The sequence below is a fragment of the Scomber japonicus genome, chromosome 14 (assembly GCF_027409825.1).
Source record: "Scomber japonicus isolate fScoJap1 chromosome 14, fScoJap1.pri, whole genome shotgun sequence".
NCBI classification, from domain to species: Eukaryota; Metazoa; Chordata; class Actinopteri; order Scombriformes; family Scombridae; genus Scomber; species Scomber japonicus.
Window position 1 is genome coordinate 6,983,849 of NC_070591.1, and position 71,464 is coordinate 7,055,312.

The following is a 71,464-nucleotide window of genomic DNA, read 5'->3' on the forward strand; positions in this document are numbered from 1 at the left end:
TGGTTGTGAGAAATCTAACTGTGTGTTTTCCCCTCTGTCTAAGGTTCTCTTCTGCGGACTTGCCTGCTTGTAACCCGTTCAGCCACGCTCACTGAGTCATCCAGTATTCATGGTTTTTCAATAAACCCCCTTTTTTTTTACTACCACTCCAACTCTGAGTCTGTCTGAGTCATTTGGGTCCACTTGTTTGTGACGTAAGTAAAATTATAGAAAAAAAAATGAAAGTACTGAAGTTAGAGTACTAATTTCCACAGACAATTGAGCTGTAACTGATACATTTAACAAAGTAAATTTCTAATACTGAGGAGTTAATGCATGTTATTGTTGTAGCTGATGATAGTTGAGGGAACCCAGAATATGATGTGTCTTTTGAACACTGGATATTGTTGATTAGGCTTAACGTTTCCCTGAAAGAGGAAATTATGTTATTATATAAGCTGTGCAGACCTCCCTGATTATCACATCACATCTAAAAGCCTCTGGTATTACCACAGTTGGATACTGAGAGATGCACCATAGAACTTGATAGTAAGCATAAAAATCAGCTGCCATATTTGTAGTCCTATTGATCTCCTAGGTAGAGTTGTAGCCTATCATTTATTTATTATTACATGTGTATGGCAGGGACTCTGTCATGGATTTTGGGCCTCATGAAATGACATTGGGCCCCACCAGGTATGCATGTCAACCACACCTCCAGAACCCAGCCGACCCATTTCAAAGCTGTAAATAACTACCCGTACAGGCTTGCAACTGATTGATTTATGTTTTTTTCTTCTTCTCGTTTACTATTGTTATTTATCTGATTAATTGAGATATGAAATAATGATAATAATAATAAATGTAATTTGTATTGCACTTTACATTTCAACAATCTCAAAGTGCTACAGAGCAGAAAAGAAAAGAAAAAGAAAAAGAAAAGGTTAAAAAAGAACATATAAAATACACTTAGCAAAAAGCTTTAGTAAAGAGATAAGTTTCTAGGTCTCTTTTAAAGACATCTGCAGTCTGTGGAGCCCTCAGGTGGTCAGGGAGGGTTAGGGTTAGGGTCCACAGCCTCGGGGCTGCAGAGGAAAAGGCCCGATCACCCAGGGTGCGAGCTTGGCTCTGGGGGCTTGAAGGGTGTTTATGTTTTCAGAGCGAAGGGTGCGTGAGGAGGTCTTGGGGGTAAGGAGTTCTTTAAGGTATAGGGAGGCATGTCCGTGAATGCACTGGTGGGTGAGGAGGGAGACCTTGTACTCAATTCTGAGTGGGACAGTGAGTTGATAATTGATGTCATTTCTCACCTCCGCCTCCTCTTTGTAGACAGGTGACTGCAGCTCCTGTGATATATAGTGTTGGCTATTGGGGCTGGGGTGGCTCTCGGTTTGGAGGCACGCAGCCATACAGTTTTAGACCGCTGCTAGTGTTGTTTTTGTTTTTTGTTTTGTTTGAATGGATGGAAAAGAGACAAATGAACGGATTTGATCTGTCTGTTACTCCAAGCTGCGGTAAGAAACCCGTCTTCAACAAGAGGAGAGAAGTGTTTGGATATTATGGTCACCATGGAGCGCGTCACACATAGATGCATGTAAACCAAGAGAAACAAGCTCATCCTTTATAAGAAAAGGTAGCGCTTATATGCAATAGTAACTGTACAATATTTTGTGACTTTGTGCAGACATGCATGTTATATTCACTATTCAATGCAAAACTGATTGTTTGTATTAGTTTATTTATGGTGTTTTGCCCCCATCATACAAACCAGAACCCTGGAGCTGACATGACAAAAAAGGACTCCTGCAATCTGAAGAGCAGCATGAGCCAAACAGTGGGACAACTATGACACCTTGCGGTCAAACATTGTACCTGCACCAGGAGAGTAGTAGACATCACACAGTGGCTTCCCATGCAATGAAAGGGGGCGTTGTCTCTAGCTGACCGTGGCTGAGTCAAAGTAGACAGCTGAAGCGAAAAACAGCGAAAATAATCAACTGTTCCTTCAAAATAAAATCATTTTTGATGGCGTCAGTGCACCAAGAGAGAAATATATCGAGGCCACGTTTTATTACATCGACTCATCCCCATGTTTTGGCTAATTAGTGAGCACGGATGAGTATCAACTAATAAATGTTGATATCGCCATATTAGCGTCTTATCCACAGTTTAGTGGCTTTATCAGATCACTGTACATTCCCAATTCAGCTAATTATGCGAGGCCTGTGCAACTATAAATCCACTACAATAAACTATAACATCAACCTTAACTTGGCATCAATTTCCTCACCATAATAAAACCTGTGTTGACCGCAGAGGCAGACTATCAACACACAACCGCAATAGACTACGGCTCAATCCAAGTGTATCCCCCATGCATAAAGACGCACACAACTCATCCAACAATACTGTATCCCCCGATTAAAAAACACTTAACCACTGAACTAAACTAGCTAACTGTATATAAGGTAGTATAAACTAGCTAACTGTATATAAAGTAGTGTAAACTAGCTAACTGTATATAAAGTAGTATGAACTAGCTAACTGTTTATAAAGTAGTATAAACTAGCTAACTGTATATAAAGTAGTGTAAACTAGCTAACTGTTTATAAAGTAGTATAAACTAGCTAACTGTATAAAGTAGTATAAACTAGCTAACTGTATATAAAGTAGTGTAAACTAGCTAACTGTTTATAAAGTAGTATAAACTAGCTAACTGTTTATAAAGTAGTATAAACTAGCTAACTGTATATAAAGTAGTGTAAACTAGCTAACTGTTTATAAAGTAGTATAAACTAGCTAACTGTATAAAGTAGTATAAACTAGCTAACTGTATATAAAGTAGTGTAAACTAGCTAACTGTATATAAAGTAGTGTAAACTAGCTAACTGTATATAAAGTAGTATAAACTAACTGTATATAAAGTAGTGTAAACTAGCTAACTGTATATAAAGTAGTATAAACTAGCTAACTGTATATAAAGTAGTGTAAACTAGCTAACTGTATATAAAGTAGTATAAACTAGCTAATTGTATAAAGTAGTATGAACTAGCTCAACCTCCAGCAGCTACAACAGTAACATGCTGCTCTAACACTGATGCTTCACTATTAATAATCTAATGATGTCATATATAATAATCTATCACTACTTTTACTGTAATACTGCATACTACATCACTCATAATACTGCAGTACTTTTACTTGTAATGGAGTATTTTTACATTAATATACTGATACTTTTACTGCAGTGGAGGAGCTGAGTACTTTATTTTGGAGATACTGACCGGAAACACGTGTGTTTGTGTGTATTTTAACAGCTGATTACAGTGTGTTTGTTCAGAGGCTTTACAGAAAGCTTTATGTAACGATGTAAAGTCTCACAGGAGTCAGGACAGATCCTCGATCACAAACATGTCAGACAGCTAGATTATAAACAAACAGTCGGTTAAATGTTAGTCCGGTCAGACTGACACACATGGAGTGTTGCGTTTAGATTTTGTGCCACGTTATTTCATTTGATTTGTTGTGTTAGCATTTAGTGCATTTTCGTTTTAATTTAGAGCAATCCTCGTCTGTCCAAAGCCATAAAATAAGAGTAACACTGCGATGCTGGAGATGCAGGAGAGTCGGGACATTTAGTACTTTTCCAGCGCGACAGAGCGGTACCTGAACGCACCAAACTGTTTGTCCTGCTCAGATTATAGTTATTATATAAATCTCTCTCTTTTTAAAACTCCAAACATCATGGCTGCTGTATTATTAAGAAGAGGACCAGGATTATGTGTGAGAGTAAGTACATTTATTATTTCTCTATCTGCAGTTGACACTATAGGATTTAAATGTGACCCCCAAATATCTGACTTTACCATTATATGAATCTACCTTGCCACACAAACACAGTGTATAGCCTACATTACATTATTTTTATGTAATTAGTGTTTATGGTGAGCATTTAAGTTTATTGTTGCATACCTTGCATGTTTACTCACTCAAATGAAGTGTTGTATGCAAAAGTTTGTGAATGAAAAGCCATGACAGATTCACAGTTGTTCAAGTCTGTCTTTAAACAACAGTCAGGAGCCAAAATACACATTGAAACTTGCTTTTTCTTGCTGTAATCATTCCTCCTGTTCATACTGACTATTAGAAGATTCCTTCATAATGCACTTACTGTTCAAAAATGTGTAATACTAAAAGTTTCAGTCGTCCAAATGAGTCAAATCAAGTCTTCCATGTTTCAATGTAACAGTGTTTTTAGTGCCAAAGTCTCTTTTTGTTACTATACTTCCACCACAGCTCAACAGGAAACACTAAGAGGGAATCTGCTGCTAAAAAGACTGTAAAAAGAAAAATAACTATTCAAATGTCTCTCTCTCTCTCTCTCTCTCTCTGTGTGTGTGTGTGTGTGTGTGTGTGTGTGTATACAGTGTATTCACAGGGAGTTGTGCAGAGTGGTATGGAGGCCACAAGCGGCTCTGTTCAGCTCCAAACCATCAGACAGAAAACCTCCACGCAGGACACACATCAGTAAGACAACACGTCAGTTTAATCTGTTCATATTTTTATTCATTATTTTTTAAATTCTTCCTAAAAAACTAAAAGAGTAAATGTTGATATAGAGATATACTGCCACATCAAAAAGAAAAACCTTTATATGTTACCAGTTCTTATGTACAAGGATTGGGTAATATAGAGAGAAAACATCATCATATATGTAGTTTTATAGTCTGATATTTGTTTACATTATATTGAATAATGGCAAATCAATTGAGAATCCATTAATAGGTAAAACAATTGATTTAGAACATCTGTTTTTTTATGGTCTGTCTCTGAAGAAATTATTCATTATGATTTTTATTGGTCAAAAGGTAAAAAAAATAGACTGAAGAAGCCTTTAGGGGAAATGTGGCCACTATGTTTCACTCACTGTTAATGAGAAACAGCTAATACAAATATTTGTTATAAAAAGGTTGTGGTTTGCTTCACTTTGGTTTGTTTGTCGTAGTAAAAGGAAGTACAGCTGTAAGAAAACTTTATTATTATAACAAATATAGAAAAACATTGTCTTGTTAGTAAGAAACTGTTTCTTGTTATGCAGCCATTGGTTTTATTTTGATAATCCAAATAGTTAAGTACGCCGACAAATGAATGCACTTATTCCTGAGGGGAAACTCTCTGTGCTCCTCCATCTTCATCAGGAGGTCAAAGGTCAGACAGATGGGGTCAGAACTGATGTCTTGTTTTGATCAAACTTAATCATCTCATTATTCTCAGCACTTCGTCTTCCTTTTTTGTTTTTTGTTATTGGCAGAAAAAGCAAAACCTCAGCCAGCGTTGGATGTTGCCAAACTCCTGGAGCAACTCTTCTCTCAGAAGAGGCCGGACACAGCGCCTCCTGCTGGTAAAGGTGGGGAATCACTGACCTCAGCATGAATTTGCAGCTGCAGAATGAGGTGTTTTTTTGTTTTGTTTTTTACACAATAAATGTTAAATATAAATAATCATAATGAGCAGGATTAAGCTGGGGATTTGAAAGCTCAATTGACCATATCCTTCCTTCATCACACCCGCTCGATTTCACTTTTTCTTCATGTCGGGCTGTTCAGACACTCTGAAAATTAGATTAGAGCAGATTATAGGAATCATGCAAAAATACTCCTCACTCTCCTCTTTCAACCTCTGTCCTCTGGGAGGCAACACAGCTCTTCTTTTTACATTAGATTTTACATTTTTTTTGTCATTTGGCAGATGCTTTTATCCAAAGTGGCCATCAAGGACAGTGACTCAAAAAGATTCATGCTATAAATTCTCAATTAGTTGACGATGTACAATAAGTTTTATCCATCAAGACAATCAGGTGTAAGAAGAATTTTTAGCTGTTTCAATGAGGACTACCTCTTCAACTCCTGCTTCTTGCATTTTGTTACATGCATCTCTTCATTATTTAGGAGTATTATGATTATTGTTTATTGTTCAGTATGTTGAATATCTGCTTATATGTTCTATACCAAGCATTTTTTTTCAATATTGTACTGAAAACAACCAAATCTAAAGTAAAGTAAAGTGAAGTGAAGACAGATTAAAGAAGATGCTCTTACCTGAAGGACAGTTATTTCTATTATTATGTTGTGTTGTGTTATGTCTGTGCTGAGTGGTTTTTACTCACCTCTCTACTCCTTCTCCATCTCCTTCACATTCTCCTTTACTCCTCTCTCCTCCTTATCCTACAGCTCGACCTGCCCAAGCCTCCTCCATCTCTACCAAACCTCATGCCTCCTCTTCCTCCTCCTCTATGAAGGTCCCCACTTCAAGTATTCCTCCTGCTGCTTCTAGTCTTCTCAAGAAGAATATAGCACCAGTTTCCGCACAACCAGAAACAGCTTCTCCAACAAAACCAAAGACTTCTTTTTCCTCTGAAACACCTCAGCAGTCTTCTCAGGTCTTTACTGCTGATGCTGTTTCTAATGCTACAACCACAACCTCCACTTCTCCTCCAACCAGCACAACTCCTGCACCAGTAGCTCCACCAAAATGTCAAACTTCAGCTGAAACAGTAGAAAGTAAAGCAGCTACAGAGCCAGCACTGTCCTCATCAACCTACACAATGAAGACAAACGTGGAAACATCATCTTCTCCAGCTGCTGCAATCGAACCCATAATAGAAACTACAATAGAGCCATCAATAGAGGCCAGTCCTCCTGTTGTAGAAGCAGTAGAAACTAGCGCTGCTGTTGTTGGCGGTCCAGTAGAGCCTACAGTAGATGCTGCAGCTGAAGAGGTACACTCCAAAAGCATTGACTCAGGAGTTGCTGCCACAGTAGATCTCTTAATAGAAACTACAATAGAGACATCAGTAGAGGCCAGTATCTCTGCTCTAGAAACAGCTGAAGCTCAAGTAGAAGCTCTGGCTGATGAAGTACGAACCAAAAGCATAGAAATAGGAGAGATTAACCTTTTACACATTACCAAAGAAGAACCCTTAATAGAAACTGCAGTAAGAGCATCAGTAGAGTCCAACACATCTGCTGCTGCTGTCCCTGAAAGTACAATAGAGCCTACAACAGATGCTCAAACACTACAAACTAGCAGCACAGACTCAGTTCCTGTTAACCTATCTACCAAAGAAGAACCCTTAATAGAAACTACAGTAGAAGCATCAGTAGGAACCAGCAGATCTCCTTTAGAGAGTAGAGCTGCTGTTGCTGAGAGCACAGTAGATGCTTCAGCTAAAGAAGTACAAACCAGCAACAACATAGACTCACGAGCGATTGACTTCACACAGACCGCAAAAGTAGAACCCATAATAGAAACTACAGTAGGATCGGCAGTAGAGGCCAGTCCTCCTCCTGTAGAAGCACTAGAAACTGTAGCTGCTGTTGTTGGCGGTCCAGTAGAGCCTACAGTCGATGCTGCAGCTGAAGAGGTACACACCAAAAGCATTGACTCAGGAGGGATTGACTTCACACAGACCGCAAAAGTAGAACCTTTAATAGAAACTACAATAGAGCCATCAGTAGAAACGAGCACTTCTGATTTGGAAATACCAGAGAGTAGAGCTGCTGTTGCTGGACGAACAGTAGAAAGTACAGTAGATGCTCCAGCTAATGAAATACGAACCAACAGCACAGACTCAGGAGTGATCGACTTCACACAGACAGCTAAAGTAGAGCCTTTCATAGAAACTACAGTAGAATCATCAGTAGAGGCCATGAGATCTACTTTAGCTGCTGTTTCTGAAAGCATCGTCAAAGAAGTTGACACAAAAAGCATTGACTCAGAAGTGATTGACTTCACACAGACCGCAAAACTAGAACCTTTAATAGAAGCTACAATAGAGAGTAGAGCTGCTGTTGCTGAAGGTCCAGTAGAGCCTAAAGTAGAAACTGGAGTAGATGAAAGCCTTTCACATGCTGCCTTAATCCAAACTGTGCAAGAATCTGCAGCCTTGCCTTTGATAAATGAAGTCGAATCTACAGTCGAATCATCCTCAGGAAATGTTGTTGAGGTTGCTGAAGAAATGAATTTAGAGGCCGTAACTTTAAATTTAGCGAAGGGTTTAGTCAAGTCTTTAAAAACCGATGAACTCCTGCTAGCGAAATCAGATCTGGATGAAAAAGCAGAGAAACGACTCCAGGAGCTGCTGCTCCAAACGGGAGTCGTAGCCGAATTCAAAGCCGCCGCTGAAACTGAAAACTCGACTGAAACTTTAACTGAAGTTCTCTCAAAATGGGAATCTCTGTCCGAAGATCTTCACGAGTTAGAAGGTGAAACTGGCACGTTGGTGAAAGAGCTTCTCTGTCATGTTCCCGCCGTGCTCTCCGAAACTTCTACCAGCGTAGAGAAGTCGAGCAAAGAAGAAGAAGGAGCCATGACGCTGGAATCGATAACGTTGGCAGACATCAAAACTGAAGTCCGAAGCCTTGAGTGTGAAGCTCTGCAAGAAACGAGGGACGCACTCGAGAACAAAGCTGACGTACTCGCTAAAGAGGAGAAAATGGAGGTTAAGATGGAAAAAGAGGATGTTGCTGATCTCGAAGGCACAATAGAGGCTGAACTTTTAGCGCTAGATTCTATCTCCGAGGCCGCAGACGCGTTAGAAGCTGAGACGTCTGTTTTCCTGGAGTCCATGTTCGGTTCTGAGCAAGGACTGACGCAGCCACTTGGTGCTTTACTAATCGAGAAGAAAGAAGGTAAAGTGATTGTTCAGGAGGCAGAAAAAGAGTCAAAAGAGAAGGATGGAAGTGTTTTGGAGGCCATGAGTCTGGAGTCTGTGACGTTGGCTGAAATTGAGGCCTCTTTGGGAACGCTAAAGAGCGAGTCTCTAAATGAAACTTCAGCTTATCTCGAAGAGGAAGCTGATGTACTCGCTAAAGAGGAGAAAATGGAGGTCAAGATGGAAAAAGAGGATGTTGCTGATCTCGAAGGAACAATAGAGGCTGAAATGTTAGCGCTAGATTCTATCTCCGAGGCCGCAGACGCGTTAGAAGCCGAGACGTCTGTTTTCCTGGAGTCCATGTTCGGTTCTGAGCAAGGACTGACGCAGCCACTCGGTGCTTTACTAATTGAGAAGAAAGAAGGTGAAGTGATTGTTCAGGAGGCAGAAAAAGAGTCAAAAGAGAAGGATGGAAGTGTTTTGGAGGCCATGAGTCTGGAGTCTGTGACGTTGGCTGAAATCGAGGCCTCTTTGGGAACGCTAGAGAGCGAGTCTCTAAATGAAACCTCGGCTTATCTCGAAGAGGAAGCTGAAATCCTCGCTGGAGAGAAGAAGGTGGAGGTAGAAGACGGTGTAGCGTTTGAAGAGATGACTGAAGGTCTTACGGTTGAGTCTCTGTCTCTGCCTGAAGCCGACGATCTTTCTGAAGCTCTGCAGACAGACGAGCTGATGGAGGAGCTGCTGTTTTCCATTCCTGGACACGCAGAGGAAAGCCGGACTGGAGGACAGGAAGTTGTGAGAGAGAATAATCTGGATGGTGAGTGAGACTCCTGTGAGTGGAGAAGCAAAGACGAGGAGGAAGGAGGTCGTAGATACAACAAAAAGAATACTTTGACAATGAAAATACGATAATTTCCTTTAGATTGTTACCACTCCTGTTAGTGGCTTAGGCTTTACACGATCAGGATTTTTGGGGGCGATCACCGATCAGTGAGTTTAAATAAACTGATCACCGATCCGATCACGTCTTCTTTGTCCACGCTCCGTTTCTTAAACTCGGCATGCTCCTCCTCGTGTTCCCTATCCAGGTACATCTGTGGTGTTTAAACATTTTGCAGATGCCTCCCCAACGAGGTTCTTTAGTGTTGCACAGATTGTTAAATAGCTTGTGTTTTATCTGTCTGCCCACAACACCCACATGTTTGTTTGACTCCGACAGCTCATGATTCAAGATTCAAAAAACTTTATTGTCCGTCACATCGTGACAGGGCTCAAAACTAGCTGTCGGATTCAAACAAACATGTCAGTGGTGTGGAACTTCTTCGGAGTAAATGAGACAGATAAAACACAAGCCATCTGCAATCTATGCAACGGGAGCATCTGCAAAAAGTTTCAACATGACGACATTGATCAGATTGGCGAATTAAGACATTACAGCCGATCTCACTAATTGCATAAAATGCAAAATATCATATATTTATCTGATATAATCGATCAGATCTGCGTAAAGCCTATAGTGGCTACTGGTAAAGTGAGTGGAACCAGTTGTATAGTAGATGGTGGTTGGCATTCAGATAAATTTGCCTATCAAGTGAGTTGGGTTGGCCACCAATGTAGCTGTAAGCATTGATGCAGGTAGGATTGAAAGATGCTTTAAAGATGCGCTAGGTCAGAGAAAGTCTTCTTTAGTTTAAGACTAGTCAATTAATCAATCAATCAAACTTTATTTATATATAGCAGCTTTCATCATACGGCTTAATGTGGTCCAAAGTGCTTCATAGTTGATTGACAAGTGTAGACAAAGGATAACATGAAGAAAAGCGACAAAAATGATAAAGAAACAAAAGCAAAGAGCGATTACAAAGACTGATGCACACAAGAGAAAATAAGAATGATGAAAGTGTAATAAAAAATATATTGGATCTATAAAATAAAAGTGTAAAATAAAAAAAAATTGAGAAAAGGTATTAAAAGTTAGAGCAAGAAAACTAGATTAAAATAGGTTAAGAAGACAAAACAAAGGTAAAATGAAATAAAGGGATAGTTTAATAAAAACGCTAGATTAAAAACTAGACACAGTAGACAAGTATATAGAGTGGTAGTAATATTAACATAACAAAATAAAGTAGAATAACATTTTTAGTGGTGTAGCTATATGAGCAGGGATGACAACTGGTAGTTGGGTTAGGCAAAGCAGTTCATACTAAGCAGATATAATGCAAATATAAGACCGTTAAACTGTTTTAGTATCTCCTCTTTGCTTTGCTGAGAGTAGGATTGAAAGGCAGCTTCAAGGAAAGTTTAGTCAGCATTTCAGAACGGTGTCACCTGCTGTGGAGTTGATTTATGACGTCACAGCTGATGCCCGTAACTACCGGGCCTCTTCAAAGGTTAAAAAACAAAACATTTAACATGAGAACAAGAGAAATGCTCTGTCAGCTGGCAGAGGGTGTGTGTGTTTGTGGGGGGGGGGGGGGGGGGGGGGGGGGGGGTCAGGGGGGGTCGGGGGGGGTGCTTTAACTGCTAAACACAGTTAAAGCACCAAAAGATGGATGAACAGTACTCTGGAAGATCAGTATTCATAATAATAATAATAATAATAATAATAATAATAACTTTATACAAGAAATGCAGCTCAAAATGCTTTACAACAAAATAAATGACCTCCACCAAGTGCTTCACAATAAAAGGGCATAAAACAGTGTTAAAAAATAAAAACAAAGAGAAAAGAAAGAGGAAGGAAAAAGAAACATTAATGTAATTTAAGAAGGAAAACATAAAGATGGAAATGTTAAATTATGTTTTGCCCTTTTAGACTTTTAACTAGTGGAGAGACTGGATAGATTTACTGGCCAAACTGAAAAAATAATGTAATGTAGCTCACTGTAAAATCACAAATTATTGTTTTTACATTTCTTTTTGTGTGCAGATTAAAGAAATAAAATAAAATATGTTAACTTGTGAATTTAAGAGATGCTGTCTTTACTCTAAATCTCCTGGATCTAGCTCCATAGTTGATGCACAGACTGTTGATATATGGCTTTAAACTCTGTGGCGGAGACTTTCAAAATAAAAGAGCTTATTTAAACTGAGATAAGAGCAGAGGAACACTTTGTAAAGCTGCACCAAGTTCTGCAGACTGTCATCTGTTCTGTTTTTGTGGTTGTTACCATAGAAACAGCTGCCACAGGGTCAGAGGTCGCTGACACGGTGGCTGTAGAAGAAGCCGATGATCTCCCAGCACCCCCGGCTCAGAAGGAGGTGCTGCTAGGACAGGAAGAGGAGGAAGAGAAGAAGGAGGGAGCAAAAAATGAAGATATGGAGGTTCAGGAAGGTGCAAGGACACACGCAGGTGAGACACACAAACACAGTCACAGGTAGTTTTAATCGGCCCAGTATTCAGAGGAATTACAATCACATTATTGCATAATCTTTCCTTAATTGTATCCAAGTATTTTTGTAACTTGAAACCTCACTGTAGCTCCCAAATGTGTGGTTCTTTTAGGAATAAATCATTTAAAAAATCATTTAAAAGATCAAAACATGAGGTACTTATTGTGTGTGTGTGTGTGTGTGTGTGTGTGTGTGTGTGTGTGTGTGTGTGTGTGTGTGTGTGTGTGTGTGTGTGTGTGTGTGTGGTGTTTCAGATTTGGATCCAGTGCAGAGACTTTTCTTGGAGAAGATCAGAGAGTACGACAACATGAGCAGGTACAGTAGAGAAAGAAAAAAAGGTTTCCTATTTTAATTAAATATAGTAAAACTATTTTGGAAATCTAGTGCTGCTGGGCTGCTTCTGAACAACCACAACAGGTGATTTTAATGCTTCAGCTGCTTAAAGGAATATAGACATGAGAGTGATGGAGATCTTCTCATTTAACAAAAAAACAAACAAACAGTAAATCTCTCCTAAAATTGATTCATTATTTATTTAAATGGCCTTAAATCTGTAATCTGTAAGTTTTGAATGATACAAGATTATGAAAGCTGCTGATGTAGATGCAATTTAACTTTTTCTCTTCTCTCTTCTCCTCTCCTCGCCTCTCTTGTCGTCTCCTCTTTCTTTCCTCTCCTCTCCTCCTCTTTCCTCTTCTCGCTTCGCCTCTTCTCTCCTCTCCTCTCGTCTCCTCTCCTCTCCTCTTTTTTCCTCTCCTCTCCTCGCCTCTTCTCTCCTCTCCTCTTCTCTTCTTTCCTCTCCTCTCCTCCTCTCCTCCCCTCCCCTCCCCCCTCCTCTCCTCTCCTCTCCTCTCCTCTCCTCTCCTCTCCTCCTCTTCTCTCTTCTCCTCCCCCCTCCTCTCCTCTCCTCTCCTCTCCTCTCCTCTCCTCTCCTCTCCTCTCCTCTCCTCTCCTCCTCTTCTCTCTTCTCCTCTCCTCTCCTCTCCTCCCCTCCTCTCAGGCTGAGTGGAGAACCAGTGGAGATGGACCCAGATTATGAGAAGTCCCTCTCAGAGGAGACAGCTAAACTCCAGAGACTTTATGGAGGAGGAGACTTGAACAGCTTCCCTGAGTTCACCTTCACTGGTGAGAGAAGAGAGAAAGATGGAGGGAAGAAAGATGAAGAGAGAGAAATGACTCAGTACACAGTCTTTGTAAAAGGAGGACGATCAGTGACAGTAAAATCATCATTAGTCTTCTTTAGAAAATCTTTTATAACACATTTAAACTCTGTTTCAAGTGTTTTTATTAGAGCACGTTGAATACAGTTATATATTTACAGTATACACACATCTAGGAAGGGAGGAAGGAAAGGAAGGAAAGGAGGAAGAAGGAAGGGAGGGAGGTGGGAGGGAGGAAAGAAAGAAGGAAGGAAGGAAAGTCGGAGGGAGGGAGAAAGGAAAAGAGGAAGGAAGGAAGGAAAGAAAGAAGGATAGAGGAAAGAAGGACAGAGGAAAGAAAGAAGGAAGGAGGGAAAGAAGGAGGTAGGAAGGACAGAAGGAAAGAAGAAAGGGGGTGGAGGATGGAAGGAAGGAATGAGGGAGGGAGGGAGGAAGGAAGGACAGAAGGAAAGAAGAAAGGGGGTGGAGGAAGGAGAGAAGGAGAGAAGGAGGGAGGTAGGAAGGAAGGAAGGAAGGAAGGAAGGAAGGAACAGTCAAAACAGACAGGGTCAATTTGACCCGTGAGGACGACACAAAGGTTAATCAATTATCATTCAGTCAATTATTTGTCAACTGTTGCCAACCCTTATTTTGATGATCCATTTTTAATTTTAGTCATTTTTAAAGATGAAAATGTCCAAATACTTTTATTCCAGCTTCTTAAATATGAATAATCTCTGGTTTGTTTAGTCCTCTATAAGTAATTGATTAATATAAAATTAATTGAAAATGAGTCATAGCCAATATTATCTGCAGATTTATTGTGATTTGCCTTTGTCAGTCAATGAATATCAAGAAATTTGCAGTAATGCCAGAAATATGCTTTAATAAATTAGTATAAAAAAAAAATCTACATAATTTGTCCACCAGAGAGCAGAAGTTCATTTTTCAACTGTAAAACATCCTTAACTGCAAAATGGGCTAATTTTAGTCACCATTATTATAACCAATATTAATTAACTATATGTGTCATTATCTGTTCTTTTTAAACTTGGTATTGAGTTTTTTAAAATCCTGTATCGATCTGGCTCTTAAACTGAGGAGTAGCTAAGATCTCCATGGTAACGTGATGAACCCAGCCGATGAACTCTTTCAGTTTTAGTACGTTGACTCGTTTTCTCCGATACTGCTGTGGCGACTAATCCGATTTTCCTACGGAGATTATGAATTATGTGTGTATTTTTACCTCTGGAACATAATGTCTCAGCTCTATAACACCACCAGCTGATTAATTAACATTTTTCACCGCGCCGATGCATTAAATTGTGTACAGAGAAATAATAAAACAGAAATACACTCCCAATTGTGCTCTAACTTCTGTTTTCTCTCTCTTTAGAGCCCACGTTGGATCAGGACTCCAATGATCCTCCTGCTGCTGCTCTTCCTCTGACTTTCTCCTCCGTCCTCGTTTCAGTTCTTCATCCACTGAAGAACAGAGAAAACGAGAGAGGAGGAAGCATATCAAGTGTGTTGTGTTTTTTTTTTTTTTTGGCTTAATTGTTGTTAGAATAAGAGAGAGTGTATTTTCCTGGATGTGTGTTTTGAATTTTGCAATGATGATGATAGAAAAGATTTTATTTTATTAAAAGCAGCACTTTAAACAGAGTATGTCTCGTGTTCTCTGATGATCTGTGTGTGTGTGTGTGTGTGTGTGTGTGTGTGTGTGTGTGTGTCTCTGTGTGTGTGTGTGACCTGCGATTAAAGCACGTCACAGAGCTGTCGAGGTGCTCAGTGAACAGCAGGTGGAGCTGTCAGTTCAACATCTCTATTTGGCTCCATTTATCTCCATCCACTCTCTCTGTGTCTGCTTCTATGCCTGACTCTCCTCCTCTTTAGCTGCATTTTTTTATTTGGGGGGGGGGGCTATATTTGTATCTACATGCACTCTGCATACTTTCTCTCCATCACTGCTGACTGTGTGTGTGGTTTGTGTGTATGTGTGTGCATGTGTGTATGTGCATGTGTGTGTGTGTGTGTATGGTGACGGAGGCAATCTTTGCCAAGTCAAATCCTCCCTCAGTCACGACTCTGTGATAGAGATGATGGTGTGAGTCACAACCAAACACACACACACATATACATACACAAAAAACTGATTGCAGGAGCAGCCCCCCAGCCTCAAAACAACAAACAGCATTTCTTCACATCTGTCTAACACTCATTAAATCCACACTGATTCTCAGAAACACCACCATCATGGATAACTGTGAGATTTACATAACTCCAGCTGCACGTCTCTTTTAAAGAATATTAAAAAATATCTTTCTCTCTCTCGCTGTGTACGGTCACATACACGGTAATCATGAATAACTGGACTCGATTGAAAATACGCCAACTCAGAAAGATTGAATCACCGAAGCAACAGAAATGATTTAGACTCCAGAATAATGAGACTGAATACGCAGAAACATGCAGGCGCCAGTGGAAAAGTACTGAATGTGAATGTCACTAAAACATTGAGCCAATATCACAGTTTTTATTTCATTTTTTCTCCTTTTTCACTTATTTTCCTGTCAATGCTGCTCTATAGTGTTAATATTGAATGTTACCTGTGCTGCAAGATGAGAATTGAAGGACAGTAAAGACGCTTATGACTGATGATTGATGATTGGTTTGGAGCAGGGTTAGAAATGACTCATTTGTTTGTTAATTAATTGTCCAAATTTTTGTATTTTCTGTTTGTATTTTTGTAAATGATGACACACACAACTCACCGGCCCCTTCGTTAGGTACACCTGTGCAGGCTAATCACATCCAATGCAACAGCTCTGACATAAACTGTACTTTTATAAAGCTGACAGTTTTTGTTAACATTGTCAGAAAGGTGATAATTCTACTTTATCTTTATTGTTGAGGTTGTAGTGGGTGGTGATGGTGTACTGGAGTGCATTATATTGAAAAGTGTCCCATCTATGTTAATTAAGTGGACGAGACATTATAAACGCCCTCCAGTACACCACCACCCACTACTGTACCCATTACTGTTGTATTGGATGGTCCAGGTGTACCTAATGAAGTGGCCAGTGACTTATAATGGACAGAAAACACTGATTGAACAATAACTTCCATGTAATAGACTTTCTAAAACATTTTGTCTGTGTAAAGTGGAGCAATAGATTTAGAATAGAGCAACATAAAACAGTAGAGTTGTGGAAGAAGGCCTAGCTTTGGCTTAATCTGCACTTAATGACCAGTAAAATTACTTTTACTCTCATTCATTAATTCTGTCAAATTATGTTAAAATAAAAGTGAAGACTTTCTGGCTTCTTGTGCTTTCATTACTGAAAGTGTTGATGAAAGTTTTATTTCACTTTGGAAGAATGTATTGCTTGGTCACCTGGAAAATAATACTCTGAAAGACACTTATTATTATTATTATGATCATAAGAGCCAAATTTCATATCCATAAATCTACATTTATAAGGTATTAAGATAAGATACTCATTTATTAGCTCCACAATGGGGAAATATACAAAAGGAAATCATGTGTTATTGCTTTTAGCAAAGAGTTCAAACAATAGCCTAAATGAACTCAATTAAACACTTTAAAAAACAAAAAGCAATTAAAACTCTAACAGCTTGTGCTGTTCTGAAATTACATACATGCAGAGTAACTACAGTACAGTGTTCCAGTATTTCGTAATTTAATCATGAATAAATGTACCTAAATACTGAGAAGAAATGTGTTACTGATGAAACTTTTAATGATTACAAAGGAGGTTACATCTGAAGTCAGACCTTTAAGATTTTACTCAGGAGGGTTTTTTTCCTCATTTTTGAATATGTAACATGTTACTGGATACATATATTGCTGTTTTTAATTCTTTTAAATCAATATTTCTTTTTAATATTTAGTCAATAAATCATGATGTGGGCTTATTTGGAGCACACGTGGACTTAAATGGAGTCACAGTACCAATTAAACCCACTTTATTCATCAAATATCTTTATTTTATATTCCAAAATCTACATGAACTAATGAATACATTTTACAATGAGAGATAAATGTTGCTTTATAAGAAATGATCTCCCTTATAAATCATGTCAGTATCCATGAAAAACACCTGCACTTAGATTTTGGTGCTTAATGGGAACAGCTGAAAACATTAGTTAGAAAATTAGAAAAGTAATCAAATGTAATAAGTTACATTGCTTTGATGAAGTAATTAAAATACTTACATTACTTATTTACATATTGAATACAGTAACTCGTAATCTGTAACCTTCATCTATGCTGTGATGATGAACATGAAGAGGATGCGCTGCCGTGACGTCATTAGGTTTAGGCGGTCACGCAGATCGCCTGTGCAGAATGTCGGCGTGGTTGCGTGCGTGTGCGTGCCCGTGTACATGTGTATGTGTATGATTTTATGTGTGTGTGTGTGTACGTGCGCGCTCCCCTCCTCTGTCCTCTCTCACTCACACGTTCGAACACACAGCTGGAGAACCAACGGTCGCTGTTTCTAGGTAACCAGCGGTGTTAATATATCGTGTTTTCCCCTCCTTTTTTGGGTTTTTTAGCTACTGTAATGCAGTCAAAGTGATTATCGATTATCGCTGAAGTAACCGGGTGGGATTATAAATCTGCGTGTCTCTCCTCGGCTGACCGGGAGCCGCCATGGAGTGCCGTGTCCTGTCCATACAGAGCCATGTAGTCCGGGGATACGTGGGCAACAAGAGCGCCTCTTTCCCATTACAGGTAAATACTAATGCGAGTGATTCCATCATCGGACAACGGGGGCTTGGGGGGCTTTTTCTTAATTGCAACCATACACATTTGTAAAATCTGGATGAGTTAGTAGTATTTTCTGTATAAAATATATAATAACCATACAAATGCCAGTGCATCCATTATCGGACAAATGAGATGAGAGGGCTGACGAGAGAGCGATACACCCATTATCGGACACTGACCCTGTCTGACATTATTGTAATGATGACACCAGAAATTGACCAATTTTTTTATTTTTTGCAACCATACACTAAATGTTCACACGATTTTTATTCGTATTATGCAATCTGGATGAGTGAAAATATTTGAAAGTGTTTAAAATATATAAAAGGAAACGATGCTATCTGATTGACGTGATGTAGTAATAACCTCGGTCCCTTCGTGTATCTTTCCCTCATCAAAATCACACAAACACACACACACACACACATACACATAAATATATATATATATATATGTATAATAACATGGCAGCCTGTGCTCTCCTCTTTCTCTCTCTCTTTTCCTTCTCTCTCTCTCTCTCTTTTCAAGCTGCGTCTATTTGACGTTGTTTTTAATTAATTTAAGTCTGTGATGCTCGCTTAGTTCCATTATCGGACGCAGAAATCGTGGCACGACACCTGTCATTGCCATATACAGTCTATGGTCATTGAGGGTGTCCGATAATGGAGCAAGCTGGGGGTTTTTTTTTCATCTGTGAGGGTAATCATTGGCCCATCATGTGAGAAATCATCATTATCATTAAGTTATTATATAAATGAAAGATAAATGTTTGCCTCTAGAACATCTTAGACGTCTGTAATGACTAGTGTATTACTGCCAGAAGGTGGTTAAGTTGTTCCTGGTAACAGACCTCCTGGTGTTAATCAAATGACCCCTACTTGGATGAATGATGAATGATGATACCTGCTATTATATGAAGGGGGGGTCGGGGGGGGGGGGGGGGGGGGGGGGGGGGGGGGGTCCTTTTTTTTAACCATTCACAGCTCAGTTATAGTATATACTGAGCTACAGGGTTGCAAAATATGAGCTAATCATAATCTGAAGGGGTCAGAGGGAAATGTGTAACCAGTCACACAGGTTGCCCCCGTTGGCTCACAGCTGCAGACAGACAGCTGTGTAATGGTCATGTAGTGTGTGTGTGTGTGTGTGTGTGTGGGGGGGGGGGGCATTTAGATGGACACAAATCCAGTCTCATGCACTGATAACCTGCATGTGTGTTACTACTAGGGTGAAAGAAATAATCAATAATACAACTGTTAGGCTACCTGCTTTGAGTTTTGTGATAAACTTGCACTAATCAGGAGGGGAAAGGTTATCTAGGTTTGCTACAGACATAGTAGCTACCTTGGTTTGTGGTTTATAAAAGCTTTTTACCAGATTAGGGCTGTTTTATTAGAGAAATTGGGCAAATGTAGTGTTGAGTGTGTGTGTGTGTGTGTGTGTGTGTGTGTGTGTGTGTTATAAAGATTAAGACACTGTGCAATTACAGACAATATTCTTAACTTGTAAAATTCAAAGACCGATATCGATATATCAGCCATTATATATACTGATAGATAAATGAATACACATTTCTTTTCTTTTTTTTTTTACAATTGTCCATCAAATGAGGTTTTCACCTGTGACAAAGGTAAAAAACATGTACGTACATACTAACAACATAACTAATACCTAACAAACTTCAATTAAGAAAAAGAATCAAATATATAGAAAATGCTGCCTATTTATATAACGTTAAAAACCGGACAACATATTTGCAGATACTAATTTAATTTAATGTAATGTTGCTCTTTTATGATGTTATATTTCTCCTCTTTGCTTATGTAGATTAATTTATGGAGTTAATTTTTTACTGATCTTTTTTCATATTTCTTTGCTGTTTTTAATCAATGTTTATGTTATGATAATCAGATTATAGATACAAGTTAAAAAAGTGGCACAAATATGTTGGTTTGAGCTTTTCAGATGTGAAGATTTGATGCTTTTCTCTGTCATAGATGATGGCACACTAACATTCAAGACAAAAAGTTTCAATTTTTGTGGATGAAACTATTACAAACTGTCAGATCAATCAATTAAAATAATCAGTAGTTGTTAAAATGTTCTTTAATTGACACGAGCTATAACAACAAATCACATTTAATCAATACTTGAACCAACAACTGGTCCAAAAATCCATCTTTAACTTGTGATTTATGATTTATGATTAAGATAAGAAAAAGAAAAAAAGATGATTTTTAATTTTTATGTTTGTCTTTCTTTGGTTAAAGTATAATTTGGTGTCATTTTTCATATCAAGTTGCTTCTCTGTGCTTTATTTTGATTATTTAAGTGACTCCCCCCCCCCTCCCCCTCGCCCGAATCAGAGGCTCATCATGTGTAGAAGAAGACTAAGTTAACCTTTATAGTAAAACACTCACAGATGATCGTCCAAATGTCTCACCTTGTGTCTCTTAGCCTGTTAATAAGAAACCTTTTCTGTAGTAATAAACACCTAACAAGAGTTTACAGAGTTCGTTACAACTATCAGCAGAATACAGAGCCAAAAAAAAAAAAAGAAGAAGAAAAAAAACATTGATTTGATATAATGTGAAAGGACACAGAGGTTATTCTCTCCTCCGGGCTTTTTTAAAGTGACAATTTCTCCTCTCCTTTTTTTTATGATCACTAATGTTGACAGTGAGTCTGTAATCACCGTTATGAGTCTGATGACTGTTATAGTTTCATATTTCCCAGCAGCAGCAGCAGCAGTGAAGGCGGAGGTGGAGGTGGAGGAGGTAGTAGTGTAGCCCTCAGTGGCGATGACGAGGCTGGTGTAGGCCTACGGTACGTGTCCCATCAGCCTCGGAGACAGTCACTTGTTGTGAGAAGAAGCCGAGTCTATTTTTAGCCCCTCTCATCACCCCCCCCCCCCCTCCCCTCCCCTCTCTTCCCATCCCATCCCATCCCATCCGCAGCGCCCCCCCAGGATGTATTTTCTTTTTTTTTGCGGTTATCCTAATGGCTGCCGGGCTTCGGAGCGTGTCACCGGGGTTCATTGCAGCCACTAATGTTGGACTAGCACGGCTGATTAAGGCCTGTTTGTACCAGGCTAATGTTAAAATAATAGCAGCAGTAAGCTATGAACCAAACACCAGGCTGTTGATATATTAACCAGCGTTGACCAACGTCGGCTTAAAGCTTAACTAAAAAAAACAGTTAATTCAGTTCACTGTTACCATGACGAAGAAGGTACAATCAATGCATATGGCTCTTTAAAAACACCAGTATTCAGTTTTTTAATGTGTGTATATATGTATTTCTACTAATGTAAGAGTCTCAGGATAAGTACATTTTTAATAGAGCAGTTAAATGGCCTTTAAAACAGAATAATAATGGCAGAATTTGTGTTTTATAGCCTTTAAAGAAATATAATAATAATAAATGGTATAGTTTTTTTAGTTTGTATAGTTGGATTAAATGATTAGTTGATAAATATATTAGTTAATCAATAGGAAACAGCTTTTTTTGGTAGTTGATTAATTGTTTATGTCATTTATCTTGCAAAAAATAACAAATATTTCTCAAATTATCATATTATAAATCAATTTTTCTTCAATATCTTTTGACTCTTGGTATCCAGTTTTTTAAAAATGTTTCATTAATAGTGAATTACAGCTTTTCTTTTTGCTTTTAACTAATTGTGTACGTCATTTATCCAGACATGCAAGTTTAACTGAACAGTATTGTAAGTGTATAGTCTTCTAGTATTTTGTGAATGAACCACGACTCACTGTTGTTATTGCTTGTGGACAAAAACCAAAAACTACTGACAGTGTTTTAAATTTAGCCTGATCAACTAAGAGCCTGCAGGTCAGTGAAGAAGCCTCTCTCTCTCTCTCTCTCTCTCTCTCTCTCCCTCCCTCTCTCTCTCTCTGCTCAGAGTAATAACCGTGATTCAGTTTGTGTGGGAGATAGAGGGGGAGGTTGTGGGGGGGGTAAGACGATAGCGATGACGTCAGCCAGCCAGCGAGCGTGCAGCAGGGCATCCCTCTATCTGCGCTGTCAGGACGGTGAATCTCAGGCCTGGAGACGGCGGTGTGAGCGAAGCAAGGCCTCCGATTGGCTGGCACTGGATTCCTCCGGGTGACGTCAGGGAAGATGGAGACAGGCTGCTGTCGTCTCTCAGAGAAGATGAGCGCTGTCCTCTGGCGCACGAGGATTCATGCAGGTTTTAGACACCAATACTGAATACTTGAATCCTGAGAGTTAGAAGGCTGAGTTTGATTTCCTCCTCTTGAGATATTTCTCTTTTAAAAACATAATCATATAATTCTAATAAAGACGCTCTCTGTTTTCTACTCAGTAGCAGCAGCTTGTGATCACATATAAAACATCTTCTCTGGAAGCAGAAAGGATGCAGTGTTTTGGATATTTGCTATCCTGCTGCCCCCGAAAGAGAGTGAATCTTTAAGGAAACACTGAGGATCCACATTCTGTGTAAAAATCAGCTGCCTTTGAGCCTGTTGTATAGATTATATTTCTATAATCAAATCACAAAACTTGAAACTTGATTGTTCAGTTTTAGATACTGATGCTGTGATAATGATACACTCTGCTCACAAGAACGAGACAAGACAAGATTTTAACTATTTTTAAGAAAACTTCAATAATTAAATATATGACTGGAATAATAGTTCTTTATTTGACTGAAAGCAAAACAATGCAGGTGCATTTTGAGATGTTTTAACCAGGCGGGAAGTTCCGGTCCTCTGAAATGAGGCTAACATTGAAGTAACTTAGAGCTGCATTCTATCAAAAGGCCACCAGGGGGCGACCGTCTCTATACAAGTCAATGGAGAATTCACCAACTTCTCACTTGATTTCTAACCTCAGTAAACGTTTTCAAAATGTGTTTATGGTCTCAATCGCTAGTTTAAAGCCTTCTTCAATGCAGTATGATGTTCATTTGGGACATTTTGGCCTCCCTGATTTTATATTTGACGATAAAGCAGGGTATGCATTAGGACGTGGCTACGTCCTGATTGACAGGTTGATCGCTCAATGTCCTCGAGATCCAGCCCTCGCAACCATAGCAACCTCCCCGCTCCGCCTCATGCCCATATAAGTAGAATCCATGTGTTTATTTTTCCCAGCATGCACCTGAATTTTTCAAGATGGCGCTGCCTAGATTCGAAACTATTGGCTTCCGAGCAGCAGTCCACAAACCAATGAGTGACGTTACGGATGTTACGTCCATTTCTTTTATACAGTCTATGATTTTAACTTCAAGTCTGTATGACTTATAATATGCAACATGCAAGCAATGTAAAAGGTTTACCCCCCTCTACCTTCCCATATAGACAGATAGACAGATAGATAGATATTTCAACAATTAACAATATTTCAATACACAAATAGAACAACATACTTATAAATTGTGTTTTATAAGTATGTGTTTTTTGGTAGTGTGACTGAGCTGTGCTAGATTCCCTCCTGAGGTCAACCTATCGCTGCTCCTCTCCTCATCTCCTCCTCTCCTCCTCTCCTACCTCTGACTGTGAGATCTTCTCAGCAGGTAGAAGCTGCCACTCCAGTAAGGTTAATGATCCTCATGGTGACGTTATAAAAAGAAGACGTGATGTGCAAAACAGATTGTTTTTATGTTTTGTTCTGTGCGCTCTACGACGCCCCCAGCATGATGCCCATATCGCCCATATCTAAATCCACCACTTCTGCTGAATACTGCTGCGTGAGACAGTATTCACCTCGATGAGAAATATAGTCACGTTTTAATCTCATCACATTATAGAAAACACTGAGGATTTAAACACTGAGGACAGAGGTGTTCAACTCATTATAGTTCAAGGGCCACATATAGCTAAGAAGGATGGATGGAAGGATGGAAAGGGGATAGAAAGGAAGGAAGGAAGGAAAAAAGGACGGCTGGAAAGAAGGAAAAGAAGACCGGAAGAAAGGACGGATGGAAAGAAGGGAAAGGGGATAGGAAGGAAGGAAAGAAAGAAGGAAGGATGGATGGATGGAAAGATGGGAAAGGAGATAGTAAGGGCAGAAGGAAAAGAAGACGAGCAGGAAAGATGGAAGGAAGGAAGGACTGCTGGAAAGAAGGAAAAGAAGACATGAAGGAAGGACAGGTGGAAAGAAGGGAAGGAAGGAAGGAAGGACAGAAAGTGGGCCAGATTGGACCCTTCTTCGGTGGGCCAGTTCTGGCCCACGAGCCACATGTTTGACATCCCTGATTTAGGATGTAACCCACAGCTGATAGAAGTCACGATGCAGTAAAGGCAGCATTAATGTCGACTGTAAGATGTGATCAGTCTAATTACAGAAACATTTGTGACTTCCTCATTTAGAGATTCACCCAAAGAGTCTTCAAGTGTTTATTTAACTCAAAGTAGGTTAGTTAGTTTATTTAGTTGAGATCCTCTCCTCGAGTCTCTGATGATCTTTGAGTGGAAGCTTTTGTAAACAGGCTATCTGTGTCACTGACTTGAGGCTTATGAATAAAGAGAGGGACTAAAGAAACGGATGTGACCTAAATAACATATTCTTAGATCGTTGTGCATCAGCAGGCCGTAAATACTCCGATTCTTACACCAGATCACAAACAGCTCATCCAAAAAGAGACACGTTGTAAAAGGTTTTTCTGACGTTAGCCGCTTTAAGCTAACGTCAAAACGTAGAGCTGAGAGTTCAAATGAGGAGGTAAAATGATACTCAAAGTCATACTTCTTTATCTAAAATGGTTTTAATCCATGTTTTTATAATAACACAATGATAATAATAGCTCATGTTTTGAGTTTTTCGGCTCACCACTTCACTGTTTTGGTTCACTATTTTTATCATAGTGGAACATTTAGTGGCTAAATAGTAAATTATGTCCCCTCAGGAAGTTGATGAAGACCAAAATCAGAGCTAAAAGCAGATTAAATATTAGATTTACTTTACAAGACTCTAAATTAATATTATTTTTCTCTGTATCTGCTATAAATAAGCAGTTGTTTTGCCTTATCAGCACATACAAATAAACTCATAATATACCTCACCTCAGTGTCCGTAAACATGATGCAGAATTTATTTAGAAGAAGAAGAAGAAGATGTATTTATATAGAGCTTTCCACAGACATGAGTACCAAAGTGCTTTATAGGAAAGATGTTAAATATACAAAGACAAACCAGGACATAATGAATAATACAAAATACAATAATAAAGTAGATTAGATGCAGATGATGAATGGAATTACCCAAATGTAATTTAGTAGTAATGTGTTTAATGGGACCATGTACAGTGTTAAATATAAATGTTACCATTTGATGTATTGTACATCAAGGAGTTACCTTATAGCTCATTTTCAGTAGGTCAGATATTAACCTTCCTGTCGTCCTCCCGGGTCAAATTGACCCTGTCTGTTTTGACTGTTCCTTCTTTCCTCCCTTCCTTCCTTCCGTCTGTCCTTCCTTCCTCCCTCCTTCTTTCCTTCTCTCCTTCCTTCATCTCCTCCCTCCCTCCCTCCCTCCCTCCTTCTCTCTTTCTTTCCTCCCCCCACCTTCCTCCCTTCCTTCTTTCCTCTGTCCTTCATTGCTTCCTTCCTCCCTTCCTCTTTCCCTTTCTACCTCCCTCCCGCCTTCCTTCTTTCCTCTCACCCTCCTACCTTCCTTCCTCCTTTCCTTTCCTCCCCTCCTTCCTCCCTCCTTTTCTTCCTCCATCCCTCCTTTCCTTCCTCCCCTCCTTCTTTCCTTTCCTTTTCTTTCCTCCCTCCCTTCCTTCCTTCTTTCCTTCCTACCTCCCTCCATCCTTTCCTTCCTTCCTTCCTCCCTCCATCCCTTCCTTCCTTCTTCCTCCCTTCCTTCCTTGACTCGAGGACAACAGGAGGGTTAAAACATATAACAACACACACAAGGAGCAGGACCTCTGACCTTCATGTATATTTAATCTGTAGATATTGACGAGAGAAGAGCGACTTTAAAGGAGAATAAATTAAATTTAGCAGTACGATGTTCATCATTAATACATCTCACAGAGCTGCACTCTTAAAATACTAATTTAAACAGTAGTGGTGTCATGTTCTGCATCCCTGACACCACTTACAGCTCAGCATATTTAAATCCTTTATGTTAATGTCACAAATATTTAACGTTTTACAGAATATTTTGCCCACACTTGGGGGGTTTCTGTCAGTTTGACAGCCGCAGCGGGACACAGACGAACTCTTTCAAGGTCAGAGTTAATATTTACGCTGCTGCTCCGCCTCCTCTCTCTCTCCTTTTTCTCCTTTCTCTCTTCTCTCTTTCTCCTCCCCTCCACTCCTGTGAAAGCTCACTCTTCTATCTCAAAGTTACAGTCAATTGAAAAGAACAAAGAAGTCATTCAGTGTGCTCGCTGCCTGCTTTAGCCCCATTAAATAAAGTCATTCAGATAACAAGTGGATGCACGTGGATCAGTCACGAGTCTCTCTCTCTCTCTTTCTCTCTCTTTCTCTCTTCTTTTGGTGATGGTTTTTAAATGTTTGTTCAGACAAGTTACCCGGACAGGATGTTGTTTTATTTTAGCCGGAGCCAAAATACGTAGAGCTGCAATGATTCATTGATTCATCGAATAATCATTTGAGTCACAGCATACATTTTGTTGGTTCAGCCTCTCAGATCTGAAGATTTGATGCTTTTCTTTGTCATATATGATGATAGGACACTGAATATTTATGGTTTTGGGCAAAATAAAACATTTGAAGACGCCTTCTTTGACTGTGGGGGAATTACCCCTCCTGTTGTCTTCATGTCAATCATGCAATTTTTGGCCTCCGTGGTCTGATTTGAGTGTTTATAAAGCACAAGATATCTATTATTATCATCCAAGTCTGTGTTAAACCTGTTTATTACCACAAGTTTTACACATATTTTTGGAAATGATGGTCAATATGGTCAATAGGTCTAATTTAAATTAAATTATACCCTTATTATCATGACTGGTGATATGGGTTATTGGTGCTTTTTGAAGACATTTAACTTAACGGAGGAATCTGCTCTTAATTAAATCAGCACAGGACCATCATCAGGGGAAAGACACCACTTAATTTAGTCAATTTTCCAATCAGATCTGACCTTATGGATGGTCGGCCTCTACAGGATGCAGCTCCGCCAGTCCAGCTTCTAAACGGTGGGCTGATAAAGAGGTGGAGCAGGTTGTCCACTAATCACAGGGTCAACAGTTCGATCCCCGACTCTTCCTGCTGCTCGTTTGTCAGACTGTCCTCGAGCAGGAGAGACGCTGAACTACATGTTGCTCCCAAATGAGCAGGACAGCAGCTGCCGTCTGTGTGTGTGTGTGTGTGTGTGTGTGTGTGTGTGTGTGTGACTGAGATGCAAAGTACTCTACTAAAACTGCTATATAAATGCAGCCATTCACCATTTTACATCAGAAAATATCACAAGATACAATCACAAACACAAGGATATAATTGAGTATTTACTGCTACCTGCTAATATATTGAAGAAACTATGAAAAACATTTGTAAAAAAACCTATTATTATTTATTTCTGTTTCTTAATGAAGCCATCGTTAAATTCTTGGTGTCGAAAAATGTCTCGAAGACATTTACTCGACATATTTTCTGCAGTTTTGCTTTATTTCACAATGTTTGTATGTAGCATTAATTAGGTACATTATATTTGTTTATTTTTGATATTTTACTTTTCATTTTTATTGTATTTTATCTCTTAAAGGTGAGGTTTTAGTTTCCACACAACCGCACGTGTTTTATTTTTATTCATTTTCTGACACAAAATCAATAAATCAATAATAAACCAATATTTTGAATTAGAAAATCATCAGTAATGTGAGTTTGATGACCAAACAGGCATTTTTTTGGTAATTTTTCTCAGTAGGGAATTATCAGCTAAGCCAAAAACTTGGTCTTCTAATGTAATGCAGCCTTTAATAAAGTGTTTCTCTCTGTCTTTATATATTTTGTTTGTTTTGCCTTGTCACTATTTCTAAGAGAGATGGAGAAAACATGGACATATTGATTATTTACATTATCTATACACGTGTATTTGAGTTTAATTACTGAAATAAACTAGATTAAACTATTTCATTCCTCTTTCTGTTTCCAGGTTTTGGGGTTTGAGGTGGACTCCATCAACTCTGTCCAGTTCTCCAACCATACAGGTAAGGCACATTAAATGGCACGTGTCTTTGTTCAGTGTGTGTGTGTGTGTGTGTGTGTGTGTGTGTGTGTGTGTGTGTGTGTGTGTGTGTGTGTGTGTTTGAGTGTGTGTGAGTGTGAGTCAGCGCCCAGCCTCCTCTGTCGTGACGATGTGTTAATGACTGTGAGAGAGCTGGTTGTTGTCGAGTCAGCGGCCGCGTTGAAGCTGACGAATCGACAGCAGAGTGAGTCAAGTTTTTTTGGGGTGAGGAGGAGGAAGGAGGAAGGAGGGAGGGAGGGAGGAGGTCAGCGACTTCACGAACCGTCACCAGATAAGCTGTCAAACATCAAAGCAGCTGCAGGGAGATAAACTTCATCATCATTTAATGTGGGATGATGATGCTCATTTAAACAAGATTTTTAGAAATTGTGTAGTTTTTCTTCATGTTCATATTTGGTAATGAATATGTTTCAGATCAGATTTTGGCTCAAACATGTACAGATGTAATTTGGAAGTTTAGAAGAGTATAATACAAGAAAATGAAGAGAAATCCTGCTGCTATTTCATGTTTTCATCGCCTCCGGAGCCATCACAAGATAATGGAAGCTGGCAACAAATCTCATGTTCAGAGCCTTTAAACCAACAATGAATCAATCCTACTTCCAAGTTTGTTTTATTTATTAAGTCATTACATACCAATCAACATTTTAGCTCACACCACAATATAAACATGTCATAGTTAGCCAAGAGGGGCTAGTTTTCATCTCTAGTCCTCAGGCAGGTGAACAACTTAGCCAAGCCATGAAATAACATTAAATAAACATTACATCATTAATACAAACAGTGAGCAAAAGCAATGTCCACAATATCGTGTGTGTGTGTGTGTGTGTGTGTGTGTGTGTGTGTGTGTGTGTGTGTGTGTGTGTGTGTGTGTGTGTGTGTGTGTGTGTGTGTGTGTGTGTGTGTGTTTGTCCAAAGCCTGACATATCTCATTGCTTTGTACCTCCATGTTGTCCAAAAACTATTAAAATCATGTGAGTGAGCTGCTCTGTTGTGCTTGTGACCACAGGTGAGGGTTGAGTGTCAAATCGACCGGTAAATTTAGAGCTTCACCATCAGGCTCGGATGATTTCACAGCTCTAAATTTACAAGGTTGACGTTGCATTGTTTCAAAGAATATTAAAAAAGGCAGAAAATTGACCCAATAAAGATGATAAAATGCTGTAATTACAGATAGTTTCCTCTGGTTTTGATCAATTTAGAGAGAAAGCTGCATATTTGATATTGATTTGCCGTATTCTGTCTTTTAACTTGACATTTTGAGGAAACCTGGACCTAGAGAGAGGATGTCTGCATCATGCCTTATTCTCACTACTTATGATCTAGTTGCCAGACCCATGAATGAATAATCTGCACTCTGTCTGTCCCCTGGTCTTATTTTTATTATTGTCTTGGTCTCAGCTCGTGTTATTCATGCAGACTGAACCTGAAGAATGAATCAGCCGAGCGCTGTGAAAACAAACACATCTGCCCAGCTGTTGCTTGTTGCTTCACAGCGGATACAAGCTGTACACGACACAAGGGACTCCTCATAGTGAACACTGAATCGTGGAAAAAGGCTATCATTAATGTTGTCTCTGAGTGTTAGAATATATTATTATTAATAATAATAATAATAATATAAACCTTATTGATATACTTTTCTTAGTAATGTTACAAAGTGCAAACAAGGAGCACAGAGAGGTAAAGACTGAGGCACAGAAATAATAGTACATGATGTCTAAAATAATAATAATAATAATAATAATAATAATAATAATAATAATAATAATAATAATAAAATGCACAGAAATAAAAACAGCAAAAGAATAAGATCAATTAAAAGGTGCAAAAACAAAGGTACAAAATTGGCATGAATGGAATATAATACTTTTAATTAGTGTATAAAGTAGTTCATGAAATACATATGATGAAACACATTACTTTAATACGTCTAATTAGCATTTAGCATTTTTTGCCTATGTAAAGCACTTCTGATGAACGTCTATGATAAGCGCTATATAAATACATTTCACTAGTACAGTTATCAGTGAATAAAGTTTTTTTTTTTTAGATAATTTAGGAAAGATAGATATTTGCTGGGTCTCAAATCTCATTCCACTCGGCTACAAGGGTGCTCACAACTTGTTGAAATTTGCACAATATGGAAGAAAGTACATAGTGTACAGAGTGTACTAACAGAAGTATGTGATTTCAGACACAGCCTAGGTCTAGCTTTGAGATAGATGAGTTTGTCAGTTCCCCATATAAGAAAAAAAAAGGTTAAGAAGTAACTTAGAGCAGCCAAATAACTGGTAGATTTTACCTCTATCAGGTCAGTTTAACCCTTTTTCACACCACCCGTCTTTTCCTAAACGCAGTAGTTAACAGTAGTAGTCTCCAGTGGCCGCTTGTTTGAGAACCACCTGTTTTTCCACGTGATGATTGGTTAGAGCAGACGGCCTCGGTCCTCGACTACCTCATGTCATGGTTGTCTAGTTTTCCCATTAGTTCTAAGCGTAGGAACACAAGTACCCCTAATCTCCTCTGTATAATTGCCCCCTGAATCAGGTGTAACCAGGTTTGAAGCCAGTAAAAGGTCAAGCAGTTTGTTTAAGACGTGATTGATGGCAGCAGGCCGCTCAGTCCGATATTGGTTTTGTGTAATTTCGCTGTTACCATGAAGGACGTAGACAGTGATCAGATGTGATGTCGCAGGCGTAAGGCAGGGGTAAGTATAATTGTAGGTGTCGTGTAGGATAAGTGTTGTCTGTGTGTGGGTGAGCGTTGACAGATGAAATGCTGTAATTTACATTTGAGATTGTTTGAGGTTGTTGTAGCCTGATTCAAGACGAACAACAGGAGATTCCTCTGTTATCTGTTACCATACAGGCCAGGTATCCTAGAGATCAATTAGCAGCTTTTCATTTACAGAAAACAGTTACTCATAATCTACAGACATTTTCTTGGACAGTAGAAAATGGTAAAACTGGTGCACAGCGAGGGCTTTGAGGCTTCCTATAAATGGGTCATTGTGTCTACAAGACGTTAAGTTTCTTAAATGTCATTTTTTTGATGCTTTGAGCTAATTAAATTTCACCCATTGCATTTGAGTTACAGCAGAAGTTTCCCTGTTTAAAGAAGAATCAATCTTCTTCATTAGATACTACCAGCAGTTGGGTTTTTGGGGGTTTTGTCTTCAGGCCTTTGATATGAATCGATGGATTAGTTGTTGTGTTTTCTCCTTGGTTTGATATGTCTTTACACATCCAAGAAAAATCCAAAATGCTACAAGCTACGTGAGAACATTGACTTTGCTCAGAGTCTGACTTGAGTTGTTTTTGGAGCTGGACCAAGAAGAACATAACCACAAGAAGAAGTTCCTCTGGCCTAAAACAACCTTCTTCACAGTAGTCAGGGTCGGATCTCAATTAGTTCTCCAACTAGCTGCTAGCAAGTGTTGATTTTGCTCATCTGCATCCCAGCATGCAACAAGCTTCTAGCTGTTGAACTCAATCTCGCAGAACCAGTTTAGGAGTTGGGGTCTGATCATGTTCCCACCACAAAGAAGCCGCTCTAGAGTTCTTGGACCAAACCAAGAAGAACAAAACCTCAAAGTGTCTCAGTACAGTTGTGTCGGTATGATCGTTGTGTGTTCAGATCTGCCTAAACAAACCGCAGACTCCTGTTCGACCAGACTGAACAGAGCAGGAAAACACCCTTAATTTAACTGAACCTTCAAACTTCAAATAATAAAAATGTATCAGTTGCCTCTCGGGCTGGGTATCGGTACTCCGTCCCTTCAAGATATCGACTGAAATAAATAGACAGCAAGTACTATCGAAACATCTCCCGTCAAACAATACCTGCAATCGATCCTTTTTGCACCCAGAACTAGAAAATATGACTATTTGTATGGATTTGCTCACAGCCAATTAACGTAAGCGTTCTTCAATTTAACGCCAGATGTGATTGGCCCACTGCCACAGCAGCTACAACCTGTCTGGTGGTGAAGTCGTGGTGAATTTGAGTTAGCGCACTTAGTGGTTCAGCAGCTAAGATGCCTCCTAAACGGCTCTAAAGTGTGTCTGCATTACACGCCTGTTACACCGGATTAAAGACAGAGCACAAAATTTGCTGATGATGGGTATCGAATGAAGTAATCAACTGGTATCGGCTTGCTTTAAGGGTACTTGGATTGGTTCTGGTAGGGTAATATTTTTAAACGGCCTTATTTATCACCAACCCATAATGTGAAACAATGAATCAATGAATCCATAAAGAAAGTCTCATCAGTACCTAATGTTCACCTAACTTTAAAATGAAACACATCTCCACCTAAACCATCAAAACTCTGACCAATAAGGCTACAGGTATCATTTGTAACTAGGTAACTGTAGATATTAACATAGCAGCAATACATAGAGCCATGGTAAGTTGCTTATTGGCTGGTATCTAATGAAGCACTCATTAGGTACTGAAATCATTTTAAGGGTACTTCGATTGGTATTGGTATCTGATACCCAGCGGTAGTTGCCTCATCCTTCTTTGCTCCCCTACCAATGAAAAATGTGTTTGTGTTCCCTTCATATTTGTTACCATTTCCCAACATTGTTTGACCTGTTTGTTTTTCTTTTTTCACATTTCTTGAGTAATCTTAGGATGAGATTAATACCAATTAATCAATGAACATCTCAGAATCTGGTCAGTGGTTCTTGAAAAAGAGTTTAGGGGGACTTGAAGATTTTATAGTTGGAAAAACAAAACTATGTCATGGTGGTGGTGGTGGGATCTTTCTATGTGGAGGCCAAAAACATGTTAGGTTAGGTTTATTGGTGACACTAAATTGCCTGTAGGTGTGACTGTGAGTGTGAATGGTTGTCTGTCTTTATATATGTTATCTCTGTGATTGATTGGCTCCAGCTCCTCTGTGACCCTTTAGAGGACAAACGGTAAAGAAAATGGATGGATGGATGGATGGATGGATGGATGGATGGATGGGATGGATGGGATGGATGGAGGCGCTGTTTACCACCAACAAACAGTGTTTATTATTTCTCTTGTTATTATTATGTGACATTCATGGTGATTTATGGTGTACTGATGTATCTGTGATAAGCGAACATCGGCCAATATAGCTGATTTAGTCTTCAGGCTCTATAATGTCAACTCTAATCACAGGTTTCTTGCCCATTATAACTATTATTATTATTATTATTATTAGCTCTTCATTCATGATGTAGACACAAATGTCAAGGAGGAGAAACGTCTTCTTTAAAGGGAAGAAATCTTCAAATCTGTAGTGTTAGCGTGACCTATCATATAAAAACGCCCCAGACTCCGGCACTAGTTTAATCAGATCTTGTGTATTAAAAACGAACATTTGCAAATTTCTCGGAGGGGGGTGTGTGTGTAATTTAGTGTGACACATTGAAGTAGACGACTGCATCTGAAATGAGAGAGAGAGAGGGGAGAGAGAGAGAGAGAGAGAGGGTGGCAAAAAGAAGAAGGACCGACAGGGTGAATAGAGAGAGTGAGATATAGAGAGGGAAAAAAATGAATCAGAGTCAGATGGCGAATGATGGAGAGAAAGACGGAGGGAGCGACAGGACGCAGCGGTGAACAGCAGCAGGCGTAGTGAATTGCGACAGCAGCGAGTGATGACGACAGAAGCAGCTCTTATCTTTAGGCCTGCCTTCATTCTCTAATACACACACACACACACACACACACACACACACACAGCACTCTGACTGCTCATCTCTCTTTCTTAGCCCCTTTGGCTTTCTCCCGGCTTGTTGCTTAGCAACCAGAACCCCCCCCCCCGTCCCCTCCTCTCCGCCACCGCCACCACGTGACCTGACTGTGACTCACCTGGAGCTGCGACATCATCGGCCTGCAGCAAACATGTCATACGCAGACAGACGTGCACTAACGCATGCTTACATTGGCATTCACGTCACATACATGCACATATACACACATATACACACATATACACACATATACACACACACACGTCCATACTGGCACACGCAATGCTACTCAGTACGCGCTGTACGTGTGTAGTCTGTGTACAAATACACACAAACTCAACACAAGCCTGTACAAACTCACACGTGTAGTGTGTGTGTGTGTGTGTGTGTGTGTGTGTGTGTTAGGAGATGAGTCCGTCTCCTCCTTTCGGTCCCCGACTGACCAGATACTGAGACTGCAGTGTGTGTGTGTGTCTGTGTGTGTGTGTGTGTGTGTGTGTGTGTGTGTGTGTGCGCGTGCGTGTGTGTTTCCTGTGGATCAGTTCGAGTTACATCGTTTGTTTTCTTTGGTCAGAGCTCATAGAAAGAAACATTTTCTTTGTACTTGAGTCACGTTGACCTAGATGCTTTTTAAACCTCGCTGGCTGAGAGGAGTCATGACCATCTAACTGTAAATACTATAAGCGCTGCAGCTCACAGGACAACCACAAACAACCAAACTATTACATTATATACAATAAACCAAAATGATGTGTTAACAAAAAGTCTATGAAACAGGAAAACTCGACAAAAGACTAAATGTGACCTAAAATCCACAGTTGTTTTGTCTTCTGGAAAATTATATTCTTATACATGGATGAAGAATAGATTGAATTCTCTCCTCTTGTCTGCAGGTTACTCCCACTGGAAGGGCCAGGTGTTAACAGCAGACGAGCTCCATGTTCTCTATGAAGGGATCAAACTGAACAATGTGCACCAGTACGACTACGTTTTAACAGGTGGACACTCGACTTCACCTTCACATCTTCAACTACCGCTCAACTCTGCACATCTGTAACTGTAACTGCTTCATCACCACCTCTAAAGATCACAACCAGAGTTTCACATTAATATGATCTGACAGTGATGAGATGTTAGATTAGATTCTTTAGCATTAACACAGCTGTTTCCTCCAGTCTCTCTCCTTCTTTTTACATTCATTGGGTGTAAAATGTTGGATTTTGTCCCAACAAATCAGTGAAAATCGAAATATTATTATTATTGATGCTTTTGAGGAAGTAATTGCGGAGCTGGGAAATATCTTCTTTTAAATTTAATGAGACTTTTTTTTCCAGTAGTGAAGATGCACTGCAGTGAAATGTTTAATCATTGCCTTTACTAGAAAACACTACATTTATATATATATTTTACTGCAGTTTCAGCTTTCAGATTATTATATTAACACCAACCAGTGTCTTTATTTAAGTTGTACATTATATGTTTGGGTGTGTGTGTGTGTGTTGCATTCAGGGTATACCAGAGACACATCCTTCTTGGAGATGGTGGTGGACATTGTTCAGGAGCTAAAGAGAGCCAACCCCAATCTGGTGTATGGTAAGTGTTCAGCCCACAAACACATGCTTCTTATTTAAAGGAAACATACATAGAACATGAATCATTATGTTCTTACTGCCACCCACAGTTTGTTTGTGAACTGTATCACTCAAGCCGACAGGTCCTCCATGCACCATATTGCTGTTCATGAGAAATGAATAGCTTATTGCTGTGGCCTGGAGCCAGCTGCTGGTACTTCTCTCTAAAGGTTAATTAATGCAGTTAGTTTGGGTAATGTGCAGTTTGCAGATGTAATGAGATGGTGCAGGGTCTAAAAGCTTCTCTAAAAAGTAAAGTCTGACACCTTCAAACCTCACAGATTTAGTTTACTGCAGTGTATGGCTTTAGTAGCAGGTGTGAAGTGTTATATTATAACTACTAAATGCTTTCAGGTTTCTGGTTCTTGCTGTAATCATTCCTCCTGTTCATACTGACTATTAGAAGATCCCTTCATAATGCATTTACAATGTAAGTGATGGAGGACTAAATCCACAGTCCTGTTTAAAAACAATGTGTTATATGAAGCTTCAGCCGTCAAAATGAGTCAAATCAAGTCTTCTATGTTTCAACGTTACAGTTTTTTTAGTACCAAAGTCTCTTTTTGTTACTATACTTCCACCACAGCTCAACAGGGAAACACAAAGAGAGAATTTGATGCTATAAAGACTGTAAATGTGTCAGATATCACTTGATATGACTAACTCACACTGCTGAAGCTGAATATAACCTTCACATCTACTTTTAAATGACTGTCTGGACACACTGTGGATTTTGTCCTCCATCACTTCCATTGAAAGCACATTTAAATATCTTTTAATAGTCAGTATGAACAGGAGGAATGATTACAGAGGGGAACACCTTAATCAGTCCTATTCTAAGCTTTCAGGAGGAGCAGCAGAACAGTCGCCCACTTTGGCTCCAAATTGATTTTTCAGGAGTAAATTTGCAGGCTATAAAACAAGAATATATCAGCTATAAGAGGATAAAACCCATGGGTGATCAATTCTAGGGATTTTTCACTTGGACTAAAAGGCCGTCCACATTAAGAATGATAACAATAACTATAAAGATAACGATGTGAGCATCCACACTTATGAACCGTAACGTCCTGTAAACAGCGGTGCCAAGCTCTCGCTGCTCGGTCCAGCTGTGTCTGCAGCTAATGGAAATAGATTATTGATGACCCGTTACCAGAAGGGTATTTGAAGAAGTATTTCAGACACTAGTTGCTGTGATGTTTCAGTATTTAGAGAGCAAACTGAGCCGATCCACAGCAGCACATGTTGAAGCTCGATTATAATGGAGAACAAAGCTCCAGCATCTTTGTATAATAAAGAGAGGCAAACCTATCTAAAGAAATCACATCTGGGTGTCATTCTGCTCCAGTCTGTGCTGAGAGAGGAGCACAGCTGCATTAAACTGTAAATATCAGGCTAGATGGTTTTATAGGAAGGATTTTGATTGATTGGCTTTCTATTGCTCTGAAAGTGATCCAATAATAAAATTCACCACTGTCGATGCGGTTATAGTTGTGGTGTGGACTCCACCATCCACTGGAGTTAGAGTTTTTAAACATTTTTCATTTATTTTTATTTATTTTTACCATTCTTCTTTTTTATTCATGTATACGCATCATTCATACACACCAGGTGAACGATACGTTTAATAAAAACAAATCGAAAGTACAAATGCAATAGAACGAACTCATAACAAACCAACAAATAAAACAAAACAGCAACATCTGGAGTTAATTAGGAATTAATGAACATTTAAAATAATAAAAAGTATAAATTCAAAACCAAGATCTTAGTCATGACTTCTTAAAACGAGAAAGTAAAGCCCAAAAATCTCTCCATGATCATATTTTTTCATATGTCAGTCTCTCCAAAGGAAACAAAATGTAAAGTTATCTATAAACATCTGGAGGCACCTTTTACTCCTTTCACATTACACGTGGTCATTTAATCCTTTTGTTAATATTTAAATTAGCTTAAATACAAGTAAACACACACACACAGTGATAAGACATAAGATTATTTAGGACAGTGAAACACAAGATCCACTCACACAAGATCAGACTAACTTTTATAGTAATAGTCCAGTTAACAAACTCATTTTAGCTGAGTCCTCAGTGTGAATCACTCTCAGGCGTCTCTCCCTCTCCTCCTCTTTCTCTTTCTCTTTGTCTCTCTCTGTGTGTAGCCAGGAGAGTTTTCATCTCATGTTGCACCAATCAGCTTCACTCAAAATCAAGTCTCCAGCAGTTTGGCCCGTAGACATTGTGTTAGTGGATACAGAGACGACCTACTGCCACTGTTCGGAAATAATAAACAACCTGCGGGTGACGGGCGTAATGTGCATACCTAAATACTTTTAGTTGTAGACAGAAAGTATAGTTGAGTAAAAAAGGGAAATGTGCTTCCAGATGCTGTTAAAAAGTGAGATATTTGTGCTGTCACGTGCATTTCAGGTGTCATAATGTTAGAAAAGGATGTCATTTACTTTACTTCTTGTCCTAAATTAAGTTTACAGATAATATGTTGAGAGCAATAGTATCAATAGAGGAGGAGAGCTGGAGTTTTATAGTCTCTAAACTCCAGTAAAATCAAACCTTAAAGCTGAAGTTGTCTTATAAAAGTAACGTTTTGTCATATTTGCTAAGACTGTCACTATGTAAAGACAGCATTACATGAAATTAGTCATCTGTAAAAAAAAAAAACCAAAAAAAAAAAAACAGGCCCATTTAGACCCGCCTACTGCTCCTACTGCAAACTGCCAGAATCCACCGCGGCTGGACAAAAAGACCCAATCAAAGCCAGGATTGTGTCTGATGGAGTGTCTGACAGCTGTCAATCACTGCTCATGCACACAGGCCCCTCCCCCTTCCTCCTCCTCACAGGCCCCTCCCCCTTCCTCCTCACAGGCCCCTCCCCCTTCCTCCTCACAGGCCCTGATCTGAAAGTTGTACTTCTTCAAATTTGATACTAAGTCCTCTCTCTCCTCAAAGTTACCAACTGCAGCTTTAATGTGTCTTTAAAAAGTGTCACTACTAAAATAAATAACATACTTAATCTTTAGTCGTGTTTAGTTAATTTTTGATTATTTCCTCATTTAAACCGTCAGTTCTGTTCATTTTATACTTTTTTATTTAGAAAAAGCTGTTGGTAGAAAAACTTTTCGTTTAACCTGAGAAAGGTACAGTTTTAGTCTTGATCCCAACTCCCAGGTATCATATTGGGACCAGTATATAAATATGTAATATAATAATTCCCAACTGAAGCTATGGAAACACATTTCAATGGATAAATGAGTATCTTTGCATCTCTTTAGTTGGTTAAATTAGTCTAGATGGAGGAGATTTTTCCTGGCCACGGAATATTTTTCCCTGTGTAAGATTCATTCCTCATAATTGCCTTAGTGTCCGTTTGATTTTGGGTTTATTTATTTATTTATTTATTTTAAATGTTTGCCTCCACAGCAGATTTTAAGGTCTTTGAAGCTTCCATGTTAACTTTAAATGAAATATCATGTTGCCTGTTGTGTGACAGCATCAGGAAAGTTCCCATCGTGAGCTGCTGTCAAGGCAGATTTTACATTTTTATCTCCCTTTAATGGAAAAGAGCAGTAAAATAATCAGTATGTCATTCACTCCGGTAATGAAAATGACCTTTTAAGAGCCTCTGCAGCACTTTAAGTCTCCTTCTGTAAGAGAATCAAAGTGTTTTTTTGGCGTGTTAAACGAATAAAAACAGATTTTTCTCTTCAGTCAGTCTCAGCATGATCCCTCAGACGTGTTTACATCTCCAAATCCAGTTTCATGCCCCTGATCGCTGCAGTATTTATGTAACATGATGATGATTATGATGATGATGATGATGATGATGATGATGATGATGATGGCTGGAGCTTCACAGGTCTCTGACTCTGAATGTTTGTCATTTCAGTGTGTGACCCCGTCCTCGGTGATCATGGATCTATGGTGAGATTACTGCCAATTTTGACACACACTTATCTACTATATGTGCAGATGTGTGCAGATGTGTGCAGATGTGTGTTAATGTGTGCAGATGTGTGCAGATGTGTGCAGATGTGTGTTAATGTGTGCAGATGTGTGCAGATGTGTGCAGATGTGTGTTAATGTGTGTATTCGGATGGAGTCTTAATATTTTTGTAATTGCGGCGCCTTTAACGTGTGTGGGAGGGTTTTACTGTGCTGGTGCTCTGGGGGTTTGTTACAAGGCTCATTTCTACAGTGACAGATGGATTATTGTGATCTAACAGAACTACGTATACACAGTGACTCACTCGGTCGGTGTGTGTGTGTGTGTGTGTGTGTGTGTGTGTGTGTATGTGTGTATATTACATTGTGCAGACATATGCATTTTCAGGGCTTATGATCATTTTCTGTCATTTAACGCTCATCATTTTAAAGTCATGAAAGAACAAAGATCAGAGGAAAGCTTTGAATTCCTCTGCAGCAATGTGTGTGTGTGTGTGTGTGTGTGTTTCCATTATAACTGACTTTAACCTATGTGTGTGTGTGTCTCTCTCTCTCTCTCTCTCTTTCTCAGTACGTTCCTCAAAACCTTTACCCTGTCTATAAGAACAAGGTGGTTCCTGTTGCTGACATTATTACTCCCAACCAGTTTGAGGCTGAGTGAGTTCAACATTTTTCCAATTTTGTACATTTGTATCATTTTAAAATCTGACATGACTTTTTTTTTTTTGGTTGTATTTTTTAAATTGACTCCACTTCTATGACTTTGTAACTGTGTGTGAGTAGCTCCACCACTTTTATATAACACCACTCATGATGTTATCCAATGCCTCCATTTTGTGGATCCAGAAATTTGGAGGAGTATGAATAAAAAAAAAAAAAAAAGCCCCTCTTATCTTGATTTAAGTAACACCTCAATACAGTGAAGCTACAGTATATAATGTTTATTTTATGAGGAATAGCCAAAGTCAAAATCCCATGTATTATGGCTACTATTACCTTAAGTAGAAATATAATAAATGCATCATTTGCCACACATTTCTCCACAATGTCTGTCTTAAAACAACAGTCAGGTGTCTAAATGATCAGTGAAATAGGTTTTACTCGCTGTAATCATTCCTCCTGTTCATACTGACTATTTAAAGGCATTTAAAAGTAGATGTGAAGCTTCTATTCAGCTTCAGCAGTCTGAGTTAGTCATATCAAGTGATATCTGACACATTTACAGTCTTTATAGCCTCAGATTCCCTCTTAGTGTTTCCCTGTTGAGCTGTGGTGGAGGTATAGTAACAAAAAGAGACTTTGGCACTAAAAACACTGTAACATTGAAACATAGAAGACTTGATTTGACTCATTTTGACGGCTGAAGCTTCATATTAGCTTCAGTTTAACTTTTAAATACATTTTTTTGCACAGAAGGAGGACTGTGGATTTAGTCCTCCATCATTTACATTGTAAATGCATTATGAAGGGATCTTCTAATGGTCAGTATGAACAGGAGGAATGATTACAGCAATAAAAAACATGTTTCAATGTTCTTTTTGGCTCCTGATTGTTGTTTTAAGACAGGTTTAAAAAAAAATGGTGAACTCATCCTTTAACCAAAATGTAAAATGAAGCTCGGTCATGGTGTCTACATCCATGATAATGGACCTCCTGATGCACCCAGCAAGATGAAAGAGGCTGTTTTCATTACTATGGACATATTATTTAGTTTTTATATTACATGTTGATGCTCCCATTAAAGACACAGGAAGGTTTCTGGTGGCTCACATTCACTAAACAGCTGCATTTATGAGAAACTGTAAAATAAACACACAGTTAAAGTGATTCTGTGTCATCTCCTCCTGCAACAACAGCTCAGATCCAGCTTCACTGTCAAACTGCTCCACCTAGTGTTTTTACTCTTTTACACTACCCACAAAATCAAATGAAAGGTTTCTTCACTAGACGTTACTACACAACTTGATTTTCTCCTTGAATCTCAGTCAGATTATGTGTTGCACCCATAATTACTGAGCTTTTGTTGCATTTGTGTGCTCCAACGTGAGAAGTTTCAAGATTTCAATAAACAGTAATGTGCAAAAGTCTTTTAGATTTGTTGTTTCAGCAATGCTATGATGACCATATATAGTTATTTCGACCAGAAAATAAAGGAAATGTGAATGCAGTATTAAAATCAGGAAAAAAAAAAGAAAGAAAACAGCTTCTTTAGACTAAAGTGGTAACTATTTAGTGTTACCTCCCCTTATACTTAATAATAGCAGCAATAACAGGAACCTGGCTCTCTTAAACCTAAATGGATTGGAAGCTTAATTAATAATAATATTTAATAAGTTACATCTTGTGTACATATTTCCTGTATTTTCTGTTTGTATGATGGTGGTGGCCTAAGACTTTTAAGAGCACAGTATTGTAACGTAATTTCTCTTCAGTTTCAGCGCTGTTTTTGACATTTTGGTTATATGTTTTCTTGTGTTTTTAGATTATTGACGGGGAAAACCATCAGCACAGAGAAAGATGCTGTAGAGGTAAAACACTGCTCACTGCCTCTAATCCTTCTTTTTACTTTCTTACCTAATTTCTATGTATAAAAAAACATTCTTTAACATCTAATATCACCTTTATTTATCCCAGTATCTCACCCTCTGTCTGACTGCCTGCAGGTGATGGACCTCCTTCATGCTATGGGTCCAGACACAGTGGTCATCACCTCCTCTGATCTGCCCTCCAGACTGGGAGATCGCTTCCTCGTGTCGTTGGGCAGCCAGCGCTACGGTAGGTGACGTCTGTGTCTTATCAATCAATCAATCTTTATTTGTATAGCGCCAAATCACAACAGAGTTATCTCAAGGCTCTTTCCACATAGAGCAGGTTCTAAACCGAACTCTTCAGGTTTTAACTTTAAAGAGACCCAACATTCCCACATGAGCAACAGTGGAGAGAAAAAACTGCCTTTTAACAGGAAGAAACCTCAGAACCAGACTCAGAGTGGGAGAACATCTGCCTCGACCGGTTGGGGTTGAGAGGAGAGAGAGGAAGAAGAGAGGAAGTGGAGGAGAGAGAGATGAGAGGAGAGAGAGGAAGGAGAGGAGAGGAGAGAGAGGAAGGAGAGGAGAGAGAGGAAGGAGAGAAGAGGAGAGAGGAAGGAGAGGAGAGAGAAGCACATTGAAGGTCCGGGACTGGAATCTGTCATCCGGACGTCTACAGGCCCAGATTACCTGTGAGACGAGAAAGCACAGACAACTCCGGGGAAGAAGTTTAGCTTATTGAATGCATTAATAGAACATGAATGTAAATGGATATAGATGGATGGATAGAGAGGGAGAGAGAGAGAGAGAGAGAGAGAGAGGAGGAGGAGGAGAGAGGAGCTCAGTGCATCATGGGAGTCCCCCGGCAGTCTAAGCCTATAGCAGCGTAAGCTAAGAGCTCTAAAAGAGTTTTTATATATTAATTCTACATTGAGGAAGCAAACAAGATTTTAAAAAACCCTCTTCTAATATGTGGTGTCTCCGCTCTGCTGCTCAGTTCGTCCAGACGGCAGCAGGACGACACAGAGAGTTCGAATAGAAGTACCCAAAGTGGACGCTGTCTTCGTAGGAACCGGAGATTTGTTTGCTGCTATGCTGCTAGCGTGGACACACCATCACCCTAATGACCTAAAGGTACACACACACACACACACACACACAGCTACCCCAAGCCAAGTCATAAAATATTATAATCACTGCATTTTCTCTCTCTCTCTCTCTCTCTATTATTCTCTCTTTCTCAGACGGCCTGTGAGAAGACGTTTTCGGTGATGCACCACGTTATCCAGAGGACCATATCTTACGCTCATGGTAAGAAAAAGCAGGATGATTTCAATTCTCAAACTGTGTAAAGAGAGACAGAGACAAAATAAAGCCAAACAAAATCAGTAGAGCTAAAACTAATTGTATGCTGAAGTGTAATCATGCATGTATGTTTGCAGCTCCAAGACAGTTTTAGGGAATTAATTGTCAAAGTAAGAAAGCAAATATTTAATATATTTAGATATTTGTGTGTTTGTGTATTACTCAAATGTTGATGAATTGTCTAAAATGTGAATGTAGAATGTAGCCTCCAGTTTTGTAAAGCAAGATATTTATAATGCAGATACAGTACTGACATGTTTTAGCATGTAAAACTAACACTGTGTCTCAAATCACACACTTCTGTCAGTACACTGAGTGCATACTTAGTACTTGTAGTGCACAAATTTTGACAGGTTAGTGTCTCAAATCAAACACAGCCGTTGCACACTTGCTGGAAATGACAATTACCAAGTTGGTAAACTACCGTAAACATTTGCTTTATTGTATTAAATCATTACAGACTGCTAAATTAACCCAATAAACCTACTGATGGCTTATATGTGACAACAGTATAGTGGTGCTTAGTGCTTAAAACACATGTATAATTTACATTTATATAATGCAGTGATGTTCCCCGTAGTTAGGCAACATTAGTCGGCATTTCCTGTTTAAAACGTTGTCCCTCTCCTTCTGCTACGGAGCCAAGATGGCGACCGCTGAGGGCAAGAAGTGTCTATGGTTCCACACTCAACTTTTTGACTGTTTTGAATGCACCATCTGCATTTTAATATACTTCTCAGTGTGAAGGCACGTATGCACTCAAAGTATAAAGTGTGACTACAGAGGTACGAGATTTGAGACACAGAAAAAGTCTTTTAAAGCACTAAAGCTACAAAGCATCAGTGTCACAGTTATAGCAGACATAAGATTCTCCACAACAGGAACTGCAGCTCTTTGGATGATAACTGGCCATGTTAGGCTGCTTCACACCAATGATAACTATGTTTAAATTTCATTACGTTCATTGTCCTCTTCCTCTTCTGCCTCTCTGTCAGAGTTAGCAGGTCCTGGTCGGAGGCCCAGTCCGCCCCAGCTGGAGCTGAGGATGGTTCAAAGTAAAGCTGACATAGAAGACCCTGCTATAGTTACGGAGGCCACAGTCATATCCTAACATTACCGACCCATGAGACTCATACTAACCTTGTCCTCCTCACCCATAAATCTCTCGAATCCTGTATCTCGGTAAAATCTCTCATCACTGTAAACCTTGACTGTCATCGCCTAACTTTCAACACCCACATCATCCCGACTTCTTAAACCAGTTAGTATTGTAACCCCTTTAGTCCTTTTACCCTGAACCTGTTATCCCTTTAAGTCCTCAGTGTCCTAGCCCCTTAAATCACACCTGTAACCTGTAACTCCCTACGACCCCCTTTTACCCCCGACCCTGTTTTGGAACCAGAGCCACAGATAAACGGGAGAGTTTGTTCGAGTCGGACGATGAAGCGTCCTGTGACTGCCTCTTCTCTAACAGGGTATGTGAGCGGAGTGAAAGCTGTAGAGGTTGTGTGTTAATGACCAGAAAGCAGAAAATGTAACATGTTATTATATATTAGAGGGAAGGAAAAAAACAGGAAGAAATATGAATGAAGGGTTTATTGGAAAGCTATGATCGAGAAATTATTTTAGAGATTTTAAATCCTGATTTTTTTTAAAAGGTGAAGCCATATTTGTTATAATATAATGTAAAAAAGTAGTATATTTTATCCCTCAAATTATAAAAGGACCACAGCAGATTTAGCTATGACACATTTACTGGGAGTGAATACACAAACTGTGATCAGGCAGTAAAAATAAGCTTATTCTCCTGGTAAGTCACATTTTAAAATATCTCAATACCTCCTGAATAACTGAATACTGCACACATGTTTGTGCTATGACTTTATTTATATTTTTATTTGTTAAAATTACTCAAAAGATGTCATGAAATCTAAGTCGTAATGTAGCAGGAACAATTTATCATTGCATTGGGGAAACAAAACACATATTTAAGAAAATAAGTAAGATCCAAAATGCATTTACAGCTGCTGAGTGTTATCCAACAAGTTTTCCCAAAGCTGTTCCTTTAAAGAGGACATAACATGCACATTTCCAGATCTGTATTTTTATTCTGAGGCTCTGCTGGAATATCTTTGCATCATTTACTGTTAAAAAAACTCCTTATTTATCTTCTACTGGCTCTTTCTGCAGCCCCTCAGTTCAGCCTCTGTCTGAAACAAGCCGTTTTAGCTCCTGTCTCTGTAACGCCAACCTCAAATAGTAGAAGTCAGATGTCACTCTTTTCAAAATATACACTTCTCATGTACATCTGGAAATGTTTGAGCCTCAAAATCTGATCTGAAATCTGCGAGTAGACAATGTGAAAAACCTTTAGCTACAAAATAAATGTCCATTTGTGGGCATATGTGAAACAATCTGATGTCATTGTAAAGAGGAAGTAGAAGAAGCTTTTAATTTGAAGGCCACATTTTTTATTTACATACCGCCACCTCAAGTTTTGGACCTTTAAATCATGTTTTTAATCACAGACATCCGACATTATAACAGCAGCATGTTATGTTCCCTTTAAATTATTCCATACCTCGGCTTCTTTATCGCTCTACTACTGCCACTCTCCTCCACTCCACTCATCCTCTGTTCATTGATGACAGTGTTGCACTAGTCTTAGAGGAAGTCCTCCACGTCAGCTGCCAAGTATAGAAACGGGACGGCTGCTCCTCGCTCCTCCCTGTTTAAACAAAAAAACTAACGATGCTCAAACACTGTTTATCTATGGCTCTGCCCACCACTACCACTACTACTACTACTACTACTACTACGACCCCCTTCCCCCTCCTCCCCCTCTCTTTACCCCCCGTCTTACAGCAGTGATGTAATAATGGTGACCAAGTCTAACCCCCTCCCCCCCCCCCCCCCCCCCCCCCCCCCTGAAAAATATAACAAAGGAAAAAAAGAAACATAAAAAAAAAAACGCACAATGTATAGTTGATGTATAGATGTTGTACTATAACTGTTATTGGACCATCTGTATGATATCTTCAATCTGATCTGTCTATTGGACCATTGTGTTGATGCTACTGTACTATAGACCACACACGCACTACAACAATATCACCTAAAAAAAAAAAATCAGAGACCACCTGTGCTGGTTCTGGCACTCCCCGACGCTCCACGGAGGCTCCCGTCGTTTGTCACTTGTTAGTAATAATAATAGGTAACTGTCTTTAATAGTCTTAGTATTATAGTATGAACCTCTTCTCATCTCAAAAACACAAACATAAAGAAAAATGGGGCAACCTGAGCTCGTCCCCGGCCCGGTTTATATACCGATCTGAAAAAAATCGGCGCTCCGAGTGCCAGAACCAACTCACACACATCCCGCCGGGCCCGCTCCCGGCTCAGCTCTGGCCCAGAACCCTATATCTCAGAGTTGTGCCACTGAATTTCACTGGAGGCCTCGAGAAGCACTTTGGGAAACATAAAAAAAAGCAGACTCTCCTCGTCACAGTAGGAGAACCCCCCCCCCCCCTCTCTCTCCCCTCTCTCTCTCTCCCCCTCCGAACACCCAGTAGTAGCAGATCTGTTAACATCTGTTGTCTTTTTGGTTCACTTCACACTCCACTGTGGTTTCCCCCCGCAACAGAGATTATACCACGAGTTGCATTTCAAAGTGAGATATCTTCAATTTTGAGTAAAACAAGACAAGTGTTAACAAGACAAGTGTTAAATGATTTTAACGTAACTAAAGCACGCTATTAATTATCTAACCCAGTGGTTCTCAGAGTTAAGGGCCCCTGTAGAAGCAGATAATGTAATATATCCAGATAATGTAATAACTCACAATAATGTAATAAAGAAACTTAATAACCTGATAATGTGATAACTTCCTGATGGTGCAATAAAGTGCATTTCCCAAATACTGTTATTACAATATTGATGAATTATTACATTATAAGGTTAACCCAATAATGTAATAACCTCCTGTTAAGAATAATAATTAAAGCTGCAAGCAGCGATGAGCGGGCCCTCGCCCCCCCCATGCATGTCGGTTTACAGATACAATAGGGCTTCAGGCTGATCAGTGCTCGGGCCCTAATTATTAGTTATAGATATGAGGAGTTTTTTTGTTTTTTTTTTAAAGATTTTGTTGGCATAGACGCCTTTATTTATCCGTAGACCGACAGGAAACATGGGAGAGAGAGGGAGGTGTGACATGCAGGACCGGGATTCGAACTGGGGTCGGCTACGTGGCATGGCATGCGCTCTAATCACTCGACCACCTGCACGCCATTATGAGGAGATTTTATTACATTATCAGGTTCAACAACCCCCAAAACTCACACAAACTAGACCACGGACCCCCATCTGATTTTTGCATTAACCTTGTGTTAATTATGGATGGATTTATGGTGACAATAAGTCCCCTTTTTTTGGGGGGGGGGGGGGGGGGGGGGGGGGGCTGTAACCTCCTCAAGGACCCCACTTTGAGAACCACTACAGATCTAACCTGTCCAGATGTGTGTTATAGTCAGTCTTACCCCAGAAAAAAGGTTAAAATTGTGATTTCGAACCAAAACAATCTGGTTTCTGTTAAAAATGCTTAAAAAATGTCCAAATCACAAGTCAAGAATTTGACTCGTTAACTTTTACTAACAAATATTTAATTATCCACTAAGACTAAGCTACTTTCCTTACCACACGGAGTCAGTTTAACATCCTCGGCTCTCTGATGAAACCGGTTGTCGGTTGTTACACCTCAGTGGAGTGTGATCGGACATGTGATGCGATGATGACGGCACGCGACAGTTTTTTTTACGGTTTTTAAACTGTAGGAAAAATGTGGCGTTGAACTCGGCATGTGCCTTAGCCCGCTGAGCTACCAGGGCACCACAGGAAATGAGATTTTTAACACAAGATTTTAAGATTTATTTTAATATAATTCACCTCAGAATCCTTTTTTTTCTCCCTCGTTGCTTCCTGATTTGAATGTTCAGTAATCTTTTAACAGGAAACAATTCAAATATTACAGATAACTTATCAATAACATGCAGTTTGGAGAGTTTTAAACCAAATATTAAACGTACGTGTGGCTTCGAATGGATCATATCGAGGCTTAAAAAAAATGACACACAAAAAAAGAAAGAAAGAAAAAAAAAAAGAGATATCCAGATCCCGTCAGTGTCCCATCTAAGCTGGATGTAAGGTTCTGGGCAGGCCAGTGTAATTCTGTACTGCTGTCGTTTCTCTATGGACTGTACTGTGATACTGCCTTAGGAACCTAACATCACAACACCACAATACTGCTCACTGAGGGAGAGGTGGAGAGGGAGGAGGAGGAGGAGGAGGAGGAGGAGGAAACATGAGATGTCGTATATGTAGGTACATTTTTGACTGGAAGACTTTAGATTCAATTTTGAATAAGCTGAGATTTTTCATTTTGAATCTGTGAAAATATTTTAAAGGAATCTACTAATGATTATTTGTCATTATCAAAAAATATGTTGATTTTTTTTTTTCCAATTAACCAAATTTAATTGTTTGGTTTATAAATACTGAAAAATTGGGGGAACAAATGATATCCAGAGCTCCAAAAGTGACATTTAAACAGCACATATTCACAAATTGAGAAGCAAGAAGCATCAAATATTTAACATTTTTTGCTAGATACTTTAAAGCTGATTAATTATAACATTTTCCTTTTTTTAAATATCCTGCATTTTGACTTCATAGACAGAAAAACACCTCTTGGACTGATTGATGGTGCTTTCGGGGGGAAAATGCAGTTTCATTTTTAAAAAAGGAGAAAAAATTAGCAATAGTCGATTTGATTGATTTGTTTTTAGTTTAGTTTTGTACTAGTAATGATTATATTGTGCTGCTGTAGCACTGATTGTCATATCAATAACAGACTGCTGCGTCTGTGCGCTTGGCCAACCAGCTTTAAGCTCTGCTATAATCAACATGTGCACTATCCAATCCTCTGCTTCCTGCTAACGAACCAGTCGGCTGTAGTAATGGGTCAAAATGTGTCTACCTTGTTGTGTCCCTGTGTGTGTGTGTGTGTGTGTGTGTGTGTGTGTGAGAGAGAGAGAGAGAGAGAGAGAGTGTGTGTGTGTGTGTGTGTGTGTGTGTGTGTGAGGGAGAGAGAGAGTGTGTGTTTGTGTGTGTGTGTGTAAACGTCTTTTATGGTCACAGGGTTTTTGTGTGTGTGTGTGTGTGTGTATGTGTATGAAAGATTAAAATCCCGAAGACAAATGAGGAAGGGGGGATGAGGAAAGGAGGTAGAGGGGTTTAAAAAACAACAACAGTGTATATGTGGAAGAGAGAGGAGGTGAGGTACGTTCAAGAGGACAATCATTCTGTGGTGTTACGCAGTGTTGCACGACTCTGTTCTGAACTCGTCTTTTCCTTGATGCCTCACGTCCCCCTCCTCTCTCTTTTTTCTTCCTCCCTTTCCCTCTCCATCCATCCATCCATCCACAGCCAACTATTATCCCCCCCCCCCCCCTTAAATCTGTCCGCCCTCCTCCTCTGCCCGCTTCCCTGCAGTGCCGGTCGTCGTATCTGTGTTGCTAGTTTTTAAAAAGCCTTTTTAGCCTCGCTTTGTGTGTGTATGTGTGTATGTGTATGTTTCTGTGTGTTAGATACTGTACCCCAAACCCCCAGCCCCCCGCCCCTCTCCTCCTCCTCCTCCGTGTATCTCTCTCTCTGCTAGAACATCACTAACTCTTGAGTCGCCACGCTGCTTTACAACCTGCTTCCTTTCATCCAAAAAGAAAACTGCAGCAGCTCTCCGTGCTCACACTGCTTTCACTAACGCTTCCTCCTGTCCTAAATGCTGCTATCGCGCCCCCCCCCCCAGCATCACCCCTCCCTTTGCACCAGTTACTCATAACTCTTTCTGCACAGTTTGTGTCTAAAGTCGGGTTGCACCATTTGAACTTAATTAGCCTTGTAGCACCATCCAATTAAAAGCAATGGATGCCCAGATTATGTATTTAACTTAATAACTAATACTTTTTTTAAAGTATACACATAAATTTGCTTTATTCGTAATATAAAAACATGGAGAAATACTTCATGTGTTTCATAGTATTTGTGTTGAGAGTGCGAGGGAATTAAACTTTAGGGGTTATTAGCATTATTAAACTAACATGACCTATACTACTTGGTAATTTAGACTATTATTACCCTTATAAATTGTGTTTTTATGAAATGCAATTTTTAGTTTTCCCACTTTATTAGTTTATTAAACAGCATTTTTTAATCAAGAATGAGGTCAAATGTGTGGCTGTGGCTCAGGAGGTAGATCAGGGGTTTGATACCTGACTCCTCCTGTCTGCATGTCGAAGTCTATTTGGACAAGATGCTGACCCCTCCCCCCCACCACACCCCCTAAATTGCTCCTGATGGCTGATGTGTGTTAGAAACATCTGCCATCAGTGTTTTAATGTGTGTGTGAATGTTTGCAGCTGCAGGTGTTGTAAAGCTCTTTAAGTGGTCAGCAGACTTGAGAAAGGTGCTGTGCTGTATAAATGCAGTCCATTTACAGCAGTCATATATCTGCAACCGAACTAGTTCAGTTAACAAACAATAAAAACTCACTCACACCTGACAGTTACTGGGTGTAAATATTTAACAACTACTCCTACTACGCAGGAACTAGTTTGTGTGGTGCAACTTGTTTTAAACCTTTATGTAAATCTCTACGTGGTGACGCTAAGTGTAAAGTTACGAGCAGCTGGTGCAACCGGCTACTGATGATCTACTACTGAGCTAATCAAGGCCGGCTCACTGTACTGTCTCTATTGCTTGATGTAAAATGATGTCACGTTCACTGCCAGAAAGTATTTTGAAGTCTCTACTGCTTTGTGAGGAAGGCTGAAACTCACTTACAAACTAAAGTGTGCACAAAACAATGGAAGTTGAAGCATAACCTGTTACAAAGGCTTCATGTTACATTACATTATGATATATTAAGCTAAGTTTCTGTAGTGGGAAAGGAGTTTATGTTACCTATCCAGCAGAAACAGAGCAAGACGGTTAACCCTACCTGTCAAATGTAAATCTAATAATCAATGGAAATGTGTAATTGGGTCCCTCCAAGAAAATGCTAATCAACTTTAGGGATCAGCCACTCGTCATTTTGTGGCTGAAACCTGCACAGAGCTACAGCAAAGACTCAACTCAATGTTAACATACAGAATATTAAGTTAAACCTACCTGTCAAATGTAAATCTAATAATCAATGGATATTTGTAATTGGGTCACTCAAGCTAAAATAATTCTAAATATTCAACTTTATGGATCAGCCACTCGTCATTTTGTGGCTGAAACCTGCACAGAGCTACTGCAAAGACTCAACTCAATGTTAACATACAGAATATTGCTACATTTAAGCTATAAGTCTGTGTGTAATGTGGCTAAAATTGAGAGATTAATGCTCCAAATTTAAACCAGAAAACACAAAAAAGAAGCTCTGAAACTTTCTTGTTCACACTGTAAAATAAAATAAACTAAAACAGCCAACCAAGCAGAACTAAATGTTTCACTCACAGCAGAAAACGCTGAACTTGCTGAAGCTGTAATTGTCTGTAATTAAGACGGTTATAAGTGACCCGGTCTTCCCATGATGCTTTGCTTGACGCTCCCCCGCCCGCCTCCATATTTCGCCTCCTCCTCTCTGTACCTGTTGAAAGCCCCCCTGCCTCTTCCCCTCAACCCCCTCCCACCCCCTCATCCGTTTGAGTACAACAATGGCTGCCGATAAAAGCCGAAACGAGCCCCCGACTGTCTGTCTCGCCGACCGTGGTCCTCTCCTCTTCTCCTGATCGACAGTTTCCACCTCCGCCATCTTGTTATTTTTCTGTTTCTTGGTGGCCAAAAACAAAAACGAGGAAATGTAATAATCATTGTTTGGTAACTGTTTTTAGTGCTATGTTTTTGGAGCGTTACGAGTATTTTCTAACATGTTACAATAAAAAGATTGTAGTGTACAAATTCACATTTATAAAATATATATATAGATATATATGAGAAATGTATGTTCTAATGCAATAAAGAGAAATTAAGAATTATGAAAATGGTATTGGTCCGTTATTATTATTATTATTCATTTGATTTGATTTATTTATTTAACCCTCCTGTTGTTCTCAGGTTAAGGAGGGAAGGGAGGAAGGAAGGAAGAAAAGAGGAAGGAAGTAAGGAGAGAAGGAAAGGAGGAAGGAAGGAAAGGAGGAGGGAGCAAAGAAAGAGGGGAGGAGGGGAAGAAGGAAGGAAGTAAGGAGATAAGGAAGGAAGGAAAGGAGGAGGGAGCAAAGAAAGAGGGGAGATGGGGAAGAAGGAAGGAAGTAAGGAGAGAAGGAAGGAAGAAAAGGAAGAGGGAGCAAAGAAAGGGGAGGAGGGGAAGAAGGAAGGAGTAAGGATGAAGGAAGGAAGGAAAGGAGGAGGGAGCAAAGAAAGGGGAGGAGGGGAAGAAGGAAGGAGTAAGGATGAAGGAAAGGAGGAGGGAGCAAAGAAAGGGGAGGAGGGGAAGAAGGAGAGAAGGAAGGAAAGGAGGAGGGAGCAAAGAAAGAGGGGAGGAGGGGAAGAAGGAAGGAAGGAAGGAAAGAAGGAACAGTCAAAAGAGGTGGGGTCAATTTGACCCGGGAGGACTACACGAGGGTTAAAGTTGTGTTTTGAGCTTTGATTCATGACGCATGTATTCACCAGGAAGTTGTCCTTTAATTGACAGGATGTAGCATTTTCTCTTTTAAGCTCAGAAGTAGAAAATTAAAGTGAATCAACCATTGACCAATTTAATTTTGATTATTAATATTTTCAGAGCTGAGGTTCTGAGTTTAAATTCCCTGACACAAACGCTGCCGACCAAGAAAAAAGAAAAGAAACTGACTATCCACCAAATATATACATACACCCTTTTTTAATTATCTGCTAAATTAAATTATTTTCTCCAGTTTTTTTCTCAATTTAATTTAAATCTAATTCGGAGATATTGAGGAGAATATGTTCTCTGAGCCGTCTCGTCTCACAGGAAGCCTGAAGGCGTCGATGTCAGAACCTCAGGGATGTCCAACTGCCGTCACCACTCCGATTATTATTAATGTTGATTGGTAGTTTTATCACTGTGCCTCTCTCTCCTCTTTATTTCTCCTGGTCTTCCTCTGCTCCTATCACTCGCTCTCCCTCAACCCCAACCGGTTAAGGTTTCTTCCCATTTTTTCCTTGCCGCTGTGACCAAGTACTGCTCTAAGCATTTTTAAATCCAGGTTAAAAACATTTCTCTTTTCACTTGGTTATAATTGAGCTCTTTTACTGTATGTCCTTTTAATGCTTTTAATACAAATCATTATTTTATGCTTCAAAACTCATATTTCATGCTCTATTTTAGTCTAGTTTTTATTTCATTTTCTCTCTATCTTTTATTTATTATGATTATTATTATTGTTATTTTAAACTTTATTGTCTTTTCATATAAAGCAACAACATTGCACAAAGTCCCTTCACATACAGTATATTAACAGTAATAACACTTAATAGAAGAAAAAATAAATGAATATAATATATATTTATATTAAAGATAGAAAATAATAAAAGTAAAAATAAGAAATAAAAACATATTGTAAACTCCCCTCACAAAGAGAAAGGAATTAAAGAATTAATGTTAAATAAAGTTTTTTTTATGTTCTTTATTTCCAGTTCTTACTGTTAAATGTTTTGTTTTAATGTAAAGCACATAGAGTTGCCTGTGGGTATGAAATGTGCTATATAAATAAAGCTGCCTTTCCATTTAAATTAAATTAAAGAGTACAGTCTAGACCTGCTCTGTGTGAAATAACTTTTTTTGTGATTTGGTGCTAGATAAATAAAGATTGATATTCAAAAGATGTAAACTTGTCACTAAACTGATACTCACTCTTGTTTCATTGATTAAAAAAAACATTTATATCTTCGTAAAATTGATTTGATAGTTGATAGTTGTGGAAAAGTACGGGTTTCTCTCCACCACGCAGCAGCTGGGCGTGCTGCAGGGGATGTTCAACCTCTGGACGCTTTTCCAGCTGTTTCCGTCGTAGCGCTCCACCTCGTGGGAGGCGCCGAGATTCTCGAAGCCTCCGACTGCGTACAGCTCATCCTCCAACACCGCGATGCCAAAGTTGCTGCGTGAACCTATCATGGGAGGGACCGGGCGCCACCTGTGCGATACCGGGTCGTAGGCGATGACGGTGTTCACACAGGTGGTGCCGTTGAAGCCGCCGACCTAAGAGAAGGGAACATTAACTCATTCATCTGTTTGTCTGTGCTGTGAGCTTAAATCTGAGTATGTGAGTGAGTTATTTAAAGACTGTGTTAAGTGAATTCAGACATTTTCTTCTAAACACATTAAATAGGTCATAAATGTATTTCTAAAAAAGGTGTAAAAAGCATTTCAACCATTTTAGATTTGAATTGTGGAGCTAGGCTTCACAAACTGTGTTTCAAGATTTCTGTGTTCAGGATTTAGTGATTAGCATAAACCCGCCCCTGCTGCTGTAGAGGTAGAAATACATTCAGCGCACACTACTACTACTACAGTCTACAGTTAGCCGTTGAGCTAGCCACCGAGTTAGCCACCGAGCTAGCAGCCGAGTTAGCCGCTGAGCTAGCCGCTGAGTTAGCAGCAGACAGCTCTCAGACGTAGTGTCCATGTTTCTGGTAGAGGTGGTGACTTTGATTGACAGGTGACATTCAGTAGGAGGTGGGGCTTCAGCACTCCCACAGCGTTTGGGAGCAGAGAAAGAGGCTGAGTTTTACACAACTTTGAAGCCTAATTTCATATATTTGGCGATTTTTTTTTCAAATTCGGCAGGGTGGTTAGCAACACACTTTTCTGTGGTATGTCAAACTCAGAACACATATTTATTCTTACTTTACACAGACTTTAAATGACATCTGATTTCGTTTCGTGCTCAGCTTACTACGTAGATGAGGTCTTTGTAGGCGATGACGGCCGCCCCGTTCAGTCCACTTCCCATGTTGGCGATCATCGTCCATTGGTTGCTCTGAGGATTGTAGCACTCTGCGGATGACAGAAGCTCCTCACCATTGAAACCACCGCAGATGTATATCTAGGAGGAATATGAACATGATCACATTGGGTGTTTTTCGCCACATTTGGTCCGACACTTTGCTCCAAACTCAAGTATCTCAACAGCTATTGGATAGACGGTCATTGGCATTTAATACAGATGTTGGCGGTTCCAAGAGGATGAATTTTACTTTCTTTGGTTATACCCGGACTTTTCCCGGCTCTGTAAACAGGTTGACATTTGTAGTTTTTAGTAAATTGGCTCAACAACTATTGGAGAGATTGCTATGACATTTGGTATCACGGTCATATGAATCCTAATGTCCACCAGCAACCAAGTTTTCATTTATCTGGTGAAAAAAGTCAGCATCTACCCAATGGATAAACATATTTTTATATTCATATTCATCATTCCTGTATTATGTATAATCACTGATCATTTGACGTTCCTCAGTGCCACAGTGAGGTTGATGTTTCACAGTGAAATCTCTCAACTACCACTAAATGGATTGCTATTAAATTTTGTAAAGACACCAGTGTTTCCCTCGGGAAGAACTGCGATAACTTTGACTTATCTTAATTTTCAATTTAGCACTACCATCAGGAAACATTTTTAACTTGTGCAATACTTGGATCTGTGACCAAAACCCATAGAGGGCGCCACAGCTCCACCTATCAGCAGATGTTTCCTAGTGGTCACTCGTGGTATTACAACAGAAAATCACCCAGTGTCCCAAAAAGCATTTTACCTGTAGCTCACCATTGTAAAAGAAACATCTGTAAAACTGTTGGCAGGACACCTCAAACAGCAGACAAGCTCAATTCTGAATCTTTCTATCATGATTTTTTTTTATCCATGGAGGTTTTATATGTGTAAAATGTTCCTCAACGTGCATCCACATCCCAGAATGCACACCAGGATTGATTTTGGTCCAACTTGCAAAATACAGCTTAGTTGGATCGGATTGAGGTTGGATCATGTTCTCCCCAGAAACAAACCACTCCATTGTTCATTTGGGGCAGGACCAAGAGACCACATCCTCTAAAAGGCTTTAGAGCGGTTGTTTTGTTCTGCACCTGAAACCTGAGTATAATTACAGCATTCAAAACTGCCCAAAGCAAATTGAACCAAGTGGGAAAATGAACCTCATTCAATCAGACTAAACCGCTCAGGTATGAAAACACCCTTTACGTAGACTAATGTTTCACTCTGTGATTGACAGTTACAAGATCTAGCATTACTGCTCGATGGCGGTCAGACGTACGTGCATTGTAACCCAACCGTCATACATCTACCTCACTACAACAATGGAAGATCTCTTTCCAGCTGCTGTTAAATTGCTCTTTAAAGTTTGTTTCTTCCACCCTTCTCCACTTACCTTGCCGTGTAGCGTTGTGGCATTGGCGTTGCTCCTTTGGTCATTCATTGGCGCGATCATAGTCCACTGGTTGGCGTTAGGCTGGTATCGCTCTACGCTGTTGAGTTGTCCGAATCGGTCGTAACCTCCCATGGCGTAGATGCAGCCGTTCAGCACCGCCACGCTGACGTAGCATCGGATTGTGTTCATCGGCCCCACCTCTTGCCAGGTTCGGGTGAAGAGGTTGAGCCTTCGTACGCTTCTTAAAAAGCTGAAATTGTCGAACCCTCCGATACAGTAGACGAATCCGTTGAGGTAAACGCAACCGTGGAACGCTCGAGGAGTCTTCCCGTTGTTGGACAGCGTCACCCAGCGGTCAGCTCGGACGTCGTATATCTCAACGCTTTCGGTTGGACAATCCTTCACCCAACCTCCAATAGTTAATAGTACAGTGTGAGGCAGGCGTGTGCAGGTCAGAGGTTTCTCCATGTTGGACTCATGTAAGGTCTTCATGGCGTTGCTTACCATGGTCACACACGGCATACTCATTCTCACCAGATTGTTCTTGCACACGGTGTCGACCAAGTAGCTGACGGACATTACGAGCAGGCGGACCTGGACAGAAACAAGGACAGAAAGGTAATATGAGATTTTGAATACATCCATCCCTGATGTGATGTAGCCAGAGATGCTGAATGCAGGTTGGAGTCGGTGTGGGACGGATAAAATGCTCCCCTCTTATGTTTAGTTTAGTTTATTTGGATCCCCATTAGCTGTTACCCAGGCAACAGCTACTCTTCCTGGGGTCCATGTTAAAACCGCCAACAAGCATTCAGCATCTCGTTCAATATCCGCAGGCAAATATTTCACATTTTCATGTCATTTTTTCGTCACGCCCCCAGTGTGTAAAGGCCTATACCTAATCTAATCTCTGGAGACTGAACACATGATCACTATTATTAGTTTTTGGAGCCATTTCTGAACAAACTAACATGCCCAAACTTTTTCGTGGTGAAGGAACATGTTACCCAGTGCAGCGGTGTGGTTTGTTGGCTTGTTTTTGGACAACAGCAAAGGCCCATAACTTGCACAACACAGCATTATTAAGTAGATCAAGTTGTAAAGATAATCTCCTCAGATCTGCCAACAGTTTGGTTCTCTAGGCCCCCCAATATCAAGCTCTGGGATCAAACCTTCTGTGCTGCTAGTCTATTTTATTTTTTACTTTTTCATCTTAACTCTTATTATCTTTAGGATCAATGAAGTTAAGGCACTTTGAGATTCACTGCAAAACAAAAGTGTAGTACAAATTAAAAGCATTATTATTATTCAGTTACCTTGCTCAGCAGCACGGCCATGTGACCTTTGCGCTCCTCAGGCTTATAATCGATCCATCGGAGGACGGCCTCGAACACAGTACTCTCCTGTCTCACATTGAGCTCATCCTTCTCGATCAAACCCGCCAGCTGCTGCACGGAGAGCTGCAGGAACTCCTCAGAAGATCCTGCCACCTCCTCAAAGTGATGCAGGATGTAGAGGTTGGCCTTTTTCCGTAGCTCAAGACAGTTGTAGAGCTCGGCTGACTTCCACGTGCCGATGCAATTCTTGACACTAAGCTTCTGCTCTAGAAAGTCAGAGCTGACATTTAAGATGCCGTGGATGGCGAAGCGGTGTGCTGCCGCCAAAAGCCCGAGTACGTTCTCCTCCGTCACCCCAACAGAGCCGTTATAGGCATACTCCATAATTAGGCTCATTATATTGGGTGATACATCGGGGAAACTGTAGACCTCTGATGGTGTTGTGCAGAAGAGATTTCTGTGGGATCAGAGAATTAAAATAAAGTCACAGGAACAAACATTTTAAGAAGAGCTTTCTGTCATAATTCTACAATTTCTACTCAATATATTAAGTTTGCGATACTGGATTTATATTTGCAAAGCGGATCTTGTTCTCCTCCATAGTGCCACTAGTAACTCCATGAGGTGCCTTTAAGACCTTTAACCTCCTGAGACCCAAGCTTTTGTTTAGTATGAATTTTTAATCTCTCCTAGATATTTGCAATAAGTAGGACCTGATAAGTACAAAAAATAACGTCCTCATATGGGGTTTATTTTGCAGTTTTACTCAATTAATTCACCAGTCTATAAAACTATTTATTTCCTTACATTTACACTTTCCCTTTGCACAAATGATAAAGTCCAAATGTCTTCAAATGAGGACTTCTTGTAGCTGTGTAGCTTGTTGCTATTGCTAAAATTAGTCAAATCTGCACAGCATATCAAACTGTGAACTTATTAAGCATTTAATAGACGAGTTTCAACCATAAAATTTGATAAGGTTATGCACCTGGTCCACTTTTGTCTGGGGATCAGCTGTTGGATGCCCGCTATCTGGTTTTTACACTGATTGACATATTGTGTTTTTGCTACAACTAGGTGGCACAAAAAGTGTGTACGAACAAGGACAACAGGTCCAGAATAAAGTATAAGGTCCAGCAAACCCAAAATGTAATGTTCCCCACATGATGCTGCAGGGTCACAGGAAGTTAAGATCCAGACTCCACAACACTGATGTCAATCCTCTCACCTGAAGAACGAGCTGCAGCCACAGAGGATGATCCTGTGGGCTTGAAACTCCACGTTACTGACATTGATCACAACGTCACACAACTTTCCCTCCAGTAGGACCTGGCTGAAGACTGAATTACTGATGGTGCTCATTGTCCAAATGTTCAAAAGAGGTTTAAATTGCTGGGGAAATCTGTTTTTAATGCTCTGTTCCTGTAAAACATCAACATGAATTAACCAGAAAGGTCTCACTAAAGTGTTTTTATTTGAAAATCATAAAGCTTCAAATCTCCCTGAGTCACATTCCGTTCATTACATCATCAGCTGCCTTCAAATGTCGCTCACAAAGTTGTATTTTTGACAACTCTTTAATAAAACTAACAATACAGGTAAACTATTAGTAACACCTCAAGATTACATAATACAATTCAATTCAACAGCAACACACCTGCAGCCTCAAAAACGCATCTCTGAAACAGATTAAATTAAAACCAACTTTATAATCTTCATGGTCTAATGATTAAATTAAAGGCAGAGCTGTTGTATTATATAGTAAATTAGTTTTATTTAGGTCTATCTTCAAATTAATATAATACATTTCTATATATTTTATCTATAAGTGCTTTTCAAGGAACTCAAAGATACTTTACATAAGTTAAAAGGATCATAAAAGACCTACAAGCAAAAAGAAACACATGATCACACATACAGTATGTCATATAAACTGACAAGTGAGTATATATATATATATAAATTATACTGTACTTAACATATAACACTTATTGTTCTTATTCAGTAATATTAAAATTATGAGTAAAACTTATTTACTTTTATTATATATATTATAATCTATTTCATATTATTTATTATTATCTACTATTATTTTATTATACATTAACATATTATTATTTTATTCGTATAAATTATTATATATATTATAATCTATTTTATATTATATATTATAGTCTATTATTATTTTATTATACATTAACATATTATTTTATTGTTCATTAACATATATTATTATTATATATTATAATCTATTTTATATTATTATCTAGTATTATTATTATTTTATCATACATAAACATATATATTATTATATACATGAACTTCCACCGTGACACGCGGAGGTTAAATGTCCCTTGCAGGCTTCCGTACCGAGAATCTGCAGCTTTGTTGACATTATTTCTCTCCAGCTGTTAGTTAGCTGATCACAGTTTCTGTGACAGCTCAGCACCCAGAAAACCCCAGACAGCATGGCATTAGTCTGCTGACACTCAAACCTCTAACACTGCCACAGTTTTAGGGAAGCAGCAGCTCAGAAAGAGAGAGAGAGAGAGGGAGAAAGAAAAAAAGAGAGAGAGGGGGGGAGAGAGAGAGAGAGAGAGAGAGAGAGGCGGATATTATCTTTCCTGTTAGCCTGCAGAGCTACACTGAGGAGCTAACAGGCTACATGAGCATGGAGGGGATTCTCTACAAATGGACTAATTACATGACAGGTGAGTCCTTTATCTTCCTTTTTTAACATCTTTTATTTAAGCTTCATGTCTTTATAATAAGCAGCGACAACAACGATAGTAATATTATAGCAAACACTGGCTTGCTACATGTGATAGCCTCTATAGTAACTTCATCCATCACAGTTATAAACAAGCTATTATTATTATAATTAAGATGTGACATGACATGTAGCTTTGATTTAATGTTTATTTAATCGATTTAAGATGTTAATGTAATGTTTTATTTAGCTTGACATGACTTGTGGCTCAGTTTTTAAGCAGCTAAGCACAGTTTTATGTCACTTCTGGTTCATTTTTATTATCAATAAAACACATTTAACTTGTTAGAAATTGTTGGATTAAAGAGTAATTATTGATTTTATAGTAACGCTGGATCATAGAGGCACATTATATACTAATAGCAGTGGTGGAAAGTACCTAAGCTTGTATAATTTTGAGGTACTTTCTACTTTACAGTACATTTATCTGACAGCTTTAGTTACTTTTTCAGATGAAGATTTGACACAATGGATAATATAACAAGCCAATAAGACGTCAAACCCCCTTTAAAACATGCCTATTTAATATATTAAATGTCCTATTAAACATCAGTTTTATTCAGCAGCTGTGCAAAACAGTTAAATTCCTGTTATATTTACTAAAATACTGACTTTAAGTATAATTTAGAGGTATTTTTGCTTCACTTGAGTATTTCCATGTGATGCTACTTTCTACATTTTAGAGGGAAATATTGTACTTTCTACTCCACTATATTTATCTGACAGCTTTAGTTACTTTTCAGATAAAGATTTGACACAATGGATAATATAACAAGCTTTAAAATACACATTGTTGTGATTTCCCCCTCTAAACATGAACATGTGTATTTAGTTTTTTCTTCTTTCCTCTCCCATTAATCATCTCACCACCCCTCACATTTATCTGCTGACCCTTTGGAGGGGCCCCACCCCTAGGTTGGGAACCATTGGACTAAACTAGCTAACTGTAAATAAAGTAGTATAAACTAGCTAACTGTATATAAAGTAATGTAAACTAGCTAACTGTATATAAAGTAGTATAAACTAGCTAACCGTATATAAAGTAGTATAAACTAGCTAACTGTATATAAAGTAGTGTAAACTAGCTAACTGTATATAAAGTAAACTAGCTAACTGTATATAAAGTAGTATAAACTAGCTAACTGTATATAAAGTAGTATAAACTAGCTAACTGTATATAAAGTAGTAAACTAGCTAACTGTATATAAAGTAGTGTAAACTAGCTAACTGTATATAAAGTAATGTAAACTAGCTAACTGTATATAAAGTAGTGTAAACTAGCTAACTGTATATAAAGTAGTATAAACTAGCTAACCGTATATAAAATAGTGTAAACTAGCTAACTGTATATAAAGTAGTGTAAACTAGCTAACTGTATATAAAGTAGTATAAACTAGCTAACCGTATATAAAGTAGTGTAAACTAGCTAACTGTATATAAAGTAGTATAAACTAGCTAACTGTATATAAAGTAGTATAAACTAGCTAACTGTATATAAAGTAGTATAAACTAGCTAACTGTATATAAAGTAGTGTAAACTAGCTAACTGTATATAAAGTAGTATAAACTAGCTCCACTCCACTGATGCTTCACTATTAATAATCTAATGATGTCATATATAATAATATATCACTACTTTTACTGTAATACTGCATACTATATCACTCATAATACTGCAGTACTTTTACTGTAATACTGCATACATCACTCATAATACTGCAGTACTTTTACTGTAATACTGCATACTACATCACTCATAATACTGCAGTACTTTTACTTAAATAGGATTTTTCATGCAGGACTTTTACCTATACTGGAGTGTATATATTTTTACTTTGCTGTTTTGGTACTGTTATTTAAATAAAGGTTTTTAATACTTCTTCCACTGCTGGTTGACAGACGGATGGAAAACCAGTCACACTAACGGGGACTATAAAGGCATTTGACCTTATAATGATGTCAACGTAGCTTGTCTATAAATAATGGTGTTCAAATAGTAAACCACATTTACACTGTAACGACTCCTCTCAGTATAACCTGCTCGGCAGAAACACAATGATCCTCTGTCTGTCAGCTGGGAGCGGGATGAGCATCATGTGAGCCGTCTGCGCTCTATAAAATGAAAATTGCTCAACTTTTATTGCACTTTGAAGTTGAAGGAAGTCTGCGGTTTCATTTCTGTCTGACTGTCTGTGAAACAAAAGCTGAAACAAAGAGGACAGATTTTAAAAAATAGAGTCAAACACAATATTAAGTTTAAAGCATGTCAGTCAATTAGAGGTTATTTATGCAGCACATTTCATATATTTAATGTTGTTTAAAGTGTTTCACAGTTGATTGACAAGCTGATAATAAGATGGAAGAAGTGAAAACATTAAAAAAAAAGAACTGACATAAAGTGTGGTTAGTTTAGGGGAAAAGGGAACAACATGAAAACCAAAAAAAGAACAAAAAAAAGGAACAAAATTCAAAAAATTAAGCAATAATTTAAAACTCAAAGAAATCAGATAAGAAATAAAAACACAGAAATGAAAAAAGTGGCATCAAAAGTTCCTCCGAGGCCGCAGTAACGTCTTCACTTTGCTTATTTAGTCTGACTAAAAGTCTAAAAGTAGATCAGATCAGATTAGATTAGATTAGACTTTACTGTCTGTCGGGAACTTGAGAGAAACTATCAGCACAGAGCGTCTTTATATACTCAAGACATCTGGGTCAGAGACGTTTTAGTGTCTAAGTGGTTTATAGTTAAATTTAAAGGGTTAAAATGTGAAAATAAACGTATGAATAATTTGCACACATTCTTTTTTTTGTGGACTCAGCATCAAATTTCTGCTTTTAATCCATTTTGAGAGAATATATTAGAGGATTATGGTAAAAATGTCTAAGTGGTGTAACCATAAAAACAGTAAATAGTCAATAAAACAGCACATCAACTAGTTTCGCATGATCTTACATTATAACTTTTATATTAAATAAAGCTAATGGAATACTATTGTTCTAAATATTACATTAAATCTGGGTAACCATGGAGATCAGGAAACATTTACAGTCATTATTAGTATAAGTCCACTTAAATACACTGTAGGTGATAAAATATTTAATATGTATCATTCTTTTGTGGTTACACCATTTGACATTTTCAGGAGCATTCAGTCTTACTTTGGTTAAAAAATGTTGCAAATGTCATTTCAAATGATATAAAACCAACAAAAATACAAAATGTACATTTTAACAAACCTGATGACCTTTTAAAACTATTTTTAAAGATATTTTGAATTGCTCATCTTGCCAACCCATATTTATCACTTCCGTCTTTCCTTCCTTTCTCCTACCTCCCTCCCTTCTTTTCTCTCCTTTCCTCCCTTCCTTCTTCCTCCCTCCCTTCCTTCTTTCCTTCCTCTCTTTTTCCTCCCTTCCTTCCTTCCTCCCTCCTTCTCTTTCTTTCCTCTGTCCTTCCTCTCCTACCTCCCTTCCTTCTTTTCTTTCCTTTCCTCCCTTCCTTCCTTCCTTCCTTCCTTCTTTCTCCTTCCTTCCTTCCTTCTGTCTGTCTGTCCTTCCTCCCTCCCTCCCTCCTTCTTTCCTTCCTTTCTCTTTCCTTCCTTTCTCTTTCCTTCCTTCCTTCTTTCCTCTGTCCTTCCTCTCCTACATCCCTTTCTTCTTTTCTTTCCTTTCCTCCTTTCCTTCCTTCCTTCCTTCTTTCTCCTTCCTTCCTTCCTTCCTTCTGTCTGTCTGTCTGTCTGTCCTTCCTCCCTCCCTCCCTCCTTCTTTCCTTCCTTTCTCTTTCCTTCCTTCCTTCTTTCCTCTGTCCTTCCTCTCCTACATCCCTTCCTTCTTTTCTTTCCTTTCCTCCCTTCCTTCCTTCCTTCTTTCTCCCTTCCTTCTTCCCTCCTTTCCTTCCTTCCTTCCTTCCTTGACACGAGGACAACAGGAGGGTTAAAACAACTTTGTCCTTTGGTAAATATTTGTGTGTGTGTCGTCGTCAGGCTGGCAGCCCCGCTGGTTCGTCTTGGAGAATGGAGTCATCTCGTACTACGACAGCGAGGACGACGTCGGCAAAGGAAGCAAAGGATCCATCAAGATGTCCGTGTGTGACATTAAAGGTTAGAGCCGAGAGAGTTTTTAAATGCCTCCTGCCTCCTTCAGGAGAGTAAACACATCCGTCAAACTCGGCTCATGTTTTGTGTTTTCAGTCCATCCGACAGATCTGACGCGTCTGGAGTTGATCATCCCCGGCGAGCAGCATTTCTACGTGCGAGCTGTGAACGCTGCGGAGAGACAGAGGTGGCTCGTAGCTCTGGGCTCGTCTAAAGCGGGAACGTTAGAGAGTCACAAACACAAAGGTGCACGTCAGTCAGTCTGTGTTTGTTTGTTCAGGGAGATTTTTAAACTATCAATTATCTGTTTGTTTATTTAGCTTCTTATCAAAATCTGAAAAAAGGAAATGAGCTTTTAAATTGACCCCGTCTGTTTTGGCTGTTCCTTCCTTCCTTCCTTCCTTCCTCTTTCCTGTCTCCCTCCCTCCTCCCTACCTTCCTTCTTTCCTTTCCTTTTCTCCCTCCTTCCCTCCTTTCCTCCTTTCCGTCCTCCCTCCTTTCCTTCCTTCCTTCCTCCCTCCTTTCCTTTCTTCCTCCCTCCTACCTTCCTTTTTTCCTTCCTTCTTTTCTTCCTTCTTCTTTACTATTTTCCTTTCTCCCTCCCTCCTCCCTACCTTCCTTCTTTCCTTTCCTTTCCTCCCTTCCTTCCTCCCTCATTTCCTTCCTCCCTCCGTCCTTTTTTCCCTTCCTTCCCTTCCTTTCCTCCCTTCCATCCTTCCTCATTTCCCCCCTTCCTTCCTTCCTTGACTTGAGGACAACAGGAGGGTTAAAAAACAAAAGCAGTTATTTGATTAAATGAAAGAAACAGACATGATGTCATCATTTTATAACTGAAAAGTCAAAAAATATCGTACTATGTCTTTATGAGGAACCATAATTAATATATGTGTGTGTGTGTGTGTGTGTGTGTGTGTGTGTGTGTGTGTGTGTCCAGGTCCAGACTGTCTGAAGACGAAGATGTCCGAGCTCCGTCTGTACTGCGATCTTCTCGTCCAGCAGGTCCAAACCATCCAATCACAGAACCCCGAAGACACAGAGACGACGCCCACATCCGAGGTAAACCGCACGTCTTCTCTTCACTACTTTAGGGAGTGAAAATAAAGATGTTTTAACCCTCTTCGAGTCAAGGAAGGAAGGGAGGGAGGAAAGGAAGGAAGGAAAGGAGGGAGGAAGGAAGGAAGGAAGGAAGGAAGGAAGGAAGGAAGGAAGGAAAGAAAGAAGGGAGGAAGGAAGGATGGAAAGGAGGAGGGAAGAAGGAAGGAAGGGAGGAAGAAGGAAGGATGGAAGGGAGGAAGCAAGGAAGGATGGATGGAAGGGAGGAAGGAAGGATGGAAAGGAGGGAGGAAGCAAGGAAGGATGGATGGAAGGGAGGAAGGAAGGATGGAAAGGAGGGAAGACGGAAGGAAGGATGGAAGGGAGGAGGGAAGAAGGAAGGAAGGGAGGAAGAAGGAAGGATGGAAGGGAGGAAGCAAGGAAGGATGGATGGAAAGGAGGGAGGACGGAAGGAAGGACAGAAGGGAGGAGGGAAGAAGGAAGAAAAGGAGGGAGGAAGGAAGGAAGGACAGAAGGGAGGAGGGAAGAAGGAAGAAAAGGAGGGAGGAAGGAAGGAAGAGTTAAATCTACTAAAGTTTTTATTTTATTTGTTTATTAAAAAGCTATATCTGTTTTTCATTTATACTTTATTTCTAATTTATTGAATGAATGTGTGATGCATTAACAGATGATGATGATGATGATGATGATGATGATGATGCTGCTCCTCTCGCTCTCTCTGCAGGCGTCTCTCCTCAGTGCGACCTGCGCTACCTTCATCAGGACTTTAGAGGAGTGTATGACGCTGGCCAACCAGAGTCTGACCCCTGACCTTCGACCTCCTGAAAGGGTAAATTAACACCTCAACGAGTCTAGTGACGAAGAAAGAAGAAAAGCATGCAGAGTAAAAATATAATTGTTGTAAACTACACTTAATTACTCTCTGAATTAGATGCTGAGTTTATTAGCAGGAATAATTATACAGTTTTCCGATGAAGCTCACCTTGTTATTTCTATGAGCTACAACATTTAGTTATTAGTAAGTAAGTTAATTGATATATAGTTGGCATATAATTAATTATTAATTGGCAGCTATTTTGATAATCGATTAATGACTTTAAGAAGTAAAACCAAACATCTGATGCTTCCAGGTTCTTATAAATGTGAGAATTTGCTGCTTTTCTTACGTGATTCTGTATCAATAAGTAAATTAATCATCTTTAAATTTTGAACTGTTGATCAGGCAAAACCATTTGATGGCATTGTATCAGCTTGCAGGCTTCAAGATCACACTATATAAGCATAAGTATTTAAATAGGATCTTTAAAAAGAAAATAATTAAGAAAATAAGAAGAAAATAATTCATGCATGTGGAAAAATCATGATGGTCGTTTTCCTGCAGCCTTCATCAGGTCAGACATTATAAACAGCATTTAAATTTTAAATAGGGTCGTTAAAATGTAGAGAAAAGTTTAAAAAGGAAAAAAATGAGTATAAAAAATATCTGTTATCTACCAAGATGGTCATGTGACTTCAGGCCAATCATTATCCAGGACAGGAAGGGAAGTGTTGTTCTATATTACGAGTGTTGCTGGAGCTTTAAACCTCTACTCTGCTTCAGGCTCTGGGAAATCATGACATTTCATTTCCCCGATGGTTCACTGACCAAGAACGATAATAAAAAGTTATTATTTGCAGCTTTAATGTACATAGTTTTTATAAGAAGTGTCTCATAAAGCAGGAAGTTGCAGCGCTGTTGATCTAATAAATGTCTTCTTGTCTGTCCGTCTGCTCTCAGATGAAAAGGTCCATCAGTCATCCTGGAACGTACAGCTTCGACAGGTGAGTTTAAAACACATAATGACTCCCAACACTTCTCTACAAGATCAGAGGATGTATCAACTTTAAATTTAAGGCGTGTTTTTAGGTCCACATGAGGTAAATTGATCACTTCCTCCCATTAAAGCATGCAGCAGTTAGAGTCTTTTAGAAACCCTCCCCATGTCCCCCACGAAAGAGAAATGTCGCCTTCATCCATTTAATCTTTTAAGTCTGTGATACGACTATTCATGTCACATTAGGGGTGTTAAACATACGGCTCACAGGCCAGAACCGGCCCGCCAAAAGGTATAATCCGGCCCACTGCTTAATTTTACAAAGTATGATGCAGGTTAAACTAGGACTGGGTGGTGTTCACCGTTGCCATGACAAAAAGGTTGCATATCTTTAAGGGATTTGAAAACTTGTCTCCAGTGATAATAATGAAAGAATATTGTTATCAACACAGCATCTGGACTCCTCCTCCGTCCTGCTGAGTAAACCTTTGCTCATCTTTAGACTCCCTAAACTTCAGATATTCAGTATTAAATAAACACAATTAACAGAAAAGGCATCTTTATGGTGTAATTGCTAACTTTGTCCTCAAGGTGGCAGCATTGCAACACCTTTAATTCCTCCTGAGCTACAGTTTAAAACAGGGGTGTCAAACTCATTTTCATACAAGGGCCACAAACAGCCCAATTTGATCTCAAGTGGGCCGGACCATTAAAAAGAAGGGAGGCAGAAAGGAAGGAAGGAAAGGAAAGGAAGGACAGGTGGAAGGAAGGAAAGAATAAAAGTGAGGAAGGAAGAAAGAAAAGAAAGGAAAGGTTAGAAAATAAGACAGGGAGGAAAGATGGAAGGAAGGGAGGAAGGAAGGAAAAGAAGACAGGAAGGAAAAAAGACAGGAAGGAAAGATGGAAGGAAGGAAGTAAAAAAAGACAGGAAGGGAGGAAGGAAAGATGGAAGGAAGGAAGGAAGGAAGGAAAAGAAGACAGGAAGGAAAAAAGACAGGAAGGAAAGATGGAAGGAAGGAAGGATGGAAGGACAGATGGAAGGAAGGAAGGAAGGAAAAAAGACAGGAAGGAAAGATGGAAGGGAGGGAGGAAGGACAGATGAAGGAAGGAAGGAAGGACAGATGGAAGGAAGGGAGGAAGGACAGATGGAAGGAAGGGAGGAAAAAAAGACAGGAAGGAAAGTGAGCCGAATTGGACCCCTCGGAGGGCCGGTTCTGGCCCACGGGCCACATGTTTGACAACCCTGGTATAAAAACTTCAATGTCCACCTTAAACTGTTAGAATTGAGAAATTTAATGTCACAAGAACGACATTTTTAAAATCAGATTTATTATCACATGATCTCATTTCTGTCTGAGAAAACTCAAATTCAGTTTTAGAGTCATTCCTGCTTCTCTACTCGTCACGTCACGCTGACAGAAGAAAAATGCATCCAAACACTTTTAACCCTCCTGTTGTCCTCGAGTCAAGGAAGGATAGAAGGGAGGAAGGAAGGAAGGAAAGGAGGGAGGAAGGAAGGAAGGAAGGAAGGGAGGAAGGAAGGAAGGAAGGAAAGGAGGGAGGGAGGGAGGAAGGAAGAAAGGAACTAAGGAAGGAAGGAAGGAGGAAGGAAGGAAGGAAAGAAGGAAAGTAGGAAAGAGGGAGGAAAGAAGGAAGGAGGGAGGGAGGGAGAAAGGAAAAGAGGAAGGGAGGAAAGAAAGGAAGGAGGGAAGGAAAGAAGGACAGAAGGAAGGAAGAAGGGGGATGGAGGAAGGTAGGAAAGAAGGAGGGGAGGAAGGTAGGAAAGGAAAGAAGGACAGAAGGAAGGAAGGAAGGAAAGAAGGACAGAAGAAAGAAAGAAGGTGGGATGGAGGAAGGAAAGAAAGAGAGTAGGAGGGAGGGAGTAAGGACAGACAGAAGGAAGGAAGGAAGGAAGGAAGGAAGGAAGGAAGGAAGGAACAGTCAAAACAGACGGGGTCAATTTGACCCGGGAGGACGACAGGAAGTGTTAATGAAACGCCCTTCTGTGATCACATGTTGGTTGTCAAGGAAACCGTAGTTACATCTACAGCATGGACATTTTACTGTAGAGGAGAGAAAAGGTCTGGATAGTAACGTTTTCATCGACGTGTTAACAACTCGCTCTGAGCTTGTTACTCGAGAGCACGTCAAGGTCAGAAAAAAGGAGAAACAATGTGGTTAATTTCAGTTTTAGAGTATAGAAGCAGAGAGAGGAGACTTTTATCTCCTCAGAGGGAACAAACCTCCTTTTTCTTCTTCTCGTCCTTCTTCTTCATGTGACTTTATAAAAGCAGCACAGAGATGAATGAGGAAGGTAAGGAGGGAGGGAGGAAAAGAGGAAAGAAGTAAGGAGAGAAGGATGGGAGGAGGGAAAGGAGGAAGGAAGGAAGGAAGGAAGGAAGGAAGGAGAGAAGGAATGGAGGAAGGAAGGAAGGAATGAAGAAGGAAAGGAGTAAGGAGGGAGGGAGGAAAAGAGGAAAGAAGTAAGGAGAGAAGGATGGGAGGGAGGAAAGAAGGAAGGAAGGAAGGAAGGAAAGGTGGAAGGACGGACAGGAGAGAAGGAAAGGAGGAAGGAAGTAAGGAGAGAAGGAATGGAGGAAGGAAGGAAGGAAGGAATGAGGAAGGAAAGGAGTAAGGAGTAAGGAGGGAGGGAGGAAAAGAGGAAAGAAGTAAGGAGAGAAGGATGGGAGGAAGGAAAGGAGGAAGGAAAGAAGGAAGGAAGGAAGGAAGGAAAGGTGGAGGGAAGGGAGGAGAGAAGGAATGGAGGAAAGAAGGATGGAAGGAAGGAAGGAAGGACAGAAGGAAGGAGGGAGGGAGGAAAAAAGGAGGAAGGAAGTAAGGAGAGACGGAATGGAGGAAGGAAGGAAGGAAGGAAGGAAGGAATGAGGAAGGAAAGGAGTAAGGAGGGAGGGAGGAAAAGAGGAAGGAAGGGAGGAGAGAAGGAATGGAGGAAGGAAGGATGGAAGGAAGGAAGGAAGGACGGAAGGAAGGAAGGAAAAGAGTAAGGAGGGAGGGAGGAAAAGAGGAAGGTAGTAAGGAGAGAAGGAATGGGGGAAGGAAGGAAGGAAGGAAGGAATGAGGAAGGAAAGGAGTAAGGAGGGAGGGAGGAAAAGAGGAAAGAAGTAAGGCGAGAAGGATGGGAGGAAGGAAGGAAGGAAGGAAGGAAAAGAGGAAGGAGGGAGGGAGGAAAAGAGGAAGGAAGGGAGGAGAGAAGGAATGGAGGACGAAAAGGAGGACGGAAGGACGGACGGAAGGAAGGAAAGGAGTAAGGAGGGAGGAAAAGAGGAAGGAAGTAAGGAGAGAAGGAATAGAGGAAGGAAGTAAGGAGAGAAGGAATAGAGGAAGGAAGTAAGGAGAGAAGGAATGGAGGAAGAAAAGGAGGAAGGAAGGACGGAAGGAAGGAAAGGAGTAAGGAGGGAGGAAAAGAGGAAGGTAGTAAGGAGAGAAGGAATGCACAGAGATGAAAGTGAAAGTGATAACCAGACGGTAATATTTGTACTTACAGGAATATAAATATGTGATTAATAAGTGTTGAGTAAATAGAGGAGGAGCAGGATGTCGACGTTACTC

General features: G+C 39.5%; 4 protein-coding genes across 4 annotated transcripts in view; 3 read left to right on the top strand and 1 right to left on the bottom strand.

Moving 5' to 3' along the window:
* The first annotated feature begins 11,833 nt into the window (after nt 1-11,833).
* On the top strand, nt 11,834-14,747 carry si:dkey-22n8.3 (ATP synthase-coupling factor 6, mitochondrial). The gene is made up of 4 exons (XM_053333687.1): nt 11,834-11,981; nt 12,277-12,337; nt 13,023-13,147; nt 14,558-14,747. The coding sequence occupies exons 1-4, from the start codon at nt 11,948-11,950 to the stop codon at nt 14,716-14,718; spliced, it is 381 nt and encodes a 126-aa protein (XP_053189662.1). The 5' UTR covers nt 11,834-11,947; the 3' UTR covers nt 14,719-14,747.
* Nucleotides 14,748-17,653: 2,906 nt separating this feature from the next.
* Nucleotides 17,654-44,521, top strand: pdxkb (pyridoxal (pyridoxine, vitamin B6) kinase b). The gene is made up of 11 exons (XM_053333680.1): nt 17,654-17,920; nt 28,067-28,121; nt 34,788-34,892; nt 35,404-35,487; nt 39,432-39,466; nt 40,059-40,144; nt 41,970-42,015; nt 42,151-42,262; nt 43,013-43,149; nt 43,260-43,326; nt 44,376-44,521. Exons 1-11 carry the CDS (start codon nt 17,840-17,842, stop codon nt 44,489-44,491), a joined length of 924 nt encoding a protein of 307 aa, XP_053189655.1. The 5' UTR covers nt 17,654-17,839; the 3' UTR covers nt 44,492-44,521.
* A 9,801-nt stretch (nt 44,522-54,322) lies between these two features.
* Nucleotides 54,323-59,525, bottom strand: klhl10a (kelch-like family member 10a). The gene is made up of 5 exons (XM_053333599.1): nt 59,392-59,525; nt 58,143-58,620; nt 56,827-57,420; nt 55,338-55,487; nt 54,323-54,640 (listed from the first exon to the last, which is right to left on the bottom strand). Exons 1-5 carry the CDS (start codon nt 59,523-59,525, stop codon nt 54,323-54,325), a joined length of 1,674 nt encoding a protein of 557 aa, XP_053189574.1.
* A 1,232-nt stretch (nt 59,526-60,757) lies between these two features.
* Nucleotides 60,758-71,464, top strand: part of plekha3 (pleckstrin homology domain containing, family A (phosphoinositide binding specific) member 3) — a 14,425-nt gene continuing 3,718 nt past the window's right edge. The window contains exons 1-6 of the mRNA XM_053333683.1: nt 60,758-60,874; nt 64,917-65,033; nt 65,124-65,273; nt 65,962-66,083; nt 66,805-66,909; nt 67,858-67,901. Of these exons, the coding sequence (XP_053189658.1) occupies nt 60,829-60,874; nt 64,917-65,033; nt 65,124-65,273; nt 65,962-66,083; nt 66,805-66,909; nt 67,858-67,901 (584 nt within the window). The 5' untranslated portion in view covers nt 60,758-60,828. The remainder of the gene's footprint in view (nt 60,875-64,916; nt 65,034-65,123; nt 65,274-65,961; nt 66,084-66,804; nt 66,910-67,857; nt 67,902-71,464) is intronic.

Coding starts and splice junctions, on each gene's coding strand:
- si:dkey-22n8.3 (XM_053333687.1), top strand. CDS start 11,948: ATGGAGGTTCAGGAAGGTGCAAGGACACACGCAG. Junction 12,338..13,022: donor GAGTACGACAACATGAGCAG/GTACAGTAGAGA, acceptor CCCTCCTCTCAG/GCTGAGTGGAGAACCAGTGG. Junction 13,148..14,557: donor CCCTGAGTTCACCTTCACTG/GTGAGAGAAGAG, acceptor CTCTCTCTTTAG/AGCCCACGTTGGATCAGGAC.
- pdxkb (XM_053333680.1), top strand. CDS start 17,840: ATGGAGTGCCGTGTCCTGTCCATACAGAGCCATGTAGTCCGGGGATAC. Junction 28,122..34,787: donor CCAGTTCTCCAACCATACAG/GTAAGGCACATT, acceptor TCTTGTCTGCAG/GTTACTCCCACTGGAAGGGC. Junction 42,263..43,012: donor GTTGGGCAGCCAGCGCTACG/GTAGGTGACGTC, acceptor TCTGCTGCTCAG/TTCGTCCAGACGGCAGCAGG.
- klhl10a (XM_053333599.1), bottom strand. CDS start 59,525: ATGAGCACCATCAGTAATTCAGTCTTCAGCCAGGTCCTACTGGAGGGA. Junction 55,488..56,826: donor CCACAACGCTACACGGCAAG/GTAAGTGGAGAA, acceptor TATTCCTCCTAG/ATATACATCTGCGGTGGTTT. Junction 54,641..55,337: donor ACAAAGACCTCATCTACGTA/GTAAGCTGAGCA, acceptor CCCTTCTCTTAG/GTCGGCGGCTTCAACGGCAC.